The 72089-nt window shown below is 38.2% G+C and overlaps 3 protein-coding genes across 3 annotated transcripts; 2 read left to right on the top strand and 1 right to left on the bottom strand.

Annotated features, from left to right (window-relative positions):
• Window positions 1-10605: 10605 nt before the first annotated feature.
• Window positions 10606-12881, bottom strand: LOC113505275. Its single transcript, XM_026887894.1, has 2 exons — window positions 12000-12881; window positions 10606-10793 (listed from the first exon to the last, which is right to left on the bottom strand). The coding sequence occupies exons 1-2, from the start codon at window positions 12736-12738 to the stop codon at window positions 10606-10608; spliced, it is 927 nt and encodes a 308-aa protein (XP_026743695.1). The 5' UTR covers window positions 12739-12881.
• Window positions 12882-37981: 25100 nt separating this feature from the next.
• On the top strand, window positions 37982-48726 carry LOC113505274. Its single transcript, XM_026887893.1, has 2 exons — window positions 37982-39829; window positions 48323-48726. The coding sequence occupies exons 1-2, from the start codon at window positions 39095-39097 to the stop codon at window positions 48647-48649; spliced, it is 1062 nt and encodes a 353-aa protein (XP_026743694.1). The 5' UTR covers window positions 37982-39094; the 3' UTR covers window positions 48650-48726.
• Window positions 48727-59194: 10468 nt separating this feature from the next.
• LOC113505273 lies at window positions 59195-60052 on the top strand. Its single transcript, XM_026887892.1, has 2 exons — window positions 59195-59257; window positions 59327-60052. The coding sequence occupies exons 1-2, from the start codon at window positions 59195-59197 to the stop codon at window positions 60050-60052; spliced, it is 789 nt and encodes a 262-aa protein (XP_026743693.1).
• The last annotated feature ends 12037 nt before the right edge of the window (window positions 60053-72089 follow it).

The following is a 72089-nucleotide window of genomic DNA, read 5'->3' as shown; positions in this document are numbered from 1 at the left end:
GCATATGACCAATGTTCTAAATTATAGCTATTGTTGTACTGACTAAGAAAACCAACAGAAAAGGCTATGTCTGGTCTAGTTAATACTACAAGATACATAAGGCTACCAATTAGTTGTTGGTAGGGAAGCTCTTCATTACATTGTTCACTTTTATTTACATTTAGCTTAGCTGCCATAGGTGTAACAGCTGGTTTGCATTCTGTCATTCTAAATTTCTTTAACAATTGAGTTATATATCTTTCTTGACTTAAAACTACAACACTTTTAGTTTTATCTATATGCACATTCATACCTAAACACTGTTTAATTTCACCTAAATCTTTAAGTTGAAAATGTGAAGCTAATACATTTTTCAATTTTTCCATCTCAGATGCAACATTTGTAAATATGAAGAAATCATCTACATACAAAGCTACATATGTTTTGCAATTACCAACAATCTTTGTATACAAGCATGGTTCAAGTTTTGATGCAACATAACCAATATTAGTTAGACAATCATGTACCTTTCTGTACCAGGCCCTTGATGACTGTTTCAAACCATATATTGCCTTTTTTAACTTCAAGACTTTTGTATCATTACTAGAATTTGCAAAATAATCAGGCTTCTCCATATATATGGTGTCATCAAGGTCACCGTTCAGAAAAGCAGTAGTAACGTCAAGATGGGCAGTATTCAAGTTTAACTGTGCAGCCAATGCAAACAAAATTCTAAGGGTTGAATGTCTTACCACCGGTGAGTAGGTTTCTGTAAAGTTAACACCTTGTTGTTGCATAAATCCTTTGGCCACTAATCTCGCACGGAACCGAACACTGTTTTTATTGTCATATTTTTTTTTAAGAACCCATTTACACTTCACTATGTTACTTTTAGGTGGAGCATCAACTAACTCCCAAGCACTATTCCTTTCAAAACACTGGATTTCTTCTTTTATTGCTTTTAACCACTCTTCTTTTTCAGGCCCATTCAGAGCGTCTTCTAGAGTAAGGGTACTGGCACCATCTTGGGCATCTTCACTGACACACATATTTGTCAAACCATACCGTTCAGGCTTTACCCTCTGCCTTACGGGTCTATTTGACCTTGGTATCTGAGATATACATATATCCTTGTCAGGTACATAAGTTTCATCCAGAGTATCACTAGTAGTCTCATAATCTGTAGAAATATTTTCTTCATCAGACTCAGATACATCCTCGACAGTTCTGTTATCAGTCACTGGTAGAGAGACAACTTCATTTTTCTCTTGCTCCATTACTATGACATCTCTACTCAGGCTCACAGTTTTAGTCACTGGATTGTAGACTCTATATCCTTTAACATTTTCAGAATACCCAACAAGAATATGTTCAATAGACTTTCTGTCCCATTTTCGCCTTTTCTCTTTGGGAAGATGGACCATAACTTTGCTACCAAATACACGCAAGTGGCTAATATCTGGTTTATTGCCTGTCCATTTTTCAAGAGGTGTTTTTCCATCTAATCCTGATGCTATAATTCTGTTATGAAGATATACTGCTGTGTTTGTTGCTTCTGCCCAAAGTTCTTTTTCTAGCTTTGCATCAAACAACAGGCATCTTGCCTTTTCCACTATAGTGCGATTACATCTTTCAGATAGACCATTTTGTTCAGGTGTGTAGCTATTCGTTTTTTGATGAATTATTCCTTCCCTTTGCAAAAACATATCAAACTCTTTATTGCAAAACTCCAAACCATTGTCACTTCTTATAGTTTTAATTTTCTTGTTGGTTTGATTTTCAGCCTTCGCTTTAAATTCTTTGAAGCATGCCAAGGCGTCACTTTTGTTTCTGAGGAAATATACAAATATCATCCTTGAATAATCATCAATGAACAAGAGAAAATATTTTGCTCCTCCTATTGATGACACTTCCATTGGCCCACAAATGTCAGTGTGGATTATCTTGAGCACTTCATCAGCTCTAGTTCCAACATGTTTAAAAGGTAGCCGAGACTGCTTGCCTTCACAACAAGTGGAGCATGTCGACTTGGTTATATTAACTTTTTTAAGCAAATTTAGACCTTCCACAGCTTCAGACATTTTGTTTAGATAGTTACTATTCACATGCCCAACTATGAAATTGACATTGCATAGTTGGGCACCCTGATCTTGTATACTCCATTGACAACATCTGCCACAGCCACTAGACAACCATCCTTGTTGTATATTTTGCATCCTTTCTCATCAAAATCAACTTTGTTTCCATTCTTCAATAGTTGACTTACCGATAAAAGGTTTGTAGTCAATTCAGGAACGCAGAGTAATTCTTTGATCGGCACATCATACTCACAGCCATCTGCTATTGTCACTATGTTGACGTCGCCTGTACACAACACTCGCAGCTTATTGTTATTTGCAACTATAATCTCATTTGTTTGATCATAACATGGGTTGATAACCCAACTTTCGTTAGCTGTCAAATGCGAACTCGCGCCCGAGTCAATATACCAGTCGTCTTTGTTATATTTTGCATTAAGAAATACGGCACTAAACGCATTTGTTTGTTTCCTAGTAGTACTTTGTTCATTTAATTTTGAGTTGTTATTTGTGCACTGATTTCTAAAATGACCCGGTTGCTTACACTTGTAACACTTGACGTTTGTTTTCCTAGAGCCGCCATCTTTGACATCAGCTAAAGTTTTATTTTTGTTCTTAGGTTGGCGCTTCTGGTAACTGGCGAACGCCGCGCCCTCTTCCGTTTTTTCACCATAAACTTCTGTGGTTCCCGCCATATCTAACAATTTTGCTTTTATGGCATCTGATGAAATTTCTATCCCGGAATGTTCCACAGCCATAATCATAGGCATGTATTTTTCTGTAAGGCCAGCCAACAACAAACACCCAATCCAATCGTCATTTATCTGAAAGCCCGTTCCTCTTAACTTTTGTCCGGTTTCAATCATTTGATTTACGTATGACGCCATCGAGTTACTGTTTTCAAGACGAATCGATGTTAAAGTACGAAGTAGGCTAATCTTTCTGCTAAAACCTGAATCGTCAAATAAACTCTTCAGTTTATCCCATAGCATCTTTGATGACTCCACATCCCTGATGTGAACATATAGCGTCGAGTCGATAGTCATTATGAGCTTTGCTTTTGTTCTCTGATCATCCTCATGTTGAATTGTTTTCCCAGTAACAGGTTTTACACAATGTAGCATTCCCTCGAGTACTAGAAAATTTTCGGCGGCAAAAGTCCACTCGCTGTAGTTATCTCTGCCTTTAAGTTTTGGCACGTTGACAAGGTAGTTCGCAGCAGCCATCCCGGAGAATTACGAACGCCTAATTCAGTCAAGACTACTATGACTATATACTGACTCACTGTTTCACTAACTTAATATTTTTTGGAAAATATGGGTCTGGGCCCATAACCTAAAATGAAACGACGCTTGAGGCTTGTTAGAACAGAAAAAAAAAATATTCATAGATTATACACAGAGCACATAGACACGGCATAGATAATGGAATATCAGCATAGATAAACATTTAGATAAATCACAATATAATATTTAATACATAAGTTAAGTAGATAAGATGTTACTATTAAGACTAGGTTAGATATATTAGTTTATTTTATAATTTGTAATTTAGTTATTTTAGATTTATTTATTTATAGTTACTATGTTTTATAATTTGTAATTTTAATATCTTTGATATGCCAGGAGCCTAGTGGTTTTCCAGACATATCAGCTAACTCGTAGACAAGAGGAGATTTTTTACCAATTATTTTACATTTTATAAATTTCGGTGCTAACTTTTTATTGAAATATTTGTCCTTGTCACTAAGGTAAAACGTCTTTCTCCACACTATATCACCGATGTTAAATTCAGCCGGTTTCCGGCGTAAATTGTAATGTTGACTATTACGACTGTGAGCTTGTAGAAGTAGTGACTGAACTTTATTAAAGATAGAAGATAGGATACCTTTGTTGTCCGCGTAGGAATCGCGAGGTTGGAAAATTAAATCATCTTCAGTATCAATGTCGATATAATGTGTACCACAAGTTACTAATTCACGTCCGTATACCAGAAATGAAGGAGTGTAGCCAGTTACTTCATTTACGGAACAATTCACAGCGAATTGTATTTTAGGTACTAGTAGATCCCAGATGCGATGATCATTAGAGATGAACGTGGAAATGGCAGTCATTATCGTTTTGTTATAACGTTCAACTGTGTTTACTTGAGGTGAATATTTAGGTGTAAAATGCAACTTAGGGACTTTATATTTCTCAAGCATATGTTTAAGCGTGGTACTTACGAATTGTTTACCATTATCCAAAATCACAGTGGAAGGGATGCCATGTATTAGGAATACATGCTCCTCCAGTATTTTGGTAATAATTTCAGCGGTAGCGCGCTTGATTGGAAATAGTAAGCAATACTTACTAAAACAACAAGTGACAACTAGAATAAAGGTGTTTAGTTTCCTGGTAGGGGGTAGGGGTCCTACTAGGTCGACGCTAATAACTTGGAAGGGTCTAGTGCAAGGTTTAGGTCTACCCATTTCACCTAGGATCGCGTGATTTTGGTGTTTATGCGCGACGCAAGTATCGCAAGAAGTGACCGCTTTTACAACGTCTGCATGCATGCCTGGCCAGAAATAACTGAGACTTAACCGTTTAAAAGTTTTAAAAATTCCGAAATGACCCGCTGTTGGGTTCGAGTGGTTTTCGAGCACGATAGCTTGTCTCGACTAAGCAGGAATCACTTCTTTCCACTCGAACTCTTTATGTAAAGGGTTATTACTTTTTGAATAACGGAATAAACGATTGTTTTTAACTAGGTAAATAGGAAATGATGTAGGGGAATTTTGACAACCATTAAATATATTTAAGTACCACTGATCATTAGTATTAAGTAGAATGTTATTAGAATTTATAGCCGAAATTTTACATGAACGTGACAATGCATCAGGGATAACATTATCAACGCCACGCCTGTGTTTAATTTCAAAATTAAAGGCTGATAGACGGACACCCCAGCGAGCTAACCGTCCCGTTGGGTTACTTAGATTTAGGAACCACTTGAGGGCTGAATGGTCAGTGTAGACGATAAACTTCATGCCATTATCGAGATAACATCTCCAGTGTTCCAAAGCTGTTAAAACAGCCAAAGCTTCACGCTCCGTAATGCTATAGTTCTTTTCAGGTCCAGTCAAGGTTCTACTGTAGTAGGCAATAGGGTGCTCAACTCCTTCTGTGATTTGGGTTAGCATGCCTCCAACACCATAATCGCTAGCGTCTGTATGCACTTGAAAGCAGGGACCGGACAACCCCACTTTAGAGTTAAGCCGTTTGACAAGGTAACCCGTACACGGGGTAACTCATATCGCAGTGTTACCTTTTGTTCGAGTTACATCCTCGAAACCCAGCGAAATGGTTAACACCTTCATTATGGTAACCACGTGAAGGGGTTAACCCCTTCAATAACTTAACCCTTTGAAGTGGTTACCTTCACGAAAGGCTTTTATTCGTGTTACCCTGAATTACCCACAAAACTTGAGCTGCATACTTGCACCCTAGCGGCCCCTCATTGCTTTACTAAGACTAAAGCTGATTTTCTTGTATCGCCGACGCGTCGCGCCGCGACTCGCGCCTCTCGGACAAACTACCTACGCGCGAAACGTCATATAGGTAACTAGCTGTTGCCCGCGACTTCGTCCGCGTGGTTAGAAGATATAAGTTAGGAATTTTTGAACGAAAGCCCTCGAAGATTAATATTTTTCCCCGTATTTGCCACATTTTCCATTAAATCTTCGCTCCTATTAGTTGCAGCGTAATTTTATATACCTAGCCTAAAACCTTCCTCGATTATTGGTCTATTGAACACAAAATGAGATCTAATTTTTTAGATGAAATTATTTATAATAATTAAAAAAAAAATGGAATACAAGTTTTTTTTCATTTTTTGCATTTTCTGAGAAGATTTGACGGGTGAATTTTCGATTGAAAATTAGAGTGTTTTTTTATATTAATTCAAAATAAGGTGAAAAAATAAATATTTTTAATCAAATAAATTACAGCGTATTTGGGACACAATAAAAGTAAGTTTTCACCAAATTTCGTTACAAAAATAAATTTTTGTAAAAGATACAAAAAAAAAAAACCACAATCTTGGTTTTTTAGATTTTTCACATAAATTTTGAGGTTATGTGAAAAAAATGTAAACACAAAAGTTTTAGATCTTTTTCTTTTAGAACTTTGCCATTTGACTTTTTTCGATACGAATTTTAGTTTTGCCGGAAATCGATAAAAACCGTTTTTTACTCTTCAAACGTCACTCCCACCCCCTTCCCGACCTCAGATCACCCGTAAATTATTTTTCCTTTCATTTTTATAATATTCCCCTCCTTTTCTAATGGGTTTCATCCTACTATTTTTTTTTTGGTTTTAAAAATTATCGACCCTGGTCTACAAGTATAGACACGAAAAATATATATCACAACGTTTGAAAAGTGCGACAAGCAAAATTAAACTGTAAGATCATATCCACAATGATTTTTATTCCATGTTTACAAGTCGCTCGGTAAATGCAACAATGGCGCCGCTGGGCGGTAAGATGTCACGTGCGCTCGTGGTTATACTATTTTCAAACTAATGTCTATGATAAAGAGTGCATATTGCATTGTCTTAGGTTGGAGTGGGTTACCCTGTTACAGTGTTACAGGGTAGTAAAGGGTAACCTGTTCGGAACAGGGTTACAGTAATCCGTTCGAAGGTGTAACATATGTCATAGGGTTTTTTCTTGAAGCGCTTAAAAAAACCCCTTCAAAAACCCTTTCAATGAGTATCCGGCCGGTCCCTGCTTGAAAGGGAAGATTAAAATTGGGGCAAGATAGAATAGGGGCAGAAATTAATAGTTCTCTTAATTTATTAAAGGACTCCTCGGCTTGGGTAGTCCAAGAAAAAGGATTATTTTTTTATTTGTAGAAGTTAATTTATTTAAAGGACCAGCAATTGAACTAAAGTTAGGGACGAACTTCCGGTACCACGAAGCTATACCGAGAAATCGCTTAACTTCTTTTTTATTTGTAGGTGTAGGGTAGTTGACAATAGTCTCAATTTTTGTAGGATCAACATGAAGACCTTTAGAGTTGATTACATAGCCAAGGTATTTAAGTTCATTACGAAAAAAAACAGATTTCTCAAAGTTAATAGTTAAATTAGCCATTTTTAGTTTTTTATGAACTTTCAGAAGTAGAGAAATATGGGATTCGAAATCAGGACTAGCCACCACAATATCGTCTATGTAAACAAATACGGAGTTTTCAAATTCAGGTCCATAGAATAAGGTATCAACTAGTCTTTGTTGTGTAGCCGGTGAATTTGTCAACCCGAAAGGCATAGTGACAAATCTGAAGGTACCACGATGCGGAATGTAGAACGCAGTTTTGTTACGGTCAGCTTCAGAAATTGGAATCTGCCAAAAAGCTTTAGATAGGTCTATACTACTTAGGTATTTAGCATTTTTCAGGTTGTCTAGAATCTCAGATATGTAGGGTAATTTGTAGGCATCCTTTTTAGTCACAGAGTTTAGTTTCCTGCTATCTAGACAGAACCTAAGCTTGCCATCTTTTTTAGGTATAAGTAAGACAGGGGAAGACCAAGGGCTCTCACATTCTTCAACCACACCTAGAGCTAGCATTTCATCCAGTTCCTCAGATAAAATACGTTGCTTCTCTGGAGAGACGCGGTAGTATCTTTGTCTAATAGGTAAAGAATCTCCAGTATCAATCTGATGCATGACTAGATTAGTTCTACCTAAACCACACTTTTCAGTAGAAATATCCTTAAACTGATCGATTACATTATCAGCGGTAACACGTTGATTATCTGTTAGTTCATGGTAGGAATGTAACACAACATTTGCTTCAGAGACCGTGTTTACGTTAGTAGGGCAATTAGACAAACTATGTAATGAAATAGAATTGTAAAATTTTGGAAAGAGATTAAATTTTGTCCAAAAATCAACACCGAGTATGAGATTGGTTTTTATAGTAGGTATAACATAGGCTTTTAAAATATGAAATTGAATTTCGAATGTTAGGGGTAAATTAACATAACCGATAGTAGGTAAATTTTCGCCTCCTGCAGCAGTGAAGGTTTTTAGGTCTTTATGAATAGCTAGGCCGATAGGTTTTAGATATTCAAGGCAATTGTTACCTAGAATAGTTGCAGCTGAGCCAGAGTCTAGTAATCCACACAAAGTAATATTACCAATCTGGACAGTTGCGTAGGGTCGAATATCATCTATAGGTTTTTTATCGAAGATTGTTGTAACAAAATAGCTTGAAAAGAAAGTTTTAATAGTTGATAGCCAATTTTGCCAATCGTTAACATCAAAGTTTTTAGAATTTTTAGTTTTATTTTTTATATTACGACAATCTTCCGTAGTTAGTTTTTTGAATTAGATTTTGTATGACACTTATGGCAATCAGGGTATTTTACGTTTTTAGTTCCACATTTAAAACAAATAGGGTACCTGTTAGCATTACATTGACTCAGGGGATGATCAGAGTTACGACAACGTGGACAGAAAACAGTTTTTGTGTTTGAACTAGGCTGTGATATAGCAGATATACCAGTGTTTGGTTTTTTATTAAAATGATAGAAATTATTATTACCATGTTGATTTTTAAAATTAGTTTTAGTGTAAAGTGAATTATTATCAGGATTGTTGTATGTATTTATTGTATCTATGTTGATTGTAGAATTTAGGTTTATTTGAATTAGATTCATTAAATTTTGAGAAGGCAAGATCTGGAGCCAAAGTTTCACCTGTAACTCTAGGATGTTCTTTAAATTGCGAAGTTATAGACTGTATTTTTTTCGAAGTTCTTGCAGATTGTTTTTAAGCTGTCAATAGAATTTATTGATGATGAGTTAGACGCCAGCACACTGGCATAACAAGGTCGAATGTTATGTAGAAGGATCTCTAGTTTTTCTTGTTCCGATATTTCTTTACTAAGCCTGGAGAATAATTCTATCATTTTAGCGAAATAAATTGTGATGGTCTCAGAATCACCTTGAGTGCGCTGCCGAATCTCAGACAGAAGTCGGTAGTCATAGTCGAACTGACTGAAATCTTCAACCAGTACTGCCACTAGTTCATCCCACGTAGACACAGAGGTTCTAATACTACGGTACCAATGTAACGCGTCATCCGTAAATATTTCCGTGGCGTAAGCTAACAGCTTCGAAGAAGGTATGTTCCTAGCCGTGCTGTACTCCTTCACCCTTTGTATAAAGGCGTGAACGCAAGATTTGCCATTATATTTAAGTTTTTGAAGATCATAAATATGCGAACGGTCACAATGTATCGACACGTGTGGTGGATTATCACTAGGTGGAATTTGATGAACATCTACTACAGGCTCACAGCTAGTAGGATTAGCAGATTTATTAATTGTGTCTAATTTTGACGAAAGTGTAGTAATATGTTTTATAAGTGATTTTATTTTGTCTGCATATTTAGCATCCGAAACATCTAGACGTTTTATACGGTGATATAGGTGATTGCATAAAGCTCTAGTACGTTCGAAGAGATTATTATCGAACTTATCTTCAAGGTTCTTAACGCGTGATAATAGCTCGCTTAGAGATGTGCTAGCACCCGAAATATCAACGTCCGGTTCTATGCCCGATTCACAAATGTCAGAAGTAGGAATAATAGGCGTAAGTTTATTAATTTGTTTACGCAGTTCAAGTACCGTTGACGCAGGTTCCTCGCCTCTAATAAGCACCTCGTACACTAATTCGTTTTTGTTCAGCAAAAAGAATTTAATAGGGTAGGTTTCCATGACGCTTAAAGTGCGAAAATTAAAAAAATGAAAACAGAGATAGAATACAACTACTAGATGGCGATGAAATGGTGTTCTTTACAAGTAAAATTAACTACGATGTGGTGATGAAAAAATGAATAAACCCAAAATAAATGAAATGAGATGAGAAATGAAAATCAGTGGGTGGCTGAAAATTAAAATTATAGAACAGAAAAAAAAGGAAGGAAGGAAAAAATAGTGCGAACTGTTACGTATAGCCACAATTAATAGTAATTAACTATTTAGAAATAGTTAATAAAGTAGCTTTACAATAATTTACAATAATAGTTTCCAATTTGCAGTTAATATTAAATTTAGTTCAATTCAGTTGTACTCAAAATAATATGAAAAAATGTAGGTAGATTTCTTCTTTAAAATAATAACTGTTATGTGCTTCAAAAGTAACGTATACAATACGCAACAGTTAACAATGAACATAAAACAGAAAGACAGAAGAAAACACAGACACAGAAATAAATTAGAAAAGAAAAAGAGTACAGTATGATAATGTGAAAGTACGAACCAGTTCGCTGAGTCACCGTCTCGTTCACAATAACGTTGTAGGTAGAAGAATATCTAGCAGCTGACAAAGGTCTAGAACTTAGATGTGATTAGGCAACAGAAACCACGTTTTGGGCGCCACTGCGGCTCTTGCCTGGTAGTAGGCTTGCCGGCAGGTAGGTAGGTAGGTAGGTCCAAATAAAGCAAATGTTTTTTTTGAAGGAAATTTGTCTTTATTTCGGCCAACTTCCGTTGCCCCAATCACACCCAGATCAGGAGGTCGTAGAAGTAAACTGGGAACACTGGCCAGAACCGAGGGTAGCTCTGGCGGCGGCCTTGCTCCTTCCCAGGTACGCTTCCGGTAGTCCAGACAGGATCCGGTCGGGCTTCCACTCGCCGCAAGGTAGTAATAGGTTGCGAAGCGAGGGTCCAAGGTGGAACATAAAATCCTGGAAGCGCAGACACAAGGCAAGCGTTAACAGAGCTCGGACCACGTAGCCGGGTCCAAAGGTCACAGTGTCCCAGCAACAAAAGAAAAAAGGAACAGCTGATTCTAGCTAGAATGTTAAGCAAAGGAGAACACCTTACAATAGAAACACTATCAAGCAATGCATGGAAACTTACCCCAGCGGGATTTACGATTCGGATTTGTTTTTTAGAACAACCACGTATTAATTAGGCACGATGTTACGGTGTCTGAGAGCGTGTGACACGGCCGTCACGTCTGATGCACTTAAGTCGTCTGCCGTTTGCATTTAACGAATGTGCCCGAGCGGAGCCGAAGAGTGGCGAGCGGCGCGACCGGTTTTTAACTTGTTTAGCGATGCGCAGGCGCAATAGATGCGCGGACCTTTGCGTAAACAATTAATATTGGGTTCCGTAGTATATTTATGACAGTTAATTATATCAATATGTAGTTTAAATTTATAACTGATAAAATTGTGTTTCTTTTAGTTTAATTAAGGCGTTTTAATAATTTTAGAGTTAAGTTTTATAATGATTCTATTGTAATTATTTGTAGTTTTATAATTTCTAACCTATTCTTAGAGCTAGCAAGGTACAACGTTACACTAATATATATATATATATATATATTTATATATACAAATAATAATACAATATTAAAATACTAATATACGAAAATAAAATATCGAAAAAAAAAACGAAAAAATACACACAAAATTGACAAGTAGCCACCAACGACATCCCCTTCTCGCTGGTGATGAAGAGAAAAAGGAATACATATTAAAAAACAGGATATAAAAAAATAAAATAAAAACAAAATTAGTCTATAAATCTAAATATAAAAAGGCAAGAAGCCAAACTGGTAACACTAGCAAAACGCATAATACAATGACAGATGACCGCTGTCAGAGCTGTCACTCATTCAAGGACAACAGTTTGAATTTTTGAAAGTGCGATTTAAATTATTTAAAGTTACTCATTCGTTACCAGCCACGACCAATAGTAAGAAAAGAAAATTGCGATGTGGTTTAACGATTTAAAAGTACCTACAAATAAACAGATTAAATGCCTATGATGTCGTAACCGAGAACAAAGTCTTCAAATTTATATCGAAGTACCGACACATGAAGCAAAAACTCAGCGTTGAAACCGAAGTGCGCGCAGCTAACAATTCCGACGACGAGTCTTACGTTGTGCTTTGGAGACTTCCTGGACATCTCTAGGTGATTCAGGATCGGTGACTGCGGTCTCGACGATGCCGGTGGGGAAACGCACCACCAACTCGTTGAGCTCACCCATCGTCTCAATTTTTCTTCTGGTTTTGTCAGGACAAAGAATGACTATTCTACCTTCTTTGGTCCAACAATTCTTCATGCTGAAGTGCTTCCTAGCAGCAAGGAAAGCTTGATGCCGAGGCTGGGTCAAGAATTCTGAGATCGTGATGCCGGTACCCTTAAGTAGCTTCTTGGCATCCCACATGAGCTGACGGTGTTCCACTTTAAAGAACCGCACCAGGATTGGGCGAGTTTTCTGCCTGGAAGACCCTAGCCGGTGACAAACATTTAAGGTATTGTGCGGTTCTTGCAAGTCACTTAACCGTAATTTGTAGTTTAAGATGTCAGTGACTACTTCATGTAATTTCTCATCTGGTTTTTCAGGAACACCATGAAGTAGTAACACTTTTCTTCGCATGAAGGTTTCGTGTCTGTCAAAACCGACGCCAAGCAACTCAATCTGAGTTTTTAATTTTGATAAAGCCTGCCAGACGAACATCTTAAAATTACTAAACTCACTGCTGATTGAAGATACATTGACAGCCATGGAGCCAGATCCTGTTGAAGCCTTGGTCAGCTTCTCTTCATATTCAGCCATGCGTGAATTGAATAGCTGCTCTAAATCTTCAAGACTGTTCATAAACTTGCCGTCCATATTTATTTCACTGTTTTATTAATATTCTTAGTAAAAATAGCAAGAGGGGGTGCGGGCCACTTGTCTGTTGTTTTATTTCATATAATTTAAATTTAAATTATTTATTAATAATTTGATTCTAACTATTATTTTGAGGAGCACTCTAGGACACGTCTTATAGCTGTGGCTACCCACTCAGTATATTGTTATCATATATGTCGGAGATGAGCATGAGAATAAATAACTAAATCATAATTAAAACCTCATTGGTGAAAAATAGTTCGCAACCTCATTCATAAAACCTATATAGTTACTGTTCGCGCCAATACTGGCTGGTTGTAAAATAGAAGCGCGGGTATATTTGAATTTAGAATAGTATATTATAAGTTTGAAGATGGTCGTGTTACTAAGTGATTATTGCGTAATATTAAAGTTAGTAATTGTTGAGGCGTAATTGATGATTGTGTTGTTAATATTGTGAATATAGATTGTGTAAAGTAACTAAATAATGTGTAATGATTGGACAGCGCCAGGCTGGGGAGTTTGTTGCGCCGTTTGTTCTCTCCAGCGCGCTTAGCAAGCGGTGACGGGCGGGCGTTGTTGGGAATATGTCCAGATAGGGTTAGGATTAAAAGATAATGAGATAATGAGGCGTGAATGTGTGTTTTATTGAATACCCTATCCCGATGTCGGCTATCCTGACACCCAAAAGAGAGCTACGCCGACATATATATATTATTTTTCTCTTTTAATGTCAATTAATTTAAATGGTGGTTCATCTGGTTAAATTTCGAGCTGTATTTTATTTTATTAACCTATAAATTTGATGGACACAAATTGCAGTACATTAATTTTGAAAACGACCCTTATACCTACAATAAGCAACGAGGTGTCTTTAATCGGAGACGCCGTGGCAGGCCTGTAGGTGGCGAGTCAGGTATTTTCAAAGAACATGTACTTGGTAGAGTGTATACCGTTCATCCTAACAACGCTGAGTGTTTCTATTTGCGATTATTATTACACACAGTGCGAGGACCAACTTCATTTATAGATTTGAGAAAAATAGACAATGTTGTTTATCCAACTTATCATGCAGCTTGCCAAGCGCGTCATTTGCTTGCAAATGATCAGCATTGGGATGACGCTTTAGAAAAATCCTGTATTAGTGATAATCCACGACGGTTTGTCAGATGCTATACAATTATGGGAAAAATATAAAGAAAAATTTGCAGAAGACTTTCTTAGGAATATATCTCACAATGATGAAGGCACAACTAATGATAATGTCCGTGATCTTGCCATAAATCAGTGTTTATTGGCTCTTCAGGATGACTTAACAGCAGTAGGCGGTAAATTACTATGTGAATATGGTTTGCCAAAATTGCCAACACCAACCTCAGTCGGAGACGTTACTAAAAGGGAATATTCCGCAGAGATTGGTTACAACCCAATCGAACTGCTGACGACATTAGAAAGCGGTGTCCCAATGATGACTACAGAACAACGTTCAGTCTATGATCGCTTGTGCGAGAGTGTTCAAAATAATTTGGGGACAATATGGTTACTAAATTAATATTAGCTTCCGTTCGAAACCAGGGTAAAATTGCTCTTGCCGTGGCTTCATTAGGGATAGCTGCAACATTGCTACCAGGAGGTAAAACTGCTCACACTATGTTTAAAATACCAATTGATTTAGATCGCACGGAAAGTCCAACCTGTAGTATTTCAAGAAATAGCGACAAAGCTAATGTATTACGCGAGTCAAGGCAATTTAATCATATGGGATGAGTGTACGATGGCCCATCAAAAAGGAGTAGAAGCGGTACACAGAACTTTAAGGGATACAAGACAAAATGATCGACCAATGGGCGGTATCACGGTTTAATTTTGTAGTGATTTCCGACAAACCTTACCGGTAATACCACGGGGAACCCGAGCTGATGAGGTAAGGGCTTGCCTGAAAAGCTCTTATTTGTGGCGTGATATACAATCGGTGCATTTAACTATAAACATGCGAGTGAGAACTGGAGATAATCCAGATAGTCAATTTTCTGATACATTATTAAAGATTGGTGAAGGTACCTATCCACAACTACACCAAGGAAAACTTATTTTGACGCCTGAATTATGTTATATAGTGCAATCTCAAACACATCTGATATCTTCGGTTTACGGTGACGTAACAAATATATTAAATAGGGACAGTACTTGGCTATGCGAGAGATCCATTTTAACTCCTCGCAATGATCAGGCATTTGAGATTAATAACAAAATACTGTCGAATCTACAGGGGGAAAGCAAAGTTTATAGATCAATAAATAGAATGGTCGATGAACGAGAAGCCACTAATTACCCGATAGAATTCTTAAATTCTTTAAATATGCCCGGATTTCCTTCTCATGAAATTTGTTTAACAATTGGCATTCCGATTATTCTACTCCGAAATTTAAGACCACCACAACTTTGCAATGGAACTCGACTGAAAGTAACCCAGTTGCAACAAAATATAATCGAGGTTCAAATTTTAACAGGTTGCGGTGCAGGAGAAACCGTCTTTATCCCCAGAATACCCATTATACCAAATAATTTTCCGTTCCAATTTAAAAGAACGCAATTAACGGTATCGGTGTGTTATGCAATGACAATTAATAAAGCTCAAGGGCAGACTTTTCGTGTTGCCGGAGTAGATCTCGTTGTCAGTTGTTTCTCGCATGGTCAGTTATACGTTGCTCTTTCCCGGGTTAGCAGTTCTAGAAATCTTTATGTTCACGTGCCGGACGCAACAACTTCCAATATAGTTTACCCGGAAGCTTTGCGCTGAAGTATTTGCGTTCTATAAGTACTTAAGCCTCCTGTAAACGTGATCTAAACAATATTACCAATACATTAACTTAATCACAGAAGGAGTTACACACTAACAGCTTCGCGGACACAGCTATCTTTTCTGCCGAAAGTCGCTATTACATACATGCGAACGCAGTCGCGGGCAAAAGCTAGTATTAAAAAAATATTTTTTTTTTATTAAAAACATAGTTCACATTACGGACATGTACAAATACATGTGACTCAGATGTAAAACCAGTAAAAATATCTTAATAGTAATAATCATAGGAGTTGAGTTAATCCCTCTAATAAACACCAAAACATAATAATATACGAGAAAGATGGTCTAAAGATAATATAGGGACCACCCGAACTAGGTTTATTTTAAACCTGTGTTTCGGGTTATCACAGCAGAAAAATGATTGATGGATATTTTAATTGTAATTCTATCACATAATTGTATAATAATAGACTAAGACTAATCATTTAATTACATTACCACTACTTATTATTATAATTACTAAGTTTATTGTAATATTTCTAGCAATTTTTCCGTATCTAAGTAGTTGAGGGAGGACTGTAGGTATTCTGTTACCATTCTATTACACCTATTTAAGCTTACATTATAAACCTCAAGTAGCCTGTTAAATTTGTTATACATATGAATAAGGTCCTAGAAATAAATAAAATCTGTTAGTAAAAGCATGTTCCGTTTGTGGGTTAGTGCAAACTAAATCCTTTCTTCTCTTGCCGGAAGGTACCGGGCTGAAACCAATTTCAGTATGCTGGAGTCGTACTATATGTAGAATAAATAACTGGCGTACTTTCAGTACTTTGCATTCGCTGTATAACTGGTGGGTAGGAAACCTGAAAGGACGAAAGTTGGCGACCTTTAGGATCGCTCTTTGAGCACGTTCTAGGGGCAAGATAATAGATTTAGAGGCACCACCCCATGAATCTATACAGTAGGTAAGAATGGATTGGCACAAAGCCATATACACCTGGCGAATTAGATTAAAGTCTGCAATGCTGCGTAAGTGTTTAAAGACATAGATTAATTTACGCACTCTGGTTCATAATGAATCAATATGTTTACGGAAATTAAGGTGACTGTCAATAGTGACAATGCGCAGGTGTCACTATTGACAGTCACCTTAATTTCCGTGTCGCAGTCGCAGTGTCCGCAGACGAGCTCGTATTACAGTTATGTGCATAAATATTTAGGTTAGTAGTCGACTTATTAGTTATTAAATGATGTAACGGTTTTCTCACGCGTATTTATCGGGGGTACCCGACTAGTTTCGGACCCAACCAGAGTCCTTAATCATGAGCAGACGCGGCGGGATCGCGAGTCGAACTGACGTCAGCGGCCGCGCATCTCGCTGCGTAGCGTCGCGCCCGCGCCGTGAGCGGCGGTGGGGCCGGCGACGCCGGTGGCGCGGGTGGGGGGTCTGCTGTCGTCATTGGCATCGTCCGTGCTCCCGTATTGGCTGAGTCAGTGCATACTATGCTGACCGCGTCGCCCTCCAGGCTTGGCTTCGTATGACATAACGCAGCATTCAGTGCTGGTTTCCACGCTGGTGGCAGTGTCCATCCACGATCTCTATTGAAATTCGGGTGACGGGTGATTTCTATAGCCTCCCGTACTTTTCGCGGCATGAAGTATTTCTCCTTCGCTAGTACGGAGGCTTTGTCGAAACGTATGTAGTGTGCCGTCCCCGCATTACACACATGTTCTACCACTGCCGACTTGTCGGTGTCCATGTTCTTCATGCTGCCTAAGAGCAATATTACCCTCAAGGAGGTTAGTGCCCTGCGGGAGTTGCGCAATGATGAGTCATTGTTAGTGCTACCAGCCGACAAAGGTAACGCCACTGTAGTCGTCGACACCGAAGCGTACGAACAAAAGATAACGCAAATGGTGGGCGACACAAGTGTTTATTGTAAAGTTAGTTACAACCCTACATCCCGAGTCACGACGAAGGTAAACAAACTTCTCCACATCATCGGTGTCAAGGAGCTGGTAGCACAACTACGTCCACTCAATCCGAAACCACCCAAAATTTATGGTTTGCCAAAAATACACAAATCGAATTGGCCCCTAAGACCTATAGTTAGCCAGATAGACGCACCGACCTATAAACTATCGCGTCACCTGGCTACACTATTACAACCATACACGGGCAAAACGAGTAGCTACATGAGAGACTCCCGTCCTTTTGTTGAGTTGCTAGAGGGTATACAGCTGCAGGACACAGATATAATGGTTAGTTTTGACATTACGTCGCTGTTTACCAACGTACCGGTAGATGAGGTCATACCAATAATTAGAACCCTATTAGGCGAAACTACACTACCTACTGGCTACATTGAGAGTATCACGTATTGTCTTAAAAGTGGATATTACCTGTGACGAGGGGACTTTTACCTCCAAATTGACGGAGTGGCTATGGGCTCACCACTGGCGCCCGTTGTGGCAAACATCTTCATGGAGTGGGTCGAGGAAAAGGCACTAGAGTCTGCCCACGTGAAACCGCGATACTGGTGGCGATATCGACGATATTTTTGCTGTCGTCGCCCGGGACGCATTGAAGGACCTGACGTCACACCTAAATTGGGTGCACGCGAAGATAGAGGTCACCAGAGAGACGATCCGAAAGCAAATTATTGCTCTCAAGATGTTTAATAAGCCTAACGTTAATAATTTTCTCCAAAATCTTAGAAATTCAAGATTTCATTCCTGATAGTACTGCAATTGGTCTATAATTGGTAATATTATTTTTGTCTCCGGCTTTAAAAACTGGGGTTACTGAGGCCTTTTTAAGCAGACTAGGGAATATACCGTTCGATAAACATAAGTTAAATGTGTATGTTAGTGGAGGTGCAATTATGTGTTTGAATCTTTTTAGTACGCTATTTGGGATGTTATCCCAACCTACGGCACAAGAGTCTTTTAATTCCTCTATAATACTAACAACCTCTTTAAAGTCTGTATCTAATAACACAAACGAATGTAAGGTATTTTGTGACATATGTGTAGCTTGTGGACAAGAATTTAGGGAATAATTTTCAGCTAAATCTTTACCCAAATTGACAAAATAATTGTTCACTTTATTTGCCGCTAGTATTGGAGTTAAATCGGTTGCTAAAAGTTCTAGAGCAGAGTCTGATTTCTTAGATCTGAAAGTATTACTTTTAACAACTTTCCATATGAGCTTACTGTTCTTGCCGGCTTTTTGTATTTTAACTTTGTCATATTGGGTTTTTAATTTTTTTCAGTAGGTTATTGCAGTAATTCCAAAAAAACAATGTTTATGTTTATGTCACCTAAAAGTATGATATTACTATAAGACGAAAGTTGTTCTAAGATTATACTAAGCGAGTTAAAAAAGTATCAACATTTTCAGATGGCGGCCTATATATAGCCAATGCTACTATGTTTAGGTTAATTTTAATCAAGAGGCTATTACCTGGAATAAGGGTTCTTCTACTGCTACTTTTAGGGTATTTTTAATATATATAACCAGTCCATCATTTTGATTGATATTTATCGCAGTTTTATACATAGTATAACCATCTAGCAATGGCATATTATCTATTTGTTTTGATAACCAACATTCTGTAAGTACTATGATATCGGAGGTTATATCAAGGTTCTGTAAAAGAACTTCAAACCCACTAAAATTTCCGCTTATACTACAAACATTCTGAGTTAGGAAAGTTTGTAGTTTTTTACCAGTAGGAATATTCTTTTTGCATTTTTCGACATTGCAGATGATAGCTTCAGATACGGAAAAAATATCAATATCGCTTAAGAAATGTCATTTCGTTAAGATGTAGTTAATACAAAAAGAGATATAAAAACTAGTGTTTAATACTTACAAGTAAAATAATTGGCGCTCTCAGGCGCCTCCATAATCTATTGTGTGTATATTTTTGTTATTTATTTATTTAACACTAGCTTGTGCCCGCGACTTCGTCCGCGTGGAATAGTGACTTCCGGCAGAAAAGTATAGATAGCTGTGTCCGCGACTCCGTCAGCGTGTAACTCCTTGTGTATTAAGTTAATGTATTGGTAATATTTATTATTATTATTTATATTGGTAATATTGTTTAGATCACGTTCACATAAGGCTTAACCCTTTATAAGACACAGAACTTAAAAATATTTATAGCTTTTAAACTTTATAATAATGTGTTAAGGTTCAAATTCTGGTGGCAATATAAGTACCACTGCCTTATAAAGGTAAGGTAAAGGTACCTATAAAACGAAAATACTTTAGTGCAAAGCTTCCGGGTAAACTATATTGAAAGTTGACCCGTCCGGCACGTGAACATAAAGACTTTTAGAACTGCTAACAAGGGAAAGAGCAACATACAACTGACCATGTGAGAAACAACTGACACTGAGATCTACTCCAGCAACACGAAAAGTCTGCCCTTGAGCCTTGTTAATTGTCATTGCATAACACACCGATACTGGGAATTGCGTCCTTTTAAATTGGAATGGAAAATTATTTGGTATTAAGGGTATTCTGGGAATAAAGACGGTTTCTCCTGCACCGCAACCTGTTAAAATTTGAGCCTCGATTATATTTTGTTGCAACTGGGTTACTTTTAGTCGAGTTCCATTGCAAAGTTGTGGTGGTTTTAAATTTCGGAGCATAATAATCGGTATCCCAATTTTTAAACAAATTTCATGAGAGGGAAGTCCGGGCATATTTAAAGAATTTAAAATTCTATCGGGTAATTAGTGGCTTCTTGTTCATCGACCATTCTATTTATTGATCTATAAACTTTGCTTTCCCCCTGTATATTCGACAGTATTTTGTTATTGATCTCAGATGCCTGGTCATTGCGAGGAGTTAAAATAGATCTTTCGCATAGCCAAGAATTGTCCCTATTTAATATATTTGTTACGTCACCGTAAACCGACGATATAAGATGTGGTTGAGATTGCACCATACAACATAATTCAGGCGTCAGTATAAGTTTTCCTTGGTGTAGTTGTGGATAGGTACCTTCACCAATCTTTAATAATGTGTCAGAAAATTGACTATCATCCGGGTTATCTCCAGTTCTCACTCGCATATTTATAGTCAAATGCACCGATTGTATATCTCGCCATAAATAAGAGCTTTTCAGGCAAGCCCTAACCTCATCAGCTCGGGTTCCCCGTGGTATTACCGGTAAGGTTTGTCGGAAATCACCACAAAATAAAACCGTGATACCGCCCATTGGTCGATCATTTTGTCTTATATCCCTTAAAGTTCTGTCTACCGCTTCTACTCCTTTTCGATGGGCCATCGTACATTCATCCCATATGATTAAACTACACTCGCGTAATACCTTAGCTTTGTCGCTATTTCTTGAAATACTACAGGTTGGATTTTCCGTGCGATCTAAATCAATTGGTATTTTAAACATACTGTGAGCAGTTTTACCTCCTGGTAGCAATGTTGCAGCTATCCCTGATGAAGCTACGGCAAGAGCAATTTTACGCTGATTTCGAACATAAGCCAATATTAATTTAGTCAAAAAGGTTTTTCCAGTTCCTCCAGGTACATCTAAAAACCATATTGTTCCCAAATTATTTTGAACACTATTGCACACGCGGTCATAAACTGAACGTTGTTCTGCAGTCATCATTGGGACACCGTTTTCTAATGTTGTCAGCAGTTCCGTTAAATTGTAACCAATCTCTGCGGAATATTCCCTATTAGTTACCTCTCCGACTGAGGTTGGTGTTGGCAAACCATATTCACAGAGTGATTTACCGCCTACTGCTGTTAAGTCATCCTGAAGAGCTAATAAGCACTGATTTATGGCAAGATCACGGAAATTATCATTAGTTGTGCCTTCATCATTGTTAGGTATATTTCTAAGAAAGTCTTCTGAAAATTTTTCTTTATATTTTTCCCATAATGTTACAGCATCTGACAAATTACAAAATGTGAGTAATGTTACAAATAAATGGCGTAACCGTCGTGGATTATCACTAACACAGGATTCTGCTAAAGCGTCATCCCAATGCTGATCATTTTCAAGCAAATGACGCGCTTGGCAAGCTGCTTGATAAGTGGGATAAACAACATCGTCTACTTTTCTCAAATCTATAAATGAGGTTGGTCCTCGCACGGTATGTAATAATAATCGCAAATAGAAACACTCAGCGTTGTTAGGATGAACGGTGTACACTCTACCAAGAACATGTTCTTTAAAAATACCTGACTCGCCATCTACAGGCCTGCCACGGCGTCTTCGATTAAAGACACCCCGTTGCTTATCGTAGGTATAATACGATGGAACTTCCTCATACAAAAGAGATTTTGCAAAATCATCAGTTTGGCAAAGTCGAAAGAATGCTAATAAACTTGTTTGTCTAGGGTTCTCTAACCGTTCTGTGACATTTTCGGCGTTGAAATATATACGTTGGCCGCCTTCAAGATGAACATCCAGATGAGTCACAGGTGGATATCTTTCGTGAATGTTGAAACTTAAGATCCGCCACACAGCTTCTGAAGAACTTATATATCTGCCTGACTGAAATCTTGTAACTTCATCATGTTCATTTCTCAAAGCAAATGTAGCTTGGTCACTGCCCTTATTAATATACTTACAAATATATTTTATTGACTCTACACTATTACACATTTCAACATTTATGTGAGCTTGAAATGCTCTGGACAACACAGGAGAATACGGAACGACCCACCTATTATCTAAAGTAACTTGTTGTCCAGACACTCGCTTTTCAACAGTAAAACCATCATTATCTCTTGAACGGCGACGATATAATGGGTATCCATCATGTCCTGTTACAGTGCCATCCACTAAGGCTTTTGGATATCTTTTAGTGCAACGACCGTCTTGCATGCAAGGAGAATTCCCGTTAAACGAACCACATGGACCATGTATCATATGAGTTTTAACAATGTCGTATAACACGGGATCTGCAATCGGACTTGGAATTTCAGCACTGATTAAACTGTCTACATCATTAGGTCGAACCTTATCTTTTAACCAAAGCAGGATATGTGCGTGAGGTAAGCCGCGTTTTTGCCATTCAATACTATACATATAACACAATACTTCTCCAAAAATTTTATCTTTGGTAAGTAGATCTATCATTGATTTTAATTTTAAATGAAAAACTCTTGCTATGATATCATGGCGGTCATGCGGTGCTTGACCCTCAAGAAGCTCCCGAGTAATTTCATCCCACTTAGGATTGGTAGTTACAGTAATAAATAAGTCGGGACGTCCATATTTTCTTACGTAACAAAAAGCATCTTGAGTACGTTCGTGCATGTATCGTGGACCACCAGTAAAAGAAGAGGGCAAAATAACTAAACGACCCATATTCACCGTATCGTTATCTTGCTGCATGGCGTCGCGAAGGTGCACGTATTCTTCAACGCGCAGCTGCCTTTGATTAGATCGTATATAAACTAATCTTTCGGTTTCAATTTTTGCGTACATGTCTACAATAAACTGATTGAATAAGCCACGAAAACGTTGAAAGTATACAAACCTATTCCGTCTTACTTGCAAGTGGTAACAGTAAAATTGAAGGCATGAAATCTTTTTATTATAATTAGGTGCGCCTGTACGCGGATCAGTTTGGTATAAAGCAAAATTATAACCATCTTCCCCTCGACAGTATATCAAAGGATATTGCAAACTGTCGTAAGCCCTGTGGGTTTCATAAATACGTTGCAAACGATTATCTCTGGAACGGATAACGATATCACGCCTATCACATTCCTGGTCGACCAATACCACAGCAACTTCATTCGTGGATGGAGCATTATAACGCCCAGGGTGTTCCTGAGTTGGACGCCTATCGGCATTTATAACAATTTTATAATTGTTATCATCATCTCGAGGAAGAGCTTCTAATGCCGATTTAAAACTGCATACATACGAATTAACCTGATGCAACATGTTCTGAAGTTGTGATATGAGTTCAGTATTTAAATTCGGGAAATATTGATTTCTTATATTCGACTGTTCGTTGTAGTCGGATACAAAATATATTTGAAGAAACTTAGGTTGGTTTTCAGGCAAAAGGGATCCTATCAAATGGTAAACCTGACCTTGTATCTTAAAAGTAGGCATGAAATGACCTTCTGAGATTTGTTGAGCGCCAAAGGATGTCATTTGAAATGCACTATTATAAGTGCGAATATTATCTAAAAACTGTTTAGATTGTATATGTTCCCCTAAAAGTAGTGATTTCAAAGGTTCCGGTGGGTCTTCGAATGAAGGCAAATTTATTTTACCTGTAGAACAACAGAAACCAGCTGACTCCTTACTCCACTTTGAAGCATTACAAAAACGACATACCACGTTCATATCGCCTATTACAGAAGATGATCCATAATCAATTGTGAGGTTATAAGCAAACCCACTTTTATATTTGTCGGACCAAGCCACCGAATTTCTAGATTGATCTTCTATGTGTACATCTAAGTTATTAAGGCTATGTCGAAATCTGTCTGCAGTAAGACGGGCCTCTCGCTGTTCGTCCGTTTCAAGAGACCGAATATTTTCGATTCTTAATCTTTCATTAGACAAACTTACTGATCGTTCTTGTCTCAAAGAATTATAATATTCGCGTACCGACTCTAGTCGTTGTTCATGCTCATGTGCGTCTTCGAGAGATCGAATAACATTATGGTGCACCCTATCATTTGTCAAACGGTCTTCATATTGAGTTAAAGTTTCAGATTCTCGAGATAAAATATGACGTTCGCGGTCAGCTGTGAGACGCAATTCCCTCTCAGTGTAGGTTTCTGACTCGCGAGACAATATATGACGTTCGCGGTCAGCTGTGAGACGCAATTCCCTCTCAGTGTAGGTTTCTGACTCGCGAGACAATATATGACGTTCGCGGTCAGCTGTGAGACGCAATTCCCTCTCAGTGTAGGTTTCTGACTCGCGAGACAATATATGACGTTCGCGGTCAGCTGTGAGACGCAATTCCCTCTCAGTGTAGGTTTCTGACTCGCGAGACAATATATGACGTTCGCGGTCAGCTGTGAGACGCAATTCTCTGTCAGTGAAGGTTTCTGACTCGCGAGACAATATATGACGTTCGCGGTCAGCTGTGAGACGCAATTCCCTCTCAGTGTAGGTTTCTGACTCGCGAGACAATGTATGCCGTTCGCGGTCAGCAGTGAGACGCAATTCTCGTTGTGACGCAGTTTCAGCATCTCGGGATAACACATGTTGTTCTCGGTCAATGGTAAGCCTCAGCTCTCGTTGAGAAGAGCTTTGAGACGCCCGTGATGTAGCTCGTCTCGCTCTGTCAGCTGCTAATCGCATCTCTCTCTCTGGAGAGCTTTCATTGGCTCGAGAGGTTGAGGCACTAACTCTCATAGAGTTTAACCGATGTGCTCTTTCCTCTGCCGATTCTTGAGAACGCGCATTTCTCATCCTTTTAGCATCTCTCGAATTTCGAGATAAAGATGGTCGTTTTTTAGGTGGCATTGTGTATTTTTAATCGACGGTAACTGAAGCTACCTTACACTTACAATTATATATAGTTATTATGTAATAATTACGAAAATAAACTATTAATATAATAAAACACTACCAATTACGAAAATAAACTATTAATACAATTAAACACTACCAAAATAACTAATATAATAATAACGAAAATAAACTATTAATATAATTAAACACTACCAATTACGAAAATAAACTATTAATTTAATTAAACACTACCAATTACGAAAATAAACTATTAATTTAATTAAACACTACCAAATTACGAAAATAAACTATTAATATAATTAAACACTACCAATTACGAAAATAAACTATTAATACAATTAAACACTACCAAAATAACTAATAGGTGTACTTACTACTAATACTATTAATCTAATACCTATTATATAAACTAACAACAAAACAATTCTAAAAATAAACTATTCAAAGACTAAAAGTCGTGCTGATAAGCACGGTTTGCAAATAACAATTATTGATTGTCAATAAGGTCGAACAGTCTGAACGTCTATTCGCATCAACAGCCAAATATTGTATGACGCTCGAGCGCGGACCCCCCGCCTTTTTATACCTCCCGCCACGACGCGCGTCGAGCGCGGCAACCGATACACAAAAATAATCCTTATAGCATGACTCTGTATTCACGCGCGATTTCTTATTATTTCATGTATAACTTTGGTGTTTCTACACCGATTTACATGATTCTTTTTTTATTGAATAGGTAATAATGTTAACTTTTTTAATTGGGGATGAGTGATAGTGTTGTAAACGTTAGAGTAGACAAATACAATCAGAAATCTCCGAATTGCTAAGCTATCGGGAGTTTCACGTGTTATTGTGAGTCAACCATAAAAGTTAGACATATGCTGTCGAGGAATATTTTTTATATAATTTTAGGGAGAATATTTCCGTCATACATGATTTCTATGTAGCTTTAACCTATAAGCCTGCACACGTGACGGAAGCTTAAAAAATGGAGTAACTTACCCCGTTTTCCCAATATTTCCCTTCACTGCTCTGCTCCTATTGGTCGTAGCGTAATGAAAAGTATACTATAACCTGCCCAAGAGTATGAAGAATAATTGTGCCAAATTTCGTTAAAATCCGTCGAGTAGTTTTTGTTTCTATAACGAATATACAGACAGACAGACAGACAGACAGACAGACAGACAAAAATTTTACTGATTGCATTTTTGGCATCAGTAGCGATCCCTAACCACCCCTTGATAGTTATTTTTTAAATATATTTTATGTACAGAATTGACCTCTCTACAGATTTATTATAAGTATAGAATAATTACGAAAATAAACTATTAATATAATAAAACACTACCAATTACGAAAATAAACTATTAATACAATTAAACACTACCAAAATAACTAATATAATAATAACGAAAATAAACTATTAATATAATTAAACACTACCAATTACGAAAATAAACTAATAATACAATTAAACACTACCAAAATAACTAATAGGTGTACCTACTACTAATACTATTAATCTAATACCTATTATATAAACTAACAACAAAACAATTCTAAAAATAAACTATTCAAAGACTAAAAGTCGTGCTGATAAGCACGGTTTGCAAATAACAATTATTGATTGTCAATAAGGTCGAACAGTCTGAACGTCTATTCGCATCAACAGCCAAATATTGTATGACGCTCGAGCGCGGACCCCCCGCCTTTTTATACCTCCCGCCACGACGCGCGTCGAGCGCGGCAACCGATACACAAAAATAATCCTTATAGCATGACTCTGTATTCACGCGCGATTTCTTATTATTTCATGTATAACTTTGGTGTTTCTACACCGATTTACATGATTCTTTTTTTATTGAATAGGTAATAATGTTAACTTTTTTAATTGGGGATGAGTGATAGTGTTGTAAACGTTAGAGTAGACAAATACAATCAGAAATCTCCGAATTGCTAAGCTATCGGGAGTTTCACGTGTTATTGTGAGTCAACCATAAAAGTTAGACATATGCTGTCGAGGAATATTTTTTATATAATTTTAGGGAGAATATTTCCGTCATACATGATTTCTATGTAGCTTTAACCTATAAGCCTGCACACGTGACGGAAGCTTAAAAAATGGAGTAACTTACCCCGTTTTCCCAATATTTCCCTTCACTGCTCTGCTCCTATTGGTCGTAGCGTAATGAAAAGTATACTATAACCTGCCCAAGAGTATGAAGAATAATTGTGCCAAATTTCGTTAAAATCCGTCGAGTAGTTTTTGTTTCTATAACGAATATACAGACAGACAGACAGACAGACAGACAGACAGACAAAAATTTTACTGATTGCATTTTTGGCATCAGTAGCGATCCCTAACCACCCCGTGATAGTTATTTTTTAAATATATTTTATGTACAGAATTGACCTCTCTACAGATTTATTATAAGTATAGAATAGATATAGATTTATTTATTTATTTATTTAGTTTTACAGAAAGCTAACAGACAAATAAAAAAAAGAACTGTAGGTAACAAATATAGGTGGTGACAATAGCTAATATTAAGCTTCCACATTTACATTAGCCAGTTACAATTTGCGTTGTGATCTCACTCCATCTAATTAATTAAAAATACATAAACAAAAAAAAAAGAAAACATACTGCGTTGCGTTGATTATTCATAGAAGATAAAATATATATTACACTAGCTTTTGCCCGCGACTTCGTTCGCGTGTAATAGCGACTTTCGGCAGAAAAGATAGCTGTGTCCGCGAATCTGTTAGCGTGTGACTCCTTCTGTTATTAAGTTAATGTATTGGTAATATTGTTTAGATCACATTTACATGAGGCTTAAACTATATTGGAAGTTGTTGCGTCCGGCACGTGAACATAAAGATTTCTAGAACTGCTAACCCGGGAAAGAGCAACGTATAACTGACCATGCGAGAAACAACTGACACCGAGATCTACTCCGGCAACACGAAAAATCTGCCCTTGAGCTTTATTAGTTGTCATTGCATAACACACCGATACCGGGAATTGCGTTCTTTTAAATTGGAACGGAAAATTATTTGGTATAATGGGTATTCTGGGGATAAAGACGGTTTCTCCTGCACCGCAACCTGTTACAATTTGAGCGTCGATTATATTTTGTTGCAACTGGGTTACTTTCAGTCGAGTTCCATTGCAAAGTTGTGGTGGTCTTAAATTTCGGAGTAGAATAATCGGAATGCCAATTTTTAAACAAATTTCATGAGAAGGAAGTCCGGGCATAATTAAAGAATTTAAGAATTCTATCGGGTAGGTAATTAGTGGCTTCTTGTTCATCGACCATTCTATTTATTGATCTATAAACTTTGCTTTCCCCCTGTAGATTTGACAGTATTTTGTTATTAATCTCAAATGCCTGATCATTGCGAGAAGTTAAAATGGATCGTTCGCTGAGCCAAGTATTGTCCCTATTTAATATATTTGTCACCGTAAACCGACGATATCAGATGTGTTTGAGATTGAACTATACAACATAATTCAGGCGTCAAAATAAGTTTTCCTTGGTGTAGTTTAGGTAGGTACCTTCACCAATCTTTAATAATGTATCAGAAAATTAACTATTATCTGGATTATCTCCAGTTCTCACTCGCATGTTTATAGTTAAATGCATCGATTGTATATCACGCCACAAATAAGAGCTTTTCAGGCAAGCCCTAACCTCATCAGCTCGGGTTCCCCGTAGTATTACCGGTAAGGTTTGTCGGAAATCACCACAAAATAAAACCGTGATACCGCCCATTGGTCGATCATTTTGTTTTATATTCCTTAAAGTTCTGTCTACCGCTTCTACTCCTTTTCTATGGGCCATCGTACACTCATCCCATATGATTAAATTACACTCGCGTAATACCTTAGCTTTGTCGCTATTGCTTGAAATACTACAGGTTGGACTTTCCGTGCGATCTAAATCAATTGGTATTTTAAACATAGTGTGAGCAGTTTTACCTCCTGGTAGCAATGTTGCAGCTATCCCTAATGAAGCCACGGCAAGAGCAATTTTACCCTGGTTTCGAACGGAAGCTAATATTAATTTAGTAACCATATTGTCCCCAAATTATTTTGAACACTCTCGCACAAGCGATCATAGACTGAACGTTGTTCTGTAGTCATCATTGGGACACCGCTTTCTAATGTCGTCAGCAGTTCGATTGGGTTGTAACCAATCTCTGCGGAATATTCCCTTTTAGTAACGTCTCCGACTGAGGTTGGTGTTGGCAATTTTGGCAAACCATATTCACATAATAATTTACCGCCTACTGCTGTTAAGTTATCCTGAAGAGCCAATAAACACTGATTTATAGCAAGATCACGGACATTATCATTACTTGTGCCTTCATCATTGTGAGATATATTCCTTAGAAAGTCTTCTGCAAGTTTTTCTTTATATTTTTCCCATAATTGTATAGCATCTGACAAATTACAAAATGTTAGTAATGTTACAAATAAATGGATAACCGTCGTGGATTATCACTAATACAGGATTCTGCTAAAGCGTCATCCCAATGCTGATCATATTCAAGCAAATGACGCGCTTTTCAAGCTGCATGATAAGTTGGATAAACAACATCGTCTACTTTTCTCAAATCTATAAATGAGGTTGGTCCTCGCACTGTGTGTAATAATAATTGCAAATACAAACACTCAGCGTTGTTAGGATGAACGGTATACACTTGTTATATGGTTAGTCGATGACAGAGGAATAAGAGAGCATTACCTTGTACCTGTGTATCTTACAATTTGAATATTAAAATAAACCTGTTGAAGACTTATAAAAGATGTTTAATTATTAATAAAATACATCATAACATGGCGCTGCGTAATCGAAGAAATCAGGTTCGTGACATATTCAAATAGATACGCTGACGTGTTCCGAGTTCTGCAAGTCGGTTGTACAAAACAAAGACGCAAAGTGAAACAAGAAAATGGCGGAGTCTGCACAAAAAGAAAAAATGAAATCCACTGGAATTATGGGACTAAAACCCCCTACATGCTTAAAAAACCTATCTATGGAGGAATAAAAAAAATTTATGCAGAGATTTGAAATATATAGATTAGCATCAGGAGCCAAGAATGAAACTAGCGAAGTGCAAACAGCGTTACTTTTGCATTGTATGGGTGAGGAAGCCCAGGACATACATGCAACATTCGATTTTGAGGAAAATGAGGCGTACAACTACGAAAAGGTAATCAAGAAATTTAATGAATATTTCATACCAAGAAAAAATGAAAGTGTCAATTCACATTTATTCTTCACCAGAAACCAGAAAGAAAAGGAAACATTTGATAGTTTTTTTACTGATATAAAGAAGCTAAGCGTAGAATGCGAATTTGGAAATCTGTCAGATAGAATGCTAAGAGATAAGATAGTCACAGGAATTATTGACAAGAGATTAAAAGTCAGACTACTTAGAGAAAGCGACTTGACACTAAGCAAAGCAATACAAATATGTAAAGCAGCAGAACTAGCGGAAGAACAAGTTAAAAAGATTGCTAATGAACCAGGAATGAGTAATGCAGTACAGAGTATTAAGAAGAAAAATGTAAATCAAGATAAGAATAAGAAACGAGACGGGCAGAAAGAAAAGAAGTTCGACTGTTCGAGGTGCGGCTTTCAACATAGTGAAAGAAAATGCCCAGCCTACGGGAAGAAATGCAAGAAATGTGGAAAGATGAACCATTTCGCAAGAAAATGCAGAGCAAGAGATGCAGTAAAAGCTGTTCAAGAAAGTGAGTCCAGCGATAGTGAGTCGTGTGACTCACTATCTATATCTATTAATATTAGTAATGTTAATTCAGAAAGAAACTGGTATGAGTATGTATACTTCACCGAGTTGAATAGGAATTTAAAATTCAAATTAGATTCAGGTGCACAATGTAACGTTATATCTGCGAATGATTGTTACAGATTTGGTATAAGTAAGTTTGACAAAACCAATTGTAAATTGACCAGTTATAGTAATGAAAAGATAGAAACTTTGGGAAAGATTAAACTAGCAGTAAAAATAAATAATAAGATTCAGAAAATAGAATTGCAAGTTTGTAAAGGGAATTATGTACCTATTTTAGGTTTGCCTACTTTAATAAAATTTAATTTAATTCAGAGAACAAATAATGAGACAGTTGATAGTATTCAGGCTAAAAATCTAGACTTATTAGAGAAATATAAAGATGTTTTCATGGGTATAGGTGAAATAAAAAACTATGAGTATGATATTCAGTTAAAAGAAGGTTGGCAAGGCAAAATTGAGAGGAATAGGCACATACCGTTTAAACTGAAAGATAAATTAAAGGAAGAATTAAATAAATTAGAAAAATTAGGTATAATAAGTAAGACAGAAGGTCCGACAGATTTTGTAAGTTCATTAGTTATGACAACTAAACCAGATGGAGCTATGAGAATTTGTTTAGATCCACAATATTTAAATACTCAAATTAAAAGAGAACAAATGATGATACCTAATGTTGATGAAATAATAGCAAAGTTAAAGGGAAGTAATTATTTCAGTACCTTAGACGCAAATAAAGGCTTTTGGATGATAAAATTATCAAATAATAGTAAAAACTTAACAACATTTAATACACCATTTGGAAGATTTCATTTCAATAGGTTGCCTTTTGGTTTAGCTTCAAGTCCAGAAGTTTTTCACAGAGTATTTAGTGAAATATTTAAAGATATTGATGGAGTAGAACTTTATATAGATGATATTTTGATACATTCTAAAACAGAAGCTGAACATGACAGAATATTAGAACAAGTACTTAAAAAAGCACAAGAATATAATATTAAATTTAATAGGAAGAAGTGTAATTTTAAAAAGAAAGAAGTTAAGTACCTAGGACATGTATTAACAACAGAAGGAATTAAGGTAGATCAGAACAGAATAAAAACTATAGTAGAGATGAAAGAACCAAAAACTCAGAAAGAATTATTGAGGTTTTTAGGTATGATTAATTATGTTGCGAGATTTATTCCCAATGTGTCTGAGGTAACAGCACCATTGAATCAATTGATTAAGAAAGATGTACCTTTTGTATGGTCAACTGAACAAGATAAAGCATATAAGAATGTGAAGAAATTATTAATTGAACCACCTGTTTTGAGTTATTTTGATATGAGTAAGCATATTATACTGAGTGTTGATGCTTCCAACGCAGGATTAGGTAGTGTCATATTACAAGAAGGAAAACCTATAGCTTATGGTTCTAGGGCAATGACAGAAACTGAAAAACAATACAGTCAGATCGAGAAAGAATGTTTAGCAATTTTATATGGAGTAACTAAGTTTCATCAGTACTTGTATGGAAGTCAGTTCAAAGTAGAAACTGATCATAAACCGCTTGTAGCAATTTTTTCTAAACCACTAAATAGATGTCCAGCTAGATTGCAAAAAATGAGAATGGCTTTACAGCCTTATTCTTTTGAGTTAAATTATAAACCAGGTAAAGAACTATTATTAGCAGATCATTTGAGTAGATCACATTTATCAGAAACAGAAGAAAATTCAGATTTAAAAGTAGAAACACATGTAGCCATGATTATGGAAAGTTTTAGAATATCAGATGAAAAACTTAACGAATTAGTGTTAGAAACAGCTAAAGATGAAGAATTAATGGCAGTAAATAAATATATCTTAGAAGGATGGCCAGAAAATAAGTCATTAATAGATAGTAAAGCAAAAAATTTTCTATAGTTACCGAGATGAGTTGAGTAATATAAGAGGATTAATTGTAAAAGGTAGAAACATAGTAATACCACACTCAAAAAGAAAGGAAATATTAGAGAAAATACATTATGCACACTTAGGCATAGAAAAAACCAAGGTATTAGCAAGAAATTCAGTATTTTGGCCAAATATGAATAAAGAGATAGAAGATTTGATACAAAATTGTGACACATGTAAAAGTTTTCAGAATGTTAATAGGAAAGAATCAATGATTGAGAAAGAAGTTCCAAGAAAACCATGGGAAATATTGTCAATAGATATATTTTTTCTATATTCAAAACCATACATATTGATTGTTGATGCTTATAGTAAGTATGTAGAAATACAACCATTAAATAATTTATATGCAACAAGTACAATTGACAGTATTAAAGAAATCCTAGCAAGACATGGTATTCCATATATAGTTTATACAGATGCAGGAACTCAATTTAGTAGCTGTGAATTTAAAACTTTTTCTAAAGAATGGAATTTTAAACATAAGATAGTAAGTCCAAAACATCACCAAGGGAATGGATTAGCAGAAAGATACATACTAACTGTTAAGAAATTGTTAAAAAAGCTAATTTATGATAAGAAAGACATTTACTTAGGTTTGTTAATGTATAGAAACACTCCTGTAACAACAGATGGGAAATCACCTTCAGAATTGTTATTCAATAGAAACATTAAGACAATTTTGCCAAAATTAGATTTACAACAGGATAGGAAGGACAAACATAAACAAGAACTTTTAAATAAACAGGAAATTCAGAAAAAATACTATAATAAAGGAAGTAGAGACTTACCAGAGTTGAAAGAAGGAGAAATTGTTAAAATACAGGATGAGAATGGTAAGAAACCTCATGAGAGTGGAGTAGTGATAAGGAAAGGTAGTGGACCTAGATCGTACCAAGTAAGAAATGAGTCGGGAAATATTTTAACTAGGAATAGGAAAATGTTGATTAAAGGAGGAAAATATCATGATAGGAGCAGGGTAGTAGATCAAGGAGATTGTGAAGTTAGTGAGAGACAAGAAGTAGAGAGGCAAAAGATTCAAGGACATACAAACTAATGTGACACCTAGAGATAGGGATTCTTCAGGGCAAGTTATTTCTAATAATGATGCATCGAGTAGTAGAGCATCCAGATCAGGTAGATTGATTAAAAGACCAGGTTATCTTAAAGATTTTGTTTAATTAATAAGTTGATACATCAGTAAGATCTACATGATTAATAAGAATTTAATTAATAATTAAGAAGTTTGTATTTTCATATGATTGATTGTAACTTAGAAAAAATAAGAGTCTTCATCACTTGTGAATTTAATAGTTAACTTCAGTAAGAAATTGTTATTAATTATCTAGCTTGGAAGTAACTTGATTTGTAAACTTAAATGTTCTTATAGTAAATGTATAAGTCAGTAGTTCAGTATAATCTCAAGTAAATAATGTAAACGGGAAGGATGTTATATGGTTAGTCGATGACAGAGGAATAAGAGAGCATTACCTTGTACCTGTGTATCTAACAATTTGAATATTAAAATAAACCTGTTGAAGACTTATAAAAGATGTTTAATTTTTAATAAAAGACATCATAACAACACTCTACCAAGAACATGTTCTTTGAAAATACCTGACTCGCCACCTACAGGCCTGCCACGGCGTCTCCGATTAAAGACACCTCGTTGCTTATTGTAGGTATAATACGATGGAACTTCCTCATACAAAAGAGATTTTGCAAAATCATCAGTTTGGCAAAGTCGAAAGAATGCTAATAAAGTTGTTTGTGTAGGGTTCTCTAATCGTTCTGTAACATTTTCGGCGTTGAAATATATACGTTGACCGCCTTCAAGATGAACATCTAGATGAGTCACAGGTGGATATCTTTCGTGAATGTTGAAACTTAAGATCCGCCGCACAGCTTCTGAAGAACTAATATATCTGCCTGACTGAAATCTAGTAATTTCATTATGTTCATTTCTCAACGCAAATGTAGCGCGTGGTCACTGCCCTTATTAATGTACTTACAAATATATTTTATTGACTCTACACTATTACACATTTCAACATTTATGTGAGTTTGAAATGTTCTAGACAACACAGGCGGATACGGAACGACCCACCTATTATCTAAAGTTACCTGTTGTCTAGACACTCGTTTTTCAACAGTAAAACCACCATTGTCTCTTCAACGACGACGATATAATGGGTATCCATCATGTCCTGTTACAGTTTCATCCACTAAGCATTTTGGATATCTTTTAGTGCAACGACCGTCTTGCATGCAAGTAGGATTCCCGTTAAATGTATCACATGGACCATGTATCATATGGGTTTTAACAATGTCGTATAGCACGCGATCTGCAATCGGACTTGGAATTTTAGCACTGATTAAACTGTCTACATCATTAGGTCGAACCTCATCTTTTAACCATAGCAGGATATGTGCGTGAGGTAAGCCGCGTTTTTGCCATTCAACACTATACATATAACACAATACTTCTCCTAAAATGTTATCTTTGGTAAGTAGATCTATCATTAATTTTAATTTTAAATGAAAAACTCTTGCGATGATATCATGGCGGTCATGCGGTGCTTGACCCTCAAGAAGCTCCCGAGTGATTTCATCCCACTTAGGATTGGTAGTTACTGTAATAAATAAGTCGGGACGTCCATATTTTCTTACGTAACAAAAAGCATCTTGAGTACGTTCGTGCATGTACCGTGGACCATCAGTAAAAAAAGAGGGTAAAATAACTAAACGGCCCATATTCACCGTATCATTATCTTGCTGCATGGCGTCGCGAAGGTGTACGTATTCTTCAGCGCGTAGCTGCCTTTGATTAGATCGTAAGTAAACTAACCTTTCGGTTTCAATTTTTGCGTACATGTCAGCAATAAACTGATTGAATAAGCCACGAAAACGTTGAAAGTATACAAACCTATTCCGCCTCACTTGCAAGTGGTAACAATAAAATTGAAGGCATGAAATCTTTTTATTATAATTAGGTGCACCTGTATGCGGATCAGTTTGGTATAATAACCATCTTCCCCTCGACAACATATCAGACGATATTGCTAACTGTCATAAGCCCTGTAGGTTTCGTAAATACGTTGCAAACGATTGTCTCTGGACCGGATAACAATATCACGCCTATCACATTCTTGGTCGACCAATACCACAGCAACTTCATTTGTGGATGGAGCATTATAACGCCTAGGATGTTCCTGAGTTGGACGCCTATCGGCATTTATAACAATTTTATAATTGCTATCATCATATTGAGGAAGAGCTTCTAGTGCCGATTTAAAACTGCATACATATGAATTAACCTGATGCAACATGTCTTGAAGTTGTGAAATTAGTTCAGTATTTAAATTCGGGAAATATTGATTTCTTATATTCGACTGTTCGTTGTAGTCGGATACGAAATATATTCGAAGAAACTTAGGTTGGTCTTCAGGCAAAAGGGATCCTATCAAATGGTAAACATGACCTTGTACCTTAAAAGTAGGCATGAAAGAAGCTTTTGAGATTTGTTGAGCACCAAAGGATGTCATTTGAAACGCACTATTATAAGTGCGAATATTGTCTAAGAACTGTTTAGATTGCACATGTTCCCCTAAAAGTAGTGATTTCAATGGTTCCGGCGGGTCTGCGAAAGAAGGCAAATTTATTTTGCCTCCAGAACAACAGAAACCAGCCGACTCCTTACTCCACTTTGAAGCATTACAAAAAACACGTACTATTACCCATTAAAGAAGATGATCTGTAATCAATTGCGAGGTTATAAGCAAACCCACTTTTATATTTGTCGGACCACGCCACCGAAATTCTAGATTGATCATCTATGTGTAAATCTAAGTTATTAAGACTATGTCGAAATCTGTCTGAGGTAAGACGGGCCTCTCGCTGTTCGTCCGTTTCAAGAGACCGAATATTTTCGATTCTTAATCTTTCATTAGACAAACTTATTAATCGATCTTGTCTCAAAGAATTGTAATGTTCACGTACCGACTCTATTCGTTGTACATGCTCATGTTCATCTTCAAGAGATCGAATAATATTATGGTGCACCCTTTCATTTGTCAATTCTCGAGATAAAATATGATGTTCGCGATCAGCTGTAAGCCGTAGTTCCCTTTCAGTGAAGGTTTCTGACTCACGAGACAATGTATGACGTTCTCGGTCAGCTGTGAGCCGTAGTTCTCGTTGTGAAGCAGTTTCAGCTTCTCGGGATAACACATGTTGTTCTCGGTCAATAGTAAGCCTAAGTTCTCGTTGAGAAAAGCTTTGAGACGCACGTGATGTAGCTCGTCTTGCTCTGTCAGCTGCTAATCGCATCTCTCTCTCTGGAGAGCTTGCATTGGCTCGAGAAGTTGAGGCACTAACTCTCATAGAGTTTAATCGATGTGCTTTTTCCTCTGCTGATTCTTGAGAACGCGCATTTCTCATCCTCTTAGCATCTCTCGAATTTCGAGATAAAGATGGTCGTTTTTTAGGTGGCATTTTGTATTTTTAATTAACGGTATATTAAATATAGCTGTTGCCCGCGACTTCGTCCCCGTGGGTAGAAGATATAAGTTATGATTCATACCTGCCCTGTTTTTTTTACATTTTCCATTGTATCTTCGCTCCTTTTAGTCGCAGCGTGATGGTTTATAGCCTAAAACCTTCCTCGATGAATGGTCTATTCAACACAAAAATAATTTTTCAATTTGGACCAGTAGTTCCTGAGATTAGCGCGTTCAAACAAACAAACAAACTCTTCAGCTTTATATATTAGTATAGAAAAAACACCTTCTGAGCGTTTATGAACTTATCACGAATTTCATTAAAACCTTTTATGATTAACAGTTTGGATTTGGTTAGAATTCTGTAGTTCTAAAAAAGGTTGTTATAAACAATATTTTTATAGATGAACTAGCTGTTGCCCGCGACTTCGTCCACGTGGTTAGAATTTTCCCCGTTTTTTCCACATTTTCCATTGTTTCTTCGCTCCTATTAGTCGCAGCGTGATTTTATATAGTCTATAGCCTTCTTTGATAAATGGTCTATTCAACACAAAAAGAATTTTTCAATTCGAACCTGTAGTTCCTGAGATTAGCGCGTTCAAACAAACAAACAAACAATCAAACAAACTCTTCAGCTTTATATATTAGTATAGAGTATAGATTATTAGGTGAATTATAATTAATAGATATATAATTAATAGATGAAAGAAGTTAATTACATAAATTAGCCATATATATAATCAGTCAATTACTCAATTATATGCCACAAAAGTATTCCTTGTTAAGGATATTTCTAGTTTTACGTGCACTAGTGCAAAATAAATCAACTTCTAAGTTCGGTGGTAAACTATTAAATGCTTTTACACTGCGAATGCAGAATGCGTTGCGCCTATAGTTTGTTGCTGCGAACTGTGCGTGTAGTACTGGTCGCTGTCTTAGACTGTTCTGATTAGTGCGAAGAAGTATTTTGCTGACTAATTCGGGACAGTCGATTGATCCATTTGCTACGTTAACCAAGAAACAAATGTCATTTATATTCCGTCTTAAATCCAGTGGTAAGAAGTGGTATCGCTTACGGCGGTGTTTATAATCAGTTGAAGATTGCCTCGCCTTGTAGTCCAAGTACCGCAAGAATTTTCTTTGGACAGATTCAATGCGAGATTTGTAGACCTCATACTGCGGGTTCCAGACTTGAGACACGTGCTCGAGGTGGCTGCGTACGAAGGAACAATAAAGAACCTTCATTGGTTTCAAGGAACGGAAGCTGGAACATGATCTAATAATAAAACCCAAGGCTTTTGAGGCCTTATTTACAATGGATTCTATATGGTCGTCAAAAACAAGCTTACGTAGCCATAGGACGTTTGACGTCTGTTTCGGCAAGTCATATGTGCAACTTTTTATTTGTAAACAACAGAAATAATAGACAAGATATAGAAATCATAGACAAAAATTATAGATAGAGATAATCAGTGAACCAAGTGATACATGGAATTACATATATTGCAGTGACTGCTAAATAGTGCGTTTGTGGGCTGAAATAGAACAATATAAAAATCTGTTTTTTGACTTGTTTATACGGCTACCCACCAAAATCAACGAAAAAGTTAGACGTCAGTGACAGTACTGTTTACATCCTTGCCATAAGCAAAATGAAACCCTGAGGTCTTGTCACGTCCATACAGCGCCATCTGTCTCGTCGTGCAAAGCAACCTATTGATTTGTGCGGTGAATCTCCTGTCACACCATCTAGTTTGTTCCCTCGGTACCACCTGTAAAACTAGTTCCTAGTAATGCCGGGCGTCAAATGCGGAGGTTGCGCGCGCTTTGCCTCAGCGCTAGATGGCGCTAAGTGTGGCAAATGCAACCTATTCTACTGTAGAATATGTGCAGGGATCCCTCCGAATACCAGGGCTTCTTCTAAATGGCGTTGTCTCGAGTGCAAAAAGAACGTTGCTAGGGACAACAGAAATGAAACCCCGGTCAGAGGCACCGCGCAAAGCCCTCCTAGTGATGTTGCAGGGATAATGACCATAGCAGGCTCGCCAGATGCAACAACAAGTTCCGTCGCAAGTCCTACGCCGTCTGAAGTGTCTATTGCCTACGCTACCATCAACAAGCAACCGCCAGCGCCTTGTATGGACTTGCAGGTCATACTTGTCGAGCTGAGGGCGGTCCGTGCGGAGATACAGGTGTTCAGAAAAGAAATGGAGGTGGAAATGGCTGAACTAAAGACCACCTTAAACTCTTGCAGCACGCGCATTGACGGCTTGGAAACAAGGGTGGATGCCCTTGAAAAGCTCGCCACCTCTAGCCCCTCGAACTCGAACGTGGATGGGATAGTGGAGGACCTAATGCGAGAACTCAACGACAGAGATCAGGATCTGCTCGCCAACGACATCGAGGTGTCTAACCTACCGGAGGGAAAGGCGGAAAACCCTGCCCATATATTTAAGGTCATCGGCCACAAGCTCGGGATCAGCCTAGACGACCGCGATATTGTTAGTGCAGAGCGCGACGCACAGTGTGTAATATAGGCTTAGTTTTGGCCAGTCCTATTTTATGTATTATTTCGAAAGAACACGCCCCACTTACTAATTGGTTAAAATTCCGACGGTAAAATTTTCTATAGTTTGAGAGATATTTTTTTTTTTGTGAAAGGTCAACCGCCGCTTAGAAAAAATAATGTTTTTTTTTCTGCTAAGGTGTTTGTGGTATCGTTTTTTAATAAAACGCAAATTACATAACATCAGAATATCTATTCGTATAAAAAAATAAGAAGCTGTAGTTTTGATAGTTTATGAAATATTTGAAAGTTTCTTAAGTTTCTTAATTTTATTTTTGGCTATAAATATGAACACAACTGCTATTTATCATGTCATAAAAAATCACACGCGTAACTCATAGGGCTTCTGAGATAAAGCGTTTCTAAATATTTTAGAAATTTCTATGGAAATAGGGCTGTCCAAATGTAATTAAAGAAATTTACCAGGCACGAAGGATAAGCAACGGTTATGTTTATATTGAGTGTATGTACAATTCGATTAATCCGTATGTGGTTTTATAGTGTCTACAGTTATATTTATTCATGTTATAGTATTAGTGTTATATATCTATGCACTATAGAAAAAATTACATTTTGTCAATGTCGTCATTATCACTATCTATGAATATTTCGTTTGACGATAGTATTATGTTAATTTCGTCAGAATCGTCAGTATCGTCAGAATCACATTCGAATTTATCATTCGATTTTTCAACAGCGGGTCGCCATGGATGACCAAGTTATCCATAGTCGGCTTTAAAAGTTTTAGTTCGACAAAAGAGGGTCAGAAGACTCTAACGCTAGACGAAACAGGTCAATGACTTCGCGATTAAATTTACGATATGAAGCTACAAAAGTTCCATATTGATATAATTATGTAAATATGAACGGGAGTTTTAGCCAGTAAAAATTGTATCCGCCTTCACCAATTGGAGGTACTCCCAGCTTATGTTCTGTTGTCAAAGTTCTGTCTTTTGCATTTAAGCAAAGTGTAACTTTATGGGCCATATATTATATTAAAACCAATAAAAATAGTACCTAGTAAAAAATATAATCCAAATTGAATACCTTTATCTAAATCGGTTTAAAATGTTTAGCTAGTTTTACGAGTGTCATATAATCATTTACGTAGCCTAGTATAAATCAAATGAAAATTTTAATAATAAGCAAAATAAATTAATCAAATGTTTCTGAAGGCTAGAGACAGCCCTACAGGAAATTTAAAAAAATTATATCTCAAAAGCCCTTAATTATTTTACGCTGATATTTTTTACTCAAATGTATTATCATATTGCACACATTTTCTATCAAAAAGAAAATGCGGTAATTAAGAAGAGGACCGATTAAAAATATTTTATACTAGCTTGTGCCCGCGACTTCGTCCGCGTGGAATAGTGACTTCCGGCAGAAAAGTATAGATAGCTGTGTCCGCGACTCCGTCAGCGTGTAACTCCTTGTGTATTAAGTTAATGTATTGGTAATATTTATTATTATTATTTATATTGGTAATATTGTTTAGATCACGTTCACATAAGGCTTAACCCTTTATAAGACACAGAACTTAAAAATATTTATAGCTTTTAAACTTTATAATAATGTGTTAAGGTTCAAATTCTGGTGGCAATATAAGTACCACTGCCTTATAAAGGTAAGGTAAAGGTACCTATAAAACGAAAATACTTTAGTGCAAAGCTTCCGGGTAAACTATATTGAAAGTTGACCCGTCCGGCACGTGAACATAAAGACTTTTAGAACTGCTAACACGGGAAAGAGCAACATACAACTGACCATGTGAGAAACAACTGACACTGAGATCTACTCCAGCAACACGAAAAGTCTGCCCTTGAGCCTTGTTAATTGTCATTGCATAACACACCGATACTGGGAATTGCGTCCTTTTAAATTGGAATGGAAAATTATTTGGTATTAAGGGTATTCTGGGAATAAAGACGGTTTCTCCTGCACCGCAACCTGTTAAAATTTGAGCCTCGATTATATTTTGTTGCAACTGGGTTACTTTTAGTCGAGTTCCATTGCAAAGTTGTGGTGGTTTTAAATTTCGGAGCATAATAATCGGTATCCCAATTTTTAAACAAATTTCATGAGAGGGAAGTCCGGGCATATTTAAAGAATTCTATCGGGTAATTAGTGGCTTCTTGTTCATCGACCATTCTATTTATTGATCTATAAACTTTGCTTTCCCCCTGTATATTCGACAGTATTTTGTTATTGATCTCAGATGCCTGGTCATTGCGAGGAGTTAAAATAGATCTTTCGCATAGCCAAGAATTGTCCCTATTTAATATATTTGTTACGTCACCGTAAACCGACGATATAAGATGTGGTTGAGATTGCACCATACAACATAATTCAGGCGTCAGTATAAGTTTTCCTTGGTGTAGTTGTGGATAGGTACCTTCACCAATCTTTAATAATGTGTCAGAAAATTGACTATCATCCGGGTTATCTCCAGTTCTCACTCGCATATTTATAGTCAAATGCACCGATTGTATATCTCGCCATAAATAAGAGCTTTTCAGGCAAGCCCTAACCTCATCAGCTCGGGTTCCCCGTGGTATTACCGGTAAGGTTTGTCGGAAATCACCACAAAATAAAACCGTGATACCGCCCATTGGTCGATCATTTTGTCTTATATCCCTTAAAGTTCTGTCTACCGCTTCTACTCCTTTTCGATGGGCCATCGTACATTCATCCCATATGATTAAACTACACTCGCGTAATACCTTAGCTTTGTCGCTATTTCTTGAAATACTACAGGTTGGATTTTCCGTGCGATCTAAATCAATTGGTATTTTAAACATACTGTGAGCAGTTTTACCTCCTGGTAGCAATGTTGCAGCTATCCCTGATGAAGCTACGGCAAGAGCAATTTTACGCTGATTTCGAACATAAGCCAATATTAATTTAGTCAAAAAGGTTTTTCCAGTTCCTCCAGGTCCATCTAAAAACCATATTGTTCCCAAATTATTTTGAACACTATTGCACACGCGGTCATAAACTGAACGTTGTTCTGCAGTCATCATTGGGACACCGTTTTCTAATGTTGTCAGCAGTTCCGTTAAATTGTAACCAATCTCTGCGGAATATTCCCTATTAGTTACCTCTCCGACTGAGGTTGGTGTTGGCAAACCATATTCACAGAGTGATTTACCGCCTACTGCTGTTAAGTCATCCTGAAGAGCTAATAAGCACTGATTTATGGCAAGATCACGGAAATTATCATTAGTTGTGCCTTCATCATTGTTAGGTATATTTCTAAGAAAGTCTTCTGAAAATTTTTCTTTATATTTTTCCCATAATGTTACAGCATCTGACAAATTACAAAATGTGAGTAATGTTACAAATAAATGGCGTAACCGTCGTGGATTATCACTAACACAGGATTCTGCTAAAGCGTCATCCCAATGCTGATCATTTTCAAGCAAATGACGCGCTTGGCAAGCTGCTTGATAAGTGGGATAAACAACATCGTCTACTTTTCTCAAATCTATAAATGAGGTTGGTCCTCGCACGGTATGTAATAATAATCGCAAATAGAAACACTCAGCGTTGTTAGGATGAACGGTGTACACTCTACCAAGAACATGTTCTTTAAAAATACCTGACTCGCCATCTACAGGCCTGCCACGGCGTCTTCGATTAAAGACACCCCGTTGCTTATCGTAGGTATAATACGATGGAACTTCCTCATACAAAAGAGATTTTGCAAAATCATCAGTTTGGCAAAGTCGAAAGAATGCTAATAAACTTGTTTGTCTAGGGTTCTCTAACCGTTCTGTGACATTTTCGGCGTTGAAATATATACGTTGGCCGCCTTCAAGATGAACATCCAGATGAGTCACAGGTGGATATCTTTCGTGAATGTTGAAACTTAAGATCCGCCACACAGCTTCTGAAGAACTTATATATCTGCCTGACTGAAATCTTGTAACTTCATCATGTTCATTTCTCAAAGCAAATGTAGCTTGGTCACTGCCCTTATTAATATACTTACAAATATATTTTATTGACTCTACACTATTACACATTTCAACATTTATGTGAGCTTGAAATGCTCTGGACAACACAGGAGAATACGGAACGACCCACCTATTATCTAAAGTAACTTGTTGTCCAGACACTCGCTTTTCAACAGTAAAACCATCATTATCTCTTGAACGGCGACGATATAATGGGTATCCATCATGTCCTGTTACAGTGCCATCCACTAAGGCTTTTGGATATCTTTTAGTGCAACGACCGTCTTGCATGCAAGGAGAATTCCCGTTAAACGAACCACATGGACCATGTATCATATGAGTTTTAACAATGTCGTATAACACGGGATCTGCAATCGGACTTGGAATTTCAGCACTGATTAAACTGTCTACATCATTAGGTCGAACCTTATCTTTTAACCAAAGCAGGATATGTGCGTGAGGTAAGCCGCGTTTTTGCCATTCAATACTATACATATAACACAATACTTCTCCAAAAATTTTATCTTTGGTAAGTAGATCTATCATTGATTTTAATTTTAAATGAAAAACTCTTGCTATGATATCATGGCGGTCATGCGGTGCTTGACCCTCAAGAAGCTCCCGAGTAATTTCATCCCACTTAGGATTGGTAGTTACAGTAATAAATAAGTCGGGACGTCCATATTTTCTTACGTAACAAAAAGCATCTTGAGTACGTTCGTGCATGTATCGTGGACCACCAGTAAAAGAAGAGGGCAAAATAACTAAACGACCCATATTCACCGTATCGTTATCTTGCTGCATGGCGTCGCGAAGGTGCACGTATTCTTCAACGCGCAGCTGCCTTTGATTAGATCGTATATAAACTAATCTTTCGGTTTCAATTTTTGCATACATGTCTACAATAAACTGATTGAATAAGCCACGAAAACGTTGAAAGTATACAAACCTATTCCGTCTTACTTGCAAGTGGTAACAGTAAAATTGAAGGCATGAAATCTTTTTATTATAATTAGGTGCGCCTGTACGCGGATCAGTTTGGTATAAAGCAAAATTATAACCATCTTCCCCTCGACAGTATATCAAAGGATATTGCAAACTGTCGTAAGCCCTGTGGGTTTCATAAATACGTTGCAAACGATTATCTCTGGAACGGATAACGATATCACGCCTATCACATTCCTGGTCGACCAATACCACAGCAACTTCATTCGTGGATGGAGCATTATAACGCCCAGGGTGTTCCTGAGTTGGACGCCTATCGGCATTTATAACAATTTTATAATTGTTATCATCATCTCGAGGAAGAGCTTCTAATGCCGATTTAAAACTGCATACATACGAATTAACCTGATGCAACATGTTCTGAAGTTGTGATATGAGTTCAGTATTTAAATTCGGGAAATATTGATTTCTTATATTCGACTGTTCGTTGTAGTCGGATACAAAATATATTTGAAGAAACTTAGGTTGGTTTTCAGGCAAAAGGGATCCTATCAAATGGTAAACCTGACCTTGTATCTTAAAAGTAGGCATGAAATGACCTTCTGAGATTTGTTGAGCGCCAAAGGATGTCATTTGAAATGCACTATTATAAGTGCGAATATTATCTAAAAACTGTTTAGATTGTATATGTTCCCCTAAAAGTAGTGATTTCAAAGGTTCCGGTGGGTCTTCGAATGAAGGCAAATTTATTTTACCTGTAGAACAACAGAAACCAGCTGACTCCTTACTCCACTTTGAAGCATTACAAAAACGACATACCACGTTCATATCGCCTATTACAGAAGATGATCCATAATCAATTGTGAGGTTATAAGCAAACCCACTTTTATATTTGTCGGACCAAGCCACCGAATTTCTAGATTGATCTTCTATGTGTACATCTAAGTTATTAAGGCTATGTCGAAATCTGTCTGCAGTAAGACGGGCCTCTCGCTGTTCGTCCGTTTCAAGAGACCGAATATTTTCGATTCTTAATCTTTCATTAGACAAACTTACTGATCGTTCTTGTCTCAAAGAATTATAATATTCGCGTACCGACTCTAGTCGTTGTTCATGCTCATGTGCGTCTTCGAGAGATCGAATAACATTATGGTGCACCCTATCATTTGTCAAACGGTCTTCATATTGAGTTAAAGTTTCAGATTCTCGAGATAAAATATGACGTTCGCGGTCAGCTGTGAGACGCAATTCCCTCTCAGTGTAGGTTTCTGACTCGCGAGACAATATATGACGTTCGCGGTCAGCTGTGAGACGCAATTCCCTCTCAGTGTAGGTTTCTGACTCGCGAGACAATATATGACGTTCGCGGTCAGCTGTGAGACGCAATTCCCTCTCAGTGTAGGTTTCTGACTCGCGAGACAATATATGACGTTCGCGGTCAGCTGTGAGACGCAATTCCCTCTCAGTGTAGGTTTCTGACTCGCGAGACAATATATGACGTTCGCGGTCAGCTGTGAGACGCAATTCTCTGTCAGTGAAGGTTTCTGACTCGCGAGACAATATATGACGTTCGCGGTCAGCTGTGAGACGCAATTCCCTCTCAGTGTAGGTTTCTGACTCGCGAGACAATGTATGCCGTTCGCGGTCAGCAGTGAGACGCAATTCTCGTTGTGACGCAGTTTCAGCATCTCGGGATAACACATGTTGTTCTCGGTCAATGGTAAGCCTCAGCTCTCGTTGAGAAGAGCTTTGAGACGCCCGTGATGTAGCTCGTCTCGCTCTGTCAGCTGCTAATCGCATCTCTCTCTCTGGAGAGCTTTCATTGGCTCGAGAGGTTGAGGCACTAACTCTCATAGAGTTTAACCGATGTGCTCTTTCCTCTGCCGATTCTTGAGAACGCGCATTTCTCATCCTTTTAGCATCTCTCGAATTTCAAGATAAAGATGGTCGTTTTTTAGGTGGCATTGTGTATTTTTAATCGACGGTAACTGAAGCTACCTTACACTTACAATTATATATAGTTATTATGTAATAATTACGAAAATAAACTATTAATATAATAAAACACTACCAATTACGAAAATAAACTATTAATACAATTAAACACTACCAAAATAACTAATATAATAATAACGAAAATAAACTATTAATATAATTAAACACTACCAATTACGAAAATAAACTATTAATTTAATTAAACACTACCAATTACGAAAATAAACTATTAATTTAATTAAACACTACCAAATTACGAAAATAAACTATTAATATAATTAAACACTACCAATTACGAAAATAAACTATTAATACAATTAAACACTACCAAAATAACTAATAGGTGTACCTACTACTAATACTATTAATCTAATACCTATTATATAAACTAACAACAAAACAATTCTAAAAATAAACTATTCAAAGACTAAAAGTCGTGCTGATAAGCACGGTTTGCAAATAACAATTATTGATTGTCAATAAGGTCGAACAGTCTGAACGTCTATTCGCATCAACAGCCAAATATTGTATGACGCTCGAGCGCGGACCCCCCGCCTTTTTATACCTCCCGCCACGACGCGCGTCGAGCGCGGCAACCGATACACAAAAATAATCCTTATAGCATGACTCTGTATTCACGCGCGATTTCTTATTATTTCATGTATAACTTTGGTGTTTCTACACCGATTTACATGATTCTTTTTTTATTGAATAGGTAATAATGTTAACTTTTTTAATTGGGGATGAGTGATAGTGTTGTAAACGTTAGAGTAGACAAATACAATCAGAAATCTCCGAATTGCTAAGCTATCGGGAGTTTCACGTGTTATTGTGAGTCAACCATAAAAGTTAGACATATGCTGTCGAGGAATATTTTTTATATAATTTTAGGGAGAATATTTCCGTCATACATGATTTCTATGTAGCTTTAACCTATAAGCCTGCACACGTGACGGAAGCTTAAAAAATGGAGTAACTTACCCCGTTTTCCCAATATTTCCCTTCACTGCTCTGCTCCTATTGGTCGTAGCGTAATGAAAAGTATACTATAACCTGCCCAAGAGTATGAAGAATAATTGTGCCAAATTTCGTTAAAATCCGTCGAGTAGTTTTTGTTTCTATAACGAATATACAGACAGACAGACAGACAGACAGACAGACAGACAGACAGACAAAAATTTTACTGATTGCATTTTTGGCATCAGTAGCGATCCCTAACCACCCCTTGATAGTTATTTTTTAAATATATTTTATGTACAGAATTGACCTCTCTACAGATTTATTATAAGTATAAGTATAGAAGATATAGATTTTTTGCTAAAAACTTGTTTTACGCCTTAATTATAAGTATATCATACATATATGTTTTTTGGCATTATTATAGTTATTCATTTTCTTAATTAGACGATATTTAATTTATTCGTAACTGAGGTATCTGAAGGAAGTTATTCCATTTTTATGGTTTCTATGGGTTTTTCTCGATAATTGCAATATAACCAAAACTAATTTAAAAAAAAATCATCGGTGTCTTTGTTTAGCCTCTAAAATAGTAAAAGCTATCGTATAAACACATAAACTATGCTTGGCCACAACTAAGCCTATATTACATACTGTGCGACGGTGGGAGGCAGCTGAACGTGACTAATTCAGCGGGTCCAGCTGAATCTCGTCCACGGCCAATCGTCGTGCCCCTCGCTCGCCGGGACCTGCGTGACCAGCTTCTAGACAGCGCGCGAGCCCGGCGCGGGGCGACCACTGCAGACCTCGACTTGCCCGCACCAGTGCAGCGGTTCTTCCTGAACGAGCGGTTGACGAAACCCAACCGCTTGTTATTTCGTAAGGCGCGTGACGCCGCGAATGCTCTCGGTTGGAAGTTCTTCTGAACCAAGCGGGGCCGCATCCTCGTCAGGAAGGCTCCGGGCGACAAGGCGTAGAGGATTCGCACAGAGGAGGACTTATCCCGCGTTTTTGGCACTGGAAATGAGACAGTCTAATTTTTATCGTGTCTTTTTTTGTAAAAATAGTCCAGTATTGTGTTTTTTGGGAAATATGTGTCGCTATACTGATGGACTCAACCATAACGTACACGAGGCTCACTCAACGCGAAAACAAAGTTATTCTAATATGGTTATTCTAATATCAAATGTTTAACTATGCTACATAATCTACATATGTATACTATATCTATTACATACATACAAGCACTTTCATACACACACTATTTACAACGAATACTATCACCTAGTTCTAATTACTTACAATGTTTTTTTACACTTACAACTAACTATTTACAAACTGTAACTGCACCTGCAAACATATACTTATATATATACAAACTATACTTTACACACATACTCACGCAATTAATGCCTATGCGTCCTAGCATCTATAGCTCCTAGCAAATATGTTAAGTTTGGTCTTTTGAATGCAGGCTCTCTAGGGACTAATCAGGATGAGTTCTTAATCGCAATGGGCAACCATTCTGTGGACATCATGGCAATCAACGAGACATGGTTGCGCAAAGGGGAGGAAGACCGTGCTCCTAGTCTTGCAGGGTACAAGTTTAGGCATGTACCAAGACCTGTGTCTACACGAGGTGGGCGCGGCGGGGGAGTCGCTTTTTATAAAAAAATGGGATAAATGCGCGTGTCAAGGCTCATCCTGAACACCCTACGGTGGAGCAGCTTTGGCTGAGCCTCACCATTAATAAAAGAAATCTTTTGATAGGGACCGCGTATCGACCACCCTGGCAGGATTTGGAGCTTTTCCTTGATGCTATTACTGCTAGCATTGGTGCACTAGCCCCATATGACAATGTCATATTATTAGGTGACCTCAATGTCAATCTATTAAATTCTAACACCTCTAAGTCTAGACAGCTCATGGAATTCTTTAATAACTTTGATATGACTCAAGTAGTAAAAAAAGCCACACATTTCATAAATGACAGTTGCTCACTCATTGACATTATATCTACAAATGCCACCACACGAAATGTTGAAGTGCACCACATTAGTGAGCTCGGTCACCACTCCTTTATCACGTGTGAAACAGTATTTAGAAAGCCTAGGGCTAAACCAAGGGTCGTCATGTTTCGCCCTCTTTTGGACATCTTGCCAGATATATTCCATGAACACCTACACATGATACCATGGTCCGACATAGGAGACATGAGTGATGTTGACTCCATGGTGGACACTTTCACTTCCTACATAATCCAGCTGTTTGATCTCCATGCTCCTATGAAGAAAAAGACCTATTTCAAGCGGCCTACACCCTGGATCACTGACAATATTCGTCTTATGTTCAGATTGAGAGAGGAAGCCAAACACAGATGTCATAAGACAAAAGAACCGCATCATAAGCAGTACTATCTGGATCTCAAACACGAGGCGGCCGCCGCATTGGGAAGGGAAAAATCTGCATATTTTACAAAAAACATTAACGAGCAAAGCAAAGATCCCAAGCTGCTGTGGCGTAACTTAAAATCAGATGTTCTTCCGGACCACAATGAGAGGCGACTGCCTAGTCACTTTGACAACCCAGATAGTATAAATGCAGCCTTTTTAGACGTCCCGGGGAGTTGCAATGGCAATGACTCGTTGATATACAGTTTCCGTTCTCGCAGGCATAGTCCATCTGTGTTTTCGCTCACTGAGACCAACCAAGAGACAGTACTTAAAATAATCAGGGGTCTGGAATCAAATGCACGGGGTGTAGATGGCATCAGTCTGGACATGCTCACACTCACACTACCTAGCACTTTGCAAGCCATTACTGCTATCATCAACAAGTCCATTGAATCTTGTACATTTCCTTGTCTCTGGCGTCGTGCAATTGTTTGCCCCATTCCTAAAGTCAATGACCCGGTCAATCTGAAAGATCTCAGGCCAATAAGTATTCTACCATGTCTGTCAAAGATTCTGGAACGTGTGGTCTACTTACAGGTAATTGAATACTTAGAGGAAAATAATATTCTACCCGAGTTCCAATCAGGTTTCCGCAAGGGAAGGGGAGAGCAAGAGCCTTGTTAGACGTGGTAGGCAATATCCTAGAGGCACGTGATCGGGGGGAGGGGTCTATTCTATTGTTGCTGGATTTCTCTCGGGCATTTGATGCTATTAATACCAATCTACTGCTGTCAAAGTTAACCTATTACGGGTTTGATAGCGACGCTGTGGATTGGTTTAAGAGCTATTTAACAGATAGGTCCCAATTTGTTCAAATACAAAAGGAAGACGGATCTACCCTATCATCCTCTCCACTCCCGGTCTGTAGGGGAGTTCCGCAGGGATCTATTTTAGGTCCCTTATTGTACATCCTCTACAGTGCTGACGTTACTCATTCCTTTGTAAACTGCAGATATCATATGTATGCGGATGACATCCAGTTGTACACATCCTTCAAGGGGGATGATGTGGCATCTGCAGTCCAAAGGATGAATGAGGATTTACATAGAGTTGTGACTTGGTCTGAGGAGAACTCCTTGCTTCTCTTACCCACTTAAGTCCAAGTTCATGGTCTTAGGGACAAAAAAACAGGTGGCCTCAATACTGAATGCCAAGCCAGAGATTGTTATCAAAGGGAATAAGATAGAACAGGTTGAGCAGGCTTGCAGTTTAGGTTTAACCCTGGATCCACAATTACATTTTGAGCCACACATTAACAGTACTGTTAGGAATTGCTTTTACAGGCTGAGGGTCCTGTACAGTATCCGCAAATTTCTCAGTGTGCCACTGAGGAAACATCTAGTGGACACTCTAGTGCTATCAAAGTTCAACTACTGCGATACAGTATATGGCCCTTGCCTACTTGCTAGGACAGAGAGGCTAATTCAACGGATTCAGAATGCCTGCGCGAGGTTCTGTGTTAATATTCCTCGTAGGCATCATGTTACCCCCTATATAAACAAGCTTAACTTATTGAGAATGGATGCCAGACGAAAACTGCATTTGGCTAGCCTAATGTTTGGTGTCGTAACAACCCACAAGCCGCACTATTTATATGACAAACTCACTTGGCGAAAATCACAATACACGTGTGGTCTTCGCTCCAATGTCGACCCGCTTAAGGCACCCCCACACAAAACCACGGCTTTCAGGGGAGGCTTCAGGTTTGCTGCCACGCACTGCTGGAATGATCTTCCACCACCATTGAGGGGCCTAAAAACAATCAAGACATTTAAAGAGCATCTAAAGAAACTACTACTTCATGTACAACAGTCATAAAAATATGTTTATTTACCTCATGATCTCGGCCCACAATCCTTGGCTTCGATCCTCCGCAGTGCTGTTGGCGCGTCCCTGGTGCCTCCTGATTGCTGTCAATGTTGGCAGTTTGGCATCAAACTACTATCCATGCTATTTCTGCATGGCATTGATACTCGGACCTGTTTAGAGACACTTATTTAATAATTACTCAATAAATTATTATATTATTAATATTTGGCATTCGAAATGCACTAATACAATTTTATATAATTTTAATTTAAATACACTAATATAATTTATTATCTCACTATTTCGCTAGTTTAGAGGTCGCATCTAAGTATTTATTTCTATTTAATTTACTCACCTGGGGTGTGGCCCACGGAAATCATACCGACATGCAGAGTTCTCAAGTCTTGTACACCATTACTTTCCAACAAACACTTTCCACAAAATTGCAGTATTACAAACATCACAATCAATATAAACATCGCACTCATTACATAATTCTTGCGTATTGCGTAATACTTGGGATAGGCGCCGCCATGATTTTGGTTTATTACATGACATTTTGACGTTGACACTCACATATTTGGCATGGATTGAACCAAATCTGCGCGAAAGGCTTCCCGAGTGTTGCCAAGGAATATTTATCTATTTAGTCGATTTTAGTCTGTATTTATTTTTTTCTATTATGATATCTGTTTAGTTTATTTTTTACACCTTACTTAATTCTTGCCCCAGCAGACGTCATCGCGTTAGCTTCGGCTCTCGCTGAAAATCAGCGCTGAGGCTTTTGTCCTGTACAGGGTCTCAGCATTATGCTGAGCAACGGCCGTTTCACGTGGGGTGTGACACATATTTCCCATTACTGTTTTTTTAATTGTAACTCGTCTTTTCTTATTTCTAACTACTGCTATTTTTTTTTATTTATGTTTATTGTTTATAAGGCTGTGTCACACGCGTGCGTGAATAAACGTATTTTCTTTCTTTCTTTCTTCTTTCTAAAACTATCAACTATTGCACTCACCGCACTGAGGACGTCCGTGAAGTACGCCAAATTAATTACCTTATCGGTAGGCATATATGTCGATGCTAAACACTAATATTGCTTTATCTTGCAACACTATTTTTATTGCACTTATACGCGGGTTATCACACGAGATGACGGTAACATTGGGGTAAGCAATCCGCCTCCACAACAGCGCCACACAACCATGCGGCCGTCCTTACAGCATACCACTTGATGTATCCACAGCAGTTGTTCCCGTACAGTTGAAATCGTCTGTATACTAGCTGTTGCCCGCGACTTCGTTCCCGTGGGTAGAAGATATAAGTTATGATTTATACCATTATTTTTTTTCACATTTTCCTTTGTACCTTCGCTCCTATTAGTCGCAGCGTGATGGTTTATAGCCTAAAGCCTTCCTCGATTAATGGCCTATTCAACACAAACATATTTTTTCAATTTGGACCAGTAGTTCCTTGGATTAGCGCGTTCAAACAAACAAACAAACTCTTCAGCTCTATACACGGTGATTTTTTAGTCGTCTTACAAAAGGAGCCCAGTTCATGTATGCGACGTAAGATACCCCTAGGCGCGATTATTATTTTTTACCATCAACTAGGATAATAAGTACGAAGAAGAATTTTATTAAACAGGAGAAATCTGAAATACACTCTTAAAAATGATAAAAACGCCGCCGCCCGCGCCCCTCACCATTGTTACAAGGCTCGGACCGCGCTCGCAACAGAGCTGTGTTTCTAAAAAACTACGAATTGCATCATAATATTGAACAAACATTGCATTTTAAATTTATTCAAATCTCATAAATACCTATTTTTTTATCATGAACGTGTTCTAATCATTGGATACATGAACTGGGCTGCTTATGTAAGACGACTAAAAAATCACGGTGTATAATAGTATAGATACCACAACACCTTCGTTCTGCAACCTGTTATTCTTTGTTGCGTGACTGTCGTAGCCCGGTAGCGAAGGCAAATTGGGAACTCCCCGAAGCCAGCATTCTGTTAAGACGAGAATGTCCCACTCAACTCGTGTTCTAGGAAGTTGTACTTCAAATTCGTATGTCTTCTTATTAAAACTGCGTACATTTTTGTTTATTAATTTAAGTTGCGCATTCATGACCAATTCGGGTGGGATACAATCGTCGAGGTCGCAGTTGCTGCACACCGCGTGATAGCATCGATGCAACGTTTTGGTTTATACTATCGAATTTTATTGCAGATTATTATAACTTGCTTAAATGGGGTCTCCACGGTGTGTTGGTTTGGGTGAGTAGGTATTGCGATGTGTATTGGTGTCTTCATACTATTATAATTTGTGTTTTTTAGATCAAGGATAGGCAGTTTAAAGTTAAGAATGGTGTATGTGTATTTGCGGTGTGTTTGTGTTGTGTGTTTGGCTTTAGGGTTAGTTTTAATTAAAAAAATTTTTTGAATCAATATAGAACTTCGAATAATATCATACAATAATTAACAATGGAAATCATAATAAATACAATAAAATGTTTTGCAAACTATTAAATAATGATTTAACACAATGTTGTATACAAACAGTTAAATTGTAGTATTTCTTAACTTGTCTAAATCGGTTTCAGAATTGACACGGATTTGCGGACTGTCTATTTTACGACGAAGGTAGACAATATCATGTGGGGTCCAACAAAATTTATAACCGTAGTTTTTCGGGAAATCTCTGGCTTGGGCATAAAGCTTTTGAGCATTACTCGTCAATGACTCTGAAATATAGATTGGTTGAGCAGGTGTCTGCCACCCAATGTGTGTGGTGTTCAATTTATCATTTTTGTTTCTATTTTTGTTGAACTCCTTGACACCCTTGATGACATTATGCTTGCGAAATACTGTATCCAATGCTACTATGTTGGGATTAGAGTTATTTTTCGACTTGACCCTGAATATTTCTCTTATGTTTGAGCTGTCAATGTTCACGTTCAACGCTTTTCCAACATTTACGACCAAGTTACTAAGGGTTTCCTTTGTTTCCCCGCTTAACCTGGGTACATTCCTTAATTCAATGCCACTTGCTCGAGATCTCCGCTCCAAATTTTATACTCTATCCTGCAGTAATTGGATTCGCTTATTGTCTTCTTTTTTCTCGCATTCTAATTCGGAGATACGGTTTAATAATTCGTCGTGTTTGTTCGACATTAATTGTACACTCTCTTTAAGTTCGCAGTTCTGTAAAATAATATTATTTATTTTTTCGACAAGATCCTCGAAACGTTTCTCTTGTTCTTTAGAAAAAAACATTAAACGCAGACATAGAGATCATCTCGTCGTTCTTATCGGTAGCCTTAGGCGTCACTTTCCTCTTTTTACGCTCTAGGCCAGTGTCGGGAAGCTCCGCGATTATGTTATTAGTATCTCGGTCGCTTATGCCAATAGTTGCTCGTATTATAATATCAGGCACTGCAGTGGACATAGTCGGTATTGGCGATGCTGGAGGCGTACGTCTTACAGACATTTTAGGCTTTGGATACCAAGCATGCAGTTATAGGAATATAATATTACTTGAGCAGATTTTAATATAATAATTGGCTTGACTAGTTGAATACTGTCAGTACTATTGAAGTCCCTAAAATGAAACTACCGTTTCGAGTGCCAGCAATGAATTAAATTTATTGAATGGAACGTAGGATACGGATACAGATTACATACAGTGTTGCTATTGGTAATATTTTGATTAATACTAACACCCCCACTATCAAAATATTATACAATCTCAAACAATAAAATATTTCTCAACAAACAATTTTAGTTTTATTTTTAACACTTCTCAAATAATGAAACAAAATTAAAAATTTTCAATTGACAATTTGAATCCCCAACTAGCGTAAATTTATAATGTTTAGCCGGACATAAACTTTTAGTTAAAATGTCTGCTGGCATTTCTCCAGTCGGTAAATACTGCATCTTTACTATTTTATTTGAAATTAATTCTCTACAATAATGATATTTCACATCAATGTGTTTTATGCGGTTCTGAAACACAGGATTCACCGACAGCTTCAATGCACTCTGATTATCATTACATATATCAATAGTATATAATTTACCAGTAATTTCATGCTGTAAGTTTTTGAGATATATGTTCTTTACATGCCTCTGAAATAGCAGTGTACTCTGTTTCTGTACTACTGAGAGCAATAGTTCTCTGTTTCTTACAATCCCATGAAATTACGGATCCCATCAATGTAAAACAATAACCAGAATATGATCTCCTATCATTCACATCATTTGCCCAGTCGGCAACAACAAAACCTTTAATATCTACATTTCCATTTTTACAAAATTTTAAACCATACTTTTTAGTTTTCTTTAGGTATTTAAGTATTCTTTTGGCGTACTGCCAATGTTCATTACTATGACAGTTATTAAATTGACTGAGATATCCAACTGCATAGGCTATATCTGGCCGTGTTTGAACAGCAAGATACATAAGGCTGCCTATTAACTGCTGATAGGGATACAAACTTTTTACATCATTACACTTCTCAACATTCAACTTAATATCCATAGGAGTACTAACATTTTTACATTCAGACATCTTATACTTACTTAGATAAGAGTGAATCAATATAATTTTCTTGACTTAAAGAAACATTATTATCTTTATCAATATTTACTGATATACCAAGACATTGTTTTATTTGACCTAAGTCTTTTATTTTAAAGTGTGAACTCAATGACTCTTTTAAACTTAACATTTCACTTTGATCATTTGAAAGAATAAAAAAATCATCGACATACAAAGTTACAATGGTTCTCTTCCCATTAACAGTTTTTCTGTACAAACAAGGTTCTAACTCTGACTTCTTATAACCATTATTTTGCATAAAATTATCAGATTTCTTATGCCATGCCCTTGAGGACTGCTTGAGACCATATATAGCTTTCTTTAATAAAAAGAACTTTATTTTTATCACTATCAGAACAAGGAAAACAATCTGGTTTTTGCATATATATGGTTTCTTCCAGGTCCCCATTCAGAAACGCTGTTTTTACATCCAAGTGTGCAGTATCTAAATTCGATTGAGAACAAAGAGCAAACATTAATCTTAATGTTGTATGTCTCACAACTGGAGAAAACGTTTCACAATAATCAACACCTCTTTTCTGACTACAACCTTTTGCAACAAGTCGGGCACGATATCTTATTTTACCATCACATTCAAGTTTCTTTTTAAGAACCCACTTGCACTTTACAATAGTTTTGTTGAGTGGAGCATCGGCCAGCTCCCACGCACTGTTATCTTCAAAACTTTGCAGTTCATCTTGCACAGCTTGCAACCAACAATCTTTTTCAGTACCCCTAGCACAATCAACTTGCGAAAAAGTATTCGTATCGTTAACGTGAGCGTTTTGTATGGAAATAGGAACAGCGCCTCTAGTGTGCGAAATATGAACTAAATTTGTGAGCACGAACATTAGTCAAGTAAGTTTCGTATCGTATTCGTAACGTAACTAACGTAACCTTGAGTCGTTTGTATGGAGATAGGAAGCACGAAGGTATAAATTGACGTATCGTATCGTGATTGTCGAAGGCTGGCTTGCGAGTTTTACGAAAGTTTATTCACTTTAAATTTGACAGTGACAAAACTTTCGTCAGAGTTTCTTGGAAGATTTAAATAGTAATTAAGTGATTGTGTGACCGAATTTTGCTGAAAAAATGCTAAGATTAACAAGAAGCACCCATCGACGTAGCACGTTGTACCATTATCTTGCGGCGCGATTGATTGTTGAAAGTGGAAATGTACGAAGGGAAACTAGGTGAGGCATCTACTACAATACTTTATGTAGATAAATAGAAAATAAGTTGGTTTATTAATTTACTATTGTAATTTCAGAGAAATCTCAAGGAGAGCTCTCCTCAGAAAAAATATAGCCAATATTAACGTGCAATATCTAAGCAATACAGAATTTAGAAATAGATTTCGTCTCAGTAAGGAAGCATTTTTGCATTTATGTCGCGTATTGAGGGTCAAATGTAGTCTAAGACTAAGTAAAAGGATCAGCCTGGAACATAAAGCAAGTGTAGTAAATACTTGAAGTTACCCAAAATTTCAACCAATACATTTTTATGGGTGCTCTACATATTTAATGGATATAATATTTTTTAAACACATATTCATTTATTATTTGTATTTCTACGTACTGTGTGCTTTATCATTTTATGCTACAGGCTCCTACCAAAGAATAGTAGGAATGGCTAAATGTTAAGGGCAAACCACAGTCAGTAAATATGTGAGACAGGTTACTGATGCCCTTGTCACCCCCTCAATAGTATATAAGTTAAGTGTCTAGTGTTTCACAGTGTTCTGGTTAATCTTTTTGAAACGTTTCAAGTCACAGGGAGTAATTTACGTATCGCCAAGTATTTATGGTTCATACTACACCTTTCACACCATAAAACACTCAACCACATAATACAGCTCATTGTGGATGAGCAACGTCCATTACTCACTGGCTCATTTTGTTTGACAACTTGTGGAAACAAAATCGACGACTTGATAAATTGCCCCAGACACCATAAACTATATAAATTAATTGACAAACACCTTGTTTACAAGGGTACTTTACTCATCTGTAGCTAACCTAGTGTTTAAGTCTGTTTACTAAATTATTTTTAATCCTTTCACCTTCTTACCTCCTAATTAAAATTTTCTGTTAATGTGTATATATATAAATTTACTATTCTATTCAATTACCGTTTTGTTGTAGTTACATTATTCATATTCTCATTTTCTTTAATACTTTGGATCTCCTTTGTTTTATCTAATTTTCCAATCTTCAACTCAATTGTAAACATCTTTACTAGTCAACCATATACACATATAGGTATAGTCCTGTGTAGGGACACATGTTTAGTATGTATGGCAGAGTGCAAGGTAAGCAAAAACGTGTGTGAGCGTGAAGTATGCGAGGCACGGACATTTACTGCGCACTGGTCCGAGTAAACGGTTCTATCTGGGGGTTTACGCGAAATATATCCGGCATCCGAACACCGTTGTTTCTATCAACCCCCTGCGCCCCACGACCAGAAGAGGCAGTGCTCAATTAGGGATCCTCCTAAATACGATCCCTAAAGTGGTGACCCCGAACGCAAGTTATAAACGTGTTGCGTGAATTGCGTGGACATTTATAAGCGCATCGTAAGCGCGAACTTTGTACAAGATGATGCAACCACAAGTGCCAGCTCAACCCACAGTGAAAGTAGAAGGCAAGGATGTAGCCCAAGTCACCATCAAGACGCAGATTCCGGAGTTCTGAACAGACAAACCACGACTATGGTTTGGCCAATTCGAGGTCATAGTGGCAGACCAGAAACTAGGTGAGAGAAAAAAAATCAACTTAGTGGTCGAAAAGCTAAATAAAGACAGCGTCCAAGAAGTGTCTGACTTAATACTTCAGCCGCCAGAAGATAAACAATATGCAGTGCTGAAAGAGAGATTACTTAGCGTCTATGAAGAGTCAGACAGTCAAAGAATCCGGAAACTAATGAAAGGAATCGATCTGGGAGATCAGAAACCGTCGCAGCTGCTACGAAGAATGACGGACCTTAGCAGAGGAAAATTCCCAGACGATACCCTGCGCATCCTGTGGAGTGAGCATTTACCAGCGGCAGTACGTACCGTGTTGAGTACCAGTGAAGTTACCGACCTGAAGAAGCTAGCTGAGCAGGCGGACAACATCATGGAGGCAGCGGAGACGAACGACACAGTCTCAGAAGTCACCTCCGGCGCGTCAACATCGAGCACCGACGCATTAGTAGCAGAAATATCGAAACTAAGCAAGAGGATAGACGATATGCACACAGATAGGCAGAATAGGAAGAAGTCCTACGCACGATCTCGTTCACCATCTCCAAGGAGACGGAGGTACTACCCGTCGCAACAGCGGTTCAGGAAGAGATCAACGGATTGGGTGTGCTACTACCACTTTCGATTCGGCAATAAAGCTACGAGATGTGAACAACCCTGCAGCTGGAAAGGTGGCGCCACGTCATCGGAGAAACGCCAGTCGGGAAACTAGCAGCGGTGCAGCCTTCGGTGGGGGACTGCATCGACATGTCAAACCATCGTCTAAGCATTAAGGACATCAACACGGGTATGCGTTTTTTAATAGATACTGGTGCTAATGTTTCCGTCTTACCTGTTACCAGAAAATCATATAGTGTAAGCGATAGTTCTAACTTTAAATTATACGCGGCAAATGGCTCTGAAATTCAAACGTATGGTACTAGAAATTTAGAATTAAATCTTAACCTTAAGAAACTGTATAAATGGACCTTCATCGTAGCCAATGTCAAACAACCAATCATAGGAGCAGATTTTTTACGCCACTACAATTTACTAGTAGATCTGAATTCACAGAAACTAATAGATAAAGAGTCAAAATTATTAGCAAGCGGTAACATGATAAAATGCACGGAACCCTCTGTCAGCATTGTAGACGGCAAGCACCCTTATCACTTGTTGTTATCGGAGTTTTCAGACATCACTAAACCTAGGCCGTATAGGGATGACGACGCTGATACCGATAATAACAAAGTATTGCATCATATAGAAACTACGGGACCACCCGTACACGCGCGCGCTAGGCCTCTGCCCCTAACAGGTACCACAAGGTAAAGGAGGAGTTTAGGTCTATGCAGGAGATGGGAATCTGCAGGCCATCAAAGAGCGCGTGGGCAAGTCCGCTACATGTAGTGGCGAAGAAAAATGGGGATATCCGGCCTTGTGGTGACTACAGGCGACTAAACGCTATCACCAAGCCGGACCGATACCCCGTACCGCGGCTGCACGATTTCACGTACGTGCTAGCAGGTAAGAAAGTTTTCTCAAAGCTCGACATAAATAAATCTTATCATTGTGTCAAAGTAGCAAAAGAGGACATCGAGAAAACTGCAATCATAACTCCCTTTGGTTTGTTCGAGTTCCCGCGCATGACTTTCGGTCTACGAAACGCGAGTCAAACATTCCAACGTTTTATGAATCATACGGTATTGCAAGGCCTAGACTTCCTATTCAGTTTCGTTGATGACGTCATCATAGCGAGCGACTCTATAGAAGAAAACAAAAGGCATCTCAGGCAGGTTTTCGAACGTTTTAGGCAGTTTGGCATCAACCTGTCTAAATGCGAATTCGGTAAGTCTAGCATAGAGTTTTTAGGATACGAGGTCTCTACTAGGGTATTCGACCCCTAGACGACAAAATCAAGGCCATCTTAGATTTTCCTCGTCCCAAAACCATAGATCAACTGAGACGGTTTTTAGGCATGATTAACTTCTATAGAGCTAACATTCCAAACGCCGCTAGCCATCAGTCAAGCCTCAATGAATATATGAAAGGCGCAAAAAAGAACGATAAGACTGTTATTCAATGGAATAGTAAGTCAGAGGAGGCCTTTGAACAATGTAAACAAGGTCTAAGGAATGCGGTTATGTTATCCCACCCTAAGGCGAACGTGCCTTTAGCACTTATGACTGATGCCTCAGACACCTGTGCAGGAGCCGTGCTACAACAAAAAATTGATGGTGCATGGCAGCCATTAGGATACTTTTTAAAAGGTTTACAAAAGCTCAACAAAAGTATTCTACGTATGACAGGGAGCTGTTAGCAATTTTTATGGCAATCAAACATTTTCGTTATCTTTTCGAGGGCAATCAGTTAACTATCTTTACAGACCACAAACCTTTAATTTACGCGTTTACTAAACTACAGAGCAATTGTGAAACACCAAAACGTACGCGACAATTGTTATTTATCAGCGAGTTTACAACAGATATTAGGTACATACAAGGCGAAAACAATACAGTAGCTGACGCACTATCGCGTATTGAAACAATAAACTGCCCTACTGTACTTGACTTCTCGGAATTAGCGATCGCACAAGACGCTGACGCCGAGCTTGCACAATTGTTGAGCGCAGGAAATAACAACATTTGCTTAAAGAAATATCATGTTCCAAATAGTAATGCAGATATTTATTGTGAAATTTCGACTAACAATTGTAGACCGTATGTAACCGAACATTTTAGAAAACTCGCGTTCAGTGCAGTACATGACGCCAGTCATCCAGGCATACGAGCAACGCGTAAATTGGTCGCACAACGTTTCTTTTGGCCAGGCTTAAATCGCGATGTCGGCAGATGGCCAAAACATGTATTCAATGTCAGAAATCAAAAGTCGGCAGACACACGATATCGGACTTGCAACAATTTCCAGCTTGTGATCGCTTTGAACATGTACACATCGATATCGTGGGGCCGCTACCAACATCGCGAGAAGGGCACAAGTACCTCGTCACCATGATTGACCGTTGTACACGGTGGCCGGAGGCTATTCCTGTTAAAGACATAACTGCAGAAGTAGTAGCAAGGGTATTTTACGAATCGTGGATCAGTAGGTTCGGTTGTCCCGACAGGCTGACGAGCGACCAAGGGAGGCAATTTGAGAGCTCGTTATTCGCTCAATTAATGAAGTACATGGGTATAACGAAACTTCGAACTACACCATATCACCCCCAAAGTAATGGTATTGTAGAGCGCTGGCACAGATCCATGAAGTCAGCATTAACAGCCCGCCTCATTAACAACTCGTCCTGGCTCGATGAGCTGCCTACAGTGCTGCTAGGGTTACGTGCAGTAGGTAGGAGCCATAATGGCGTCAGTCCCGCAGAGTACGTACACGGAGACTCCCGAACATTGTTTATACACAGTGACCTTAATAGATGCGACTATGTATTTATCCGTAACGACGCAGTTCGCAAACCTTTAACACCTACCTATGACGGTCCATATAAAGTACTAGAAAGAAAAAGTAAAGTTTTTGTAATTCAACTACCAAATAGAAAAATTAACGTATCCATAGATAGACTTAAGCCAGCATATGTACTAAATGAAGACGGTAATGATAAGCAATCTGATATTATTGTAAGAAACGCTCTTAGTAATAGTAACCCGGTACTACTGTCACCGTCCCCCACCATGCAGAGCTCTCTGGCTAAAACAAGTCGCAGTGGTCGCACCATTAGGCGACCTGTAAGATTTGATGATTGTTACGCCCTTGGAGGGCAATAATCGCAGGTTAGGTTTTCTGGCGTTGCCGTAACGGAAGCTTTTATGGCCGGCCTTTATGGTGTTTATTAATTATTGCAGAGCGGACGTTACGGCAACTACCCTTAAGAATATGTAAGTCATCGTATAGCCCTTATGGCATACTTTTAAGACGGCCCCTAAAATGGGTGGCTGCACCCAGTGTAAAACATTAGTATAGTTATTAAGCTGGGTTGTTATTAATAACAAACTAGGTCTCGCTTACTAACTTAAAATGATTGTGCAACAATGTATGTGCCACCTATGTTGAATGTAAGATAAATATATTTTCTGCTGATATAGTGTCCACCTACTTACCTTTGAACAATAAGTCTTTCACACATTGTAAAAGGCACTGATTTAAATAGCGTTAGCCTTTGTCAGATAACCACTCACCATACAAGTAGCTATAATCACATACGTCAAATATTTTTCGACTATAATCATGGGCAAAGCATACAGCAAAGAAGAAGTTGTGATCGCCCAAAATAACGCGATAGAATCAAAAGTGACGAGATACGAAATCGGTTTCGCAGTCATGGCAACCGCAGTAGTCCTCATCGCAGGGTTAATATCGTGTCGAAACCGAGTTAAGAAACTTGTGCATAAAGAAATAGTGAACACAGCTGGTGTTGTGACCACGTTGCCTGGGCGCATAGAAGCTCGTACGATGACGCAGCAGCCACCGCAGGCTAGCTACGCGTAGGAGGTCCGCCCAATACAAAATGTTATTGTTCTGTTATGGCCAGTGCTTATCGCAATATGTAATAGAATACCTTCCCTGTAATGTTTGTAATGCAATGTAATGTTTATGATTCTTGTATCTTACTTTGTATTGTAATTGTATTTACTGTGTATTGTGTGTAGTAAGTAAGATATATTTTGTTGTGTTTTAAGAAAATTTGTGCCAAATTTTGAGGGGGAGTACTGTAGGGACACATGTAAGTATGTATGGCAGAGTGCAAGGTAAGCAAAAACGTGTGTGAGCGTGAAGTATGCGAGGCACGGACAGTTACTGCGCACTGGTCCGAGTGAACGGTTCTATCTGGGGGTTTACGCGAAATATATCCGGTATCCGAACACCGTTGTTTCTATCAACCCCCTGCGCCCCACGACCAGAAGAGGCAGTGCTCAATTAGGGATCCTCCTAAATACGATCCCTAAACGGCCATGGACGCTCAAGTTAACCGGGATAGGCGTCCCCCTCGTGTGTTTCAGGAAGGAGACCTGGTCTTCGTAATCAAGTATGCCCAGTCCACGGGGAAGCTTGATCATGGCATGCGCGGGGCCCTATAAAGTGGTTCGTGTTTTGCCTCATGGGCGCTACGAGTTGCGACTGGTGGCAGGTTCCTATGGCAAAACAAACCTTTGCCGCTGCGCAGTACATGGTGCCTTGGGAAGGCGAGTGGACACCTGAGTCGTGTGCTGGTTTCTTCGAGGGTAAGCCGGTGCCGCTGACCAACTTGTGTAATACCCTTGAAGAGATGTCCTGGGGCAATGTTGCCTTTTGGACTCTATGGAGATATGGATATCGCGCGCGAGCGAGCAGTACGGACGTGTTACGTATCGTGGGTGTCACTAAATCATAATTCTTTTATATTACTGTTTAAAGTTTTTAAATGGAGGTGAAGTGTAGCGGCTGTGGTGCTGATACGCTGTTTATGGAGTGTTCGCAAGCCAAATGCAAGAAAAAATTCCATCTAATTTGCTTGGCTTTAACAACGGAAAAGGTTGAAGCTTTCACGCCGGAATACAGGAGCCGGTGGATATGTCCCGAGTGTACATGCACAATGCCGAAAAGGGGGAATACGAATACACCTGTTCGAGGAAGCACAACTACCAGCGAACCGTTCTCACCGAGCAGGTATGTGAATACCAAAGAGCGAGGCAGTCGTATAAATACGAGTGAAATAATGGACGCGGAGGACTAACTTCTTAACGAGATACGTGAGTTTCGATGGGAAGTGAAGTCTCAGATGGAGCAACAGCGGAAAGAATATGTTTTATTGCAAAATAGATTTATCAATACGGAAAAAGAGTTGAGAGAATTAAAACAAATATTGGAGGTAGTAAAACAAAAGGCAAATAAAGTTGATATACTAGAAACTAGAATTAAAACCCTAATGGAAAAAAATGAGAACCTGGAAGCAAGTCTTAAGAAAAGTCAGGCAAGAGTGGCAAACCAGGCAGAACAAGGCCCTAAAGCCTCGACTTCATCTTTTGCAAATGTCGTCAAAGAAAAGCAGGTAGTTGTTAAAAATGTACCGGTGCTATCGACGGAATGCGTGGCCACGAAAGCGGCGAACCCAATTTTGAATAGTGAGACGACTTCTAGGAATGTTCCTATTGTAGAAAAGGAAGAACTTGAAAAAGAAGGAAATTGGACTACTGTAGCAAGGAAAAAAAATAGATATTCGAACTGTGAAGTAAAAAAAGGTGGAAACATGAGTTCAATGGACATACAAGGAACGGAAAAGAAAAGATATTTACACGTATGGCGTTTGCAGAAAGAGACGACAATAGAAAGTTTAGAAAAACATGTCAGTAAAATTTACGAAGAAAAGGTACCCGTTAAAGTAGAAAAAATAATACACAAAACTGAAAGGGATTATGCGTCATTCATTATAGGTGTGCCAGAAAGCAAATATGACAAGTTATGTCAGCCGGAAAGCTGGGCCGTTAATATAGAATTTGCGGAGTGGGTGTGGTTTCGCAGACCAATCAACAAACAAAGAAACTCTAACTAACTCCGTGGAAATATTATACCAGAACGTGCGCGGGCTTCGAACAAAGTTGGAGGAGTGTTACATCAATATTTCTACTTCAAATGCAGACTTGATCGCCTTGACGGAAACAGGCTGCAATGCCTCTATTCATGATGCAGAAATAATTCCACCTGGATTTACTATGCTGCGGTGTGACCGAGCCGATGGGCGCAAACACGGCCGCGCGTGTCATTACCTGATGACGTTAACGTAGACGATCATGTGTTTGAACTGGTTTGTGCTAATGTTTACCTACGTAACCGATTTATGTTTTTACTTTGTGTCGTCTATATTCCACCTCGTAGTAATGATAATGAGTACATGTTACTGTTTAGAATCATTGAACAATTTTGTAATAAGTTTAGGGATATACTGGTTGTAGGTGATTTTAACTTGTATTCGTGTTCTGTAGCCATAAGTAATTATTATGAATACTTTTATACTTTTTGTGGATTCACTCAGAGTAACGCAGTGAGTAACTGTAATGGTCGTCATTTGGATTTGGTGTTAAGTACATTAGAGGAGGGGGGGAGTGTGAGTGTGCGCGCGGCGGAGGCGCCGCTCGTACCGATAGATGCTTATCACCCGCCGCTTGAGATCTCGGTGCGTACACGCTAGCGCCAGGGCCGGCGCTACGGCTCACCCGGCTCAGCAGACCCAACTGCATCTGACAGTAACGCGCGTGCACCAAACGGGTGGAACTTTAATAAAGCCGACTTCCTGTCTTTATACTCGTCAATTGCAGATGTAGACTGGACTCCGTTGTATGAAATGGATTTAGAAGTAGGTTTAAATTATTTTTATAATATTATTAATTCTATTATAGATGACTGTGTACCGAAAAAAAGGCGAAGTCGTGTAAACTCAAGGTATTGTTATCCTGAGTGGTACACTGTTGAAGTAATTCGCGACATAAGACTGAAGGCTTTTCTGCATAAAAAGTACAAGGCAAGCGGGTTGAGGGTCGATTACAAAGCTTTTGCTAGGTGTAGAACCGACATAAAAAATAGGTTAGTAGTGGCACATAAAACATAAAAAATAGGTTAGTAGTGGCATTGAAATTGTCTGGACTTTAAAAGAGACTGTGACCCCTTGAGTTTGTTTCGACATTTCTTCTCAGGGTAGTCAGATAGGAAATGTCGACTCCAGCGTTCTCAAAAAAATAAGAAGACATGTAAAAGTGATGATATATCCTACTTACAGAATAAATGATTTCATTTCATTTCATTTCATTTCATTTCATTTCATTTCATTACAGGAACACTATCGGAACCGTGTTCAAGGTCAAATGCTGAGTGATCCGAAATCTTTTTGGAGTTATGCTAAGTCTAAAAGAAGTAGGAGAAGCCCGCAGGCGATCTTGAAAGACGGGGTGGCATTATCCAGTCAGTAGTCTGTAGAAGAATTTGCCAAGTATTTTTATTCGGTGTATAGAGTGGAGCGACTGGAGTTGGACGTGGACTCGGCTATAGCTAGCGCAGGTAGCGGAAATGGAGCGGCACGAGTGCACTTGGACCAATTACAATTAGAAGACGTGTGTCGTGCACTCCAAGACCTTAAGCCGAAACGGTCCGCAGGGCCTGACGGCATTCCACCTTACATATTTAAGGATTGTCGAGTAGCGCTAGCTAAGCCACTTCTCTATATATTTAACCGATGCCTCAAAGCTGCCGTGTTTCCGGAGAGGTGGAAAGTGACCCGCGTTGTTCCGGTTCCGAAGGCAGGGTTAGCAGAGTCGGTAGATGGGTATAGACCAGTTGCGGTATTATCGACGCCGGCGAAGGTATTGGAAACGGCTATACATAAGAGCATTTACCTTCAGGTTAGCGCACAGCTATCAGACGCTCAGCATGGGTTTCGACCGAGAAGAAGTACCACCAGTAATCTCCTCTGCCACATGGCTCATCTGGTGCCGACGGTGGATAGTGGGGGGCAAACTGATTCTGCTTACTTTGACTTTCGAAAAGCATTTGACTTAGTCGAAAATGACATGTTGCTTAGAAAGCTAGCAGGTGTTGGTTTCACCCCACACACTCTCCACTTTTTTGCCAGTTATTTGAGGGATAGGCAGCAATATGTGGAATATGCGGGACACGTGTCAGATCCATATTTCACGAGGTCCGGAGTAAGTCAAGGGAGTAACCTTTTAAGCTTCCTTCTGGTCGTAAATGACCTGCCAGAAGTAGTCCAAGACGCGTATTGTTTGTTGTTTTCCGACGACCTCAAATTGTCCCTCGCGGTAAAAAGCAAGGATGACTGTGTCAGGCTGCAAGCTGACATAGATAGGGTAGTGAGCTGGAGCAAGGATAACCTATTGCAGTTTAACAGCTCAAAGTGTGTGACCATCACATTTTCCCGCGCACACAAGCCCATTGAATATACTTACTACATTGACGGACTGCCTATGGAACGGGTAACAGAAGTCAAGGACTTGGGGGTAGGATTTAACACCGGTTTGACTTTTCGTGAACACATCATGCGTTGTTGTAAAAGGTCGTATAGAAATTTGGGTTTCATGCTTCGTACGGTCCGAGGATTTACAAATGTAAAAGCTATTATAGCATTATACAATGCATTGGTGAGGAGCCAGTTAGAATGTAATGCAGTCATCTGGGCTCCGCATGAAGCTAAATATAGTATCATGCTGGAGAAGGTTCAAAATAAATTTATTAGATACTAGCTTGTGCCCGCGACTTCGTCCGCGTGGAATAGTGACTTCCGGCAGAAAAGTATAGATAGCTGTGTCCGCGACTCCGTCAGCGTGTAACTCCTTGTGTATTAAGTTAATGTATTGGTAATATTTATTATTATTATTTATATTGGTAATATTGTTTAGATCACGTTCACATAAGGCTTAACCCTTTATAAGACACAAAACTTAAAAATATTTATAGCTTTTAAACTTTATAATAATGTGTTAAGGTTCAAATTCTGGTGGCAATATAAGTACCACTGCCTTATAAAGGTAAGGTAAAGGTACCTATAAAACGAAAATACTTTAGTGCAAAGCTTCCGGGTAAACTATATTGAAAGTTGACCCGTCCGGCACGTGAACATAAAGACTTTTAGAACTGCTAACACGGGAAAGAGCAACATACAACTGACCATGTGAGAAACAACTGACACTGAGATCTACTCCAGCAACACGAAAAGTCTGCCCTTGAGCCTTGTTAATTGTCATTGCATAACACACCGATACTGGGAATAGCGTCCTTTTAAATTGGAATGGAAAATTATTTGGTATTAAGGGTATTCTGGGAATAAAGACGGTTTCTCCTGCACCGCAACCTGTTAAAATTTGAGCCTCGATTATATTTTATTGCAACTGGGTTACTTTTAGTCGAGTTCCATTGCAAAGTTGTGGTGGTTTTAAATTTCGGAGCATAATAATCGGTATCCCAATTTTTAAACAAATTTCATGAGAGGGAAGTCCGGGCATATTTAAAGAATTTAAAAATTCTATCGGGTAATTAGTGGCTTCTTGTTCATCGACCATTCTATTTATTGATCTACATATAAACTTTGCTTTCCCCCTGTATATTCGACAGTATTTTGTTATTGATCTCAGATGCCTGGTCATTGCGAGGAGTTAAAATAGATCTTTCGCATAGCCAAGAATTGTCCCTATTTAATATATTTGTTACGTCACCGTAAACCGACGATATAAGATGTGGTTGAGATTGCACCATACAACATAATTCAGGCGTCAGTATAAGTTTTCCTTGGTGTAGTTGTGGATAGGTACCTTCACCAATCTTTAATAATGTGTCAGAAAATTGACTATCATCCGGGTTATCTCCAGTTCTCACTCGCATATTTATAGTCAAATGCACCGATTGTATATCTCGCCATAAATAAGAGCTTTTCAGGCAAGCCCTAACCTCATCAGCTCGGGTTCCCCGTGGTATTACCGGTAAGGTTTGTCGGAAATCACCACAAAATAAAACCGTGATACCGCCCATTGGTCGATCATTTTGTCTTATATCCCTTAAAGTTCTGTCTACCGCTTCTACTCCTTTTCGATGGGCCATCGTACATTCATCCCATATGATTAAACTACACTCGCGTAATACCTTAGCTTTGTCGCTATTTCTTGAAATACTACAGGTTGGATTTTCCATGCGATCTAAATCAATTGGTATTTTAAACATACTGTGAGCAGTTTTACCTCCTGGTAGCAATGTTGCAGCTATCCCTGATGAAGCTACGGCAAGAGCAATTTTACGCTGATTTCGAACATAAGCCAATATTAATTTAGTCAAAAAGGTTTTTCCAGTTCCTCCAGGTGCATCTAAAAACCATATTGTTCCCAAATTATTTTGAACACTATTGCACACGCGGTCATAAACTGAACGTTGTTCTGCAGTCATCATTGGGACACCGTTTTCTAATGTTGTCAGCAGTTCCGTTAAATTGTAACCAATCTCTGCGGAATATTCCCTATTAGTTACCTTTCCGACTGAGGTTGGTGTTGGCAAACCATATTCACAGAGTGATTTACCGCCTACTGCTGTTAAGTCATCCTGAAGAGCTAATAAGCACTGATTTATGGCAAGATCACGGAAATTATCATTAGTTGTGCCTTCATCATTGTTAGGTATATTTCTAAGAAAGTCTTCTGAAAATTTTTCTTTATATTTTTCCCATAATGTTACAGCATCTGACAAATTACAAAATGTGAGTAATGTTACAAATAAATGGCGTAACCGTCGTGGATTATCACTAACACAGGATTCTGCTAAAGCGTCATCCCAATGCTGATCATTTTCAAGCAAATCAAATCAAATCAAATCAAATCAAGTCATTTATTCAAATTAGGCTACTAAGTAGCACTTTTTGAAGGTCAAATTACATTGACAGCACCCAGTTTTGCCCACCCGTCACCGCTTCCTAAGTGCTTTTGCTGTGAGAGAAGAAACGGCGCAACAAACTCCCCAGCAGCACGCTGTCTTTCCATTTACAATATAATTATTAAAAAATATATCAAAATAAGTGTGTAGGTGCCGTGCCAAATAAACAAAAATTTGAGGTCATGGTACCTAAGCCACTATGAACTTAAACTGTCAACTACTCGGCCAAGGTCAGCAGACCGACCAGCCACCGCAAGCAGCACCCGTTCACGAGTATGACGCAAGGGTCAGCCATCACCTCCCTCGCCATATTTGAGGGAAGGAGGTGACCCGACCCAAGACGCCACCGCAGGCAGTGACGACTAAGGGAGCATGACGTATCTGCTGCCGGCTAATAAAATAAAACTCAAAGAAAGAAATACCCCAAACGTTGATTTACCTGGCACAGCCCCGAACACGGAGGCGGCATAAATTGCTACGTCATTCAATCTTATAATTAATAAAATTATACATGTCAAAATTTCTAATAAAGAACATATACGTTTATGCGTATAATCATACTAAAAATAAAACAAAATAGGTAACACAATGTTACATACATAAAGTATGCCTATCAAATAACATAATAATCGTAATAACACGTCATACATTAATCCACACTAAAACCGTCCTGTGTTAATCACGGCGACCAACTATTTTTATCATTCAAGTAATCATTTATTGTATAGTAAGCCTTCTTGCATAGTTTATCTTTAACCGTTGATTTAAACGAGTTGAATGGCAATTCCAATAAACTAGGAGGTAGTTTATTGTAGAGGCGAACACTAAGCCCTACAAATGAGTTGTGTACCCTATGTAAACGGTGCGATGTACCAATTAGCTTATGTTTGTTCCGTGTATTTATACTATGTATATCACTCTTTTTATGGTATAAGTGAAGATTTTGTCGTATCCATAGTATATTATCTAAAATAAATTGGGATGCTACAGTTAAAATGCCTATCTCTTTAAACCGCTCCCTAAGAGAAACTCTAGAGCCTAGCTGATAAATGGATCTGACAGCTCGCTTTTGTAAGACGAATATCGCTTCGATATCAGCCGCCTTACCCCACAGAAGTATGCTATAGGACATAACGCTGTGGAAGTAGCTGAAATAAACAAGACGAGCTGTGACCACGTCAGTAATCTGCCTAACTTTTCTAACTGCGTAAGCGGCAGAGCTGAGTTTATTCGCTAGGTATGCAATATGCGCCGACCACTTTAGTTTTGCATCAACCGTAACACCGAGAAAAACCGTTGATTCTACAGTCTCTAGCACTTCATTATTTATAACAATATTCGGCCCAAGATTCTTAACA

The sequence above is a fragment of the Trichoplusia ni genome, chromosome 25 (genome assembly GCF_003590095.1).
Source record: "Trichoplusia ni isolate ovarian cell line Hi5 chromosome 25, tn1, whole genome shotgun sequence".
NCBI classification, from domain to species: domain Eukaryota; kingdom Metazoa; phylum Arthropoda; class Insecta; order Lepidoptera; family Noctuidae; genus Trichoplusia; species Trichoplusia ni.
This window is presented reverse-complemented; position numbering and strand designations above follow the sequence as displayed.

What these genes read in the sequence shown, in the direction of transcription:
- LOC113505273 (XM_026887892.1), top strand. Translation starts at nt 59,195, where the DNA reads ATGATGCAACCACAAGTGCCAGCTCAACCCACAGTGAAAGTAGAAGGC. An exon ending in AAGGCAAGGATGTAGCCCAA is followed by an intron (nt 59,258 to 59,326) that starts GTCACCATCAAG and finishes GGCCAATTCGAG; the next exon opens with GTCATAGTGGCAGACCAGAA.
- LOC113505275 (XM_026887894.1), bottom strand. Translation starts at nt 12,738, where the DNA reads ATGGACGGCAAGTTTATGAACAGTCTTGAAGATTTAGAGCAGCTATTC. An exon ending in GGAAGTCTCCAAAGCACAAC is followed by an intron (nt 10,794 to 11,999) that starts GTAAGACTCGTC and finishes CTGCGCTTCCAG; the next exon opens with GATTTTATGTTCCACCTTGG.
- LOC113505274 (XM_026887893.1), top strand. Translation starts at nt 39,095, where the DNA reads ATGCCGGGCGTCAAATGCGGAGGTTGCGCGCGCTTTGCCTCAGCGCTA. An exon ending in CAGAGCGCGACGCACAGTGT is followed by an intron (nt 39,830 to 48,322) that starts GTAATATAGGCT and finishes AAATAGTAAAAG; the next exon opens with CTATCGTATAAACACATAAA.